Source organism: Polypterus senegalus, chromosome 2 (assembly GCF_016835505.1).
Source record: "Polypterus senegalus isolate Bchr_013 chromosome 2, ASM1683550v1, whole genome shotgun sequence".
Taxonomy (NCBI): domain Eukaryota; kingdom Metazoa; phylum Chordata; class Cladistia; order Polypteriformes; family Polypteridae; genus Polypterus; species Polypterus senegalus.
The window spans coordinates 45,788,780-45,860,868 of NC_053155.1; the positions used below are offsets into that span (position 1 = coordinate 45,788,780).

The 72,089-nt window shown below is 38.6% G+C and overlaps 2 protein-coding genes across 2 annotated transcripts; both read right to left on the reverse strand.

Annotated features, from left to right (window-relative positions):
* Positions 1–5,762: 5,762 nt before the first annotated feature.
* On the reverse strand, positions 5,763–23,550 carry LOC120522876 (toll-like receptor 8). The gene is made up of 2 exons (XM_039743620.1): positions 23,502–23,550; positions 5,763–8,960 (listed from the first exon to the last, which is right to left on the reverse strand). The coding sequence occupies exons 1-2, from the start codon at positions 23,502–23,504 to the stop codon at positions 5,838–5,840; spliced, it is 3,126 nt and encodes a 1,041-aa protein (XP_039599554.1). The 5' UTR covers positions 23,505–23,550; the 3' UTR covers positions 5,763–5,837.
* A 17,758-nt stretch (positions 23,551–41,308) lies between these two features.
* On the reverse strand, positions 41,309–52,315 carry LOC120522877 (toll-like receptor 8). Its single transcript, XM_039743621.1, has 2 exons — positions 52,286–52,315; positions 41,309–44,400 (listed from the first exon to the last, which is right to left on the reverse strand). The coding sequence occupies exons 1-2, from the start codon at positions 52,286–52,288 to the stop codon at positions 41,317–41,319; spliced, it is 3,087 nt and encodes a 1,028-aa protein (XP_039599555.1). The 5' UTR covers positions 52,289–52,315; the 3' UTR covers positions 41,309–41,316.
* Positions 52,316–72,089: the final 19,774 nt, after the last annotated feature.

The window sequence follows — 72,089 nt, forward strand, 5'->3', positions numbered from 1 at the left end:
TGTGTGCCTGTAGCTCTCTATGTAAAGAAAAACTTCCTTCTAACAATTTGTGCAAAATTTTCCCATAACAAGTTTCCAAATGTGCCCCTGTGTTCTTGTTGAACTCTTTTTAAAGTAAGGTGAACTACCACAGCTATGCAGATGACACACAGCTTTACCTTTCTATAGCATCTGATGACCCTGATGCTCTGGACTCTTTGATCCAATGTCTTTCTTGTATTTATGAATGGATGAGTAGCAATTTCCTCAAGCTAACTAAGGAAAAAAAAAATGAAATCTTTGTTAGTCGTTACTAAAAACAGAAATAATGAGGGCATTAGAAATAAACTTGATTGAAAGTAAAGAAATTAGGTGTGTTAATGGATTCTGACCTAAACTTTATATCACATATAAACTATTTTACTAATACTGCACTTTTCAACTTAATGATCATTTCAAAAGCCAGACTCCTTATAACTTTGCAAGATGCTGAGAAATTAATTCACACTTTTGTTGTTAGTCAATGAGATTTCTATAATGCACTCCTTACTAGTCTATCTAAGGAAGACATCAATCGGTTGCTGTTAGTCCAGAAAATATCTTATTCACAAAAAGAAAATCTAAACTCACCACCAGTTTAAACATTGTTACAATGGTAATTACATATAAAGCTTTAAATAATCTTGCTGCTGTACAGTATTTTGGAGTGCCTGTCCCCTTACATTCCAAGTCCTGTACCTTAGATCTTATAAAAGCAGCCTACTTATTATTCCAAGAGTCAACCATAAAAGAAGTGGTGAGGCAGCCTTTTGCTGGAAAACTTTATCAATAAAAATAGGCCAGGCTAACATGATCGTTTTAAAAAAGTCCTAGAAACAAACTTTTTCAATTTGCCTTTTAAAATTTAGTTCCACTCTTAAAAACATTGGAATTCATAGAATTATGATACTCTTCAATGAAACTGCAACCATTATTAAACTGTACTTTTCTCTGTTTCTGGTTCTTCTATGGTGGCTTTCTGCACTATAGCCACCTAATCAAAGTCCTATGAAGCCACCTGTGATGTTAGAATGAAAGCGAATACCCCAATCTGCCACAAGACCACCGCGTTGAATCGTCTAACACAAAGCCTTGAAAATTGAGAAAATTTATGTCATGCAGAGCTTGTATTTTTCTATCTTAACTGGGATATTTTTTTAATTATTTGTTTTTATGTCCACCTGACCTTGTCATCAGACAATCATTTACAGACTTCAAAAACAATTCTAAATTTACATATCTGTTTTATGTAAGTGTGCTTTGTTTATTGTTGGGTATTATTTATGCATTATTTTTCAAATCTAATTTTAATTTGTTTTTAATTGCATGTAACTACTTCTTTGACATATTGTAAAGCACTTTGAGCTACATTCTTCATGAGAAAATGAGTTATAGAAATAAATGTTGTTTGTAACTTTGAACACTTCAGTTATGTCATGTCTTAATATCCTCGTGCTTAAACTGAAAAGGTTTATCTCCTTTAAAATATTTCATAACTCATCCACCTGCAGTCCTGGAATCAGCCTAGTCTATCTTCTATGGAATTTTTGTAATACTGCTTTGACTTCTATTTAGCAAAGAAACCAGCACTTTACACAGTAGTTCAGTTAAGGCCTCATTAGTGCATCATAAAGCTTAAGCATAACCTCTATTTAATTTTACTGTACACATTGTGCTATATAACCTAACAATCTGTTAGCCTTCTGAATGGATTCTGAACATAAAACTCCTAAAACCTTCTCATAAGCAGTATGTTTAATGTTCAGACCTCCCACTGTTTATTTAAATGTAACATTTTTACTTTCCATGTGTAATACAGTACTTGTATTGACATTAAATTTTATCTGCCACATATCTGCTCAAGCCTGTATGCTGTTAAAGACCCTCTGTAATGATTCAACGGATTTGAGAATAACTGGCAATCCACCTAGCTTGTTGTAGTCTGCAAAATTAACCAGCTTGTTGTTTAAATTCCTACCCAAATCATATTATGTATTTTTAAAATAGAAGTAGCTTTAGAACTCAATGTTAAATACAACCATAGTCTGCCATTTTCATCATTTTCATTTCCATGTGAGCACTGGAGAATTCAAGTCAATACACATTGACTTTTGTGGCACCACACCCATTGTCCCTAAAAAACATTAATATTTCAAATAACTATTAGACACGTGCATGTGCAGCTAAAAGTCTTATCCACATGTAAAAACTGAAACCATATAGCATGCAGCTTGGTATTAGTGAGCATCTTCACACTTATCCAGGGTCTCAAATAGGTAAAACAAGCAGTGAGGCACCTGTGAGGTAACAGTAACAACTAACTGCTGAACCTTACTAGGTGGGCCCTAATTACCCAAATACAGCATTTGAAATGACTACAGAGGTTTCAACAGATAATAAATGGAAGATGGCAGGCAAAAAATGCTACACCATGACAAAAAATACAAGGAGACTTGGAGCTTTGTTCACTATACGTTTATTTAGCAAATTAATCAAAAACAGTGACAAAAAGTGAACATTTCAATAATAAAAAAAAAAAAACTGTTTGCCAATGCAGTGCAAAAATAGTTTTCAGTTATCCTTTTTCCTTATTTTACTATAAAATTTTAGTCTCTTCTACATATACAATTTGTGGTACATGAATGCAACTTGAACCAGACTAATGCTTTTTGAAATAAATCGTAAATGTAGATAATTAATAGCATTTTAAGGTGACTATGAATGTTAACAGAAGTTTTAATCATGACCTGAGGCCTCATGTATAACGCCGTGTGTAGGATTCACACTAAAACATGGCGTACAGACAAAAACAGAAATGTGCGTACGCACAAAAAAATCCAGATGCATAAATCTGTGCATACGTCAACTTCCATGTTCTTCTGCTACATAAATCCCAGACTGTGTAAAATATAACACACGTACACACACCTGTCGCCCCATCTGGACTCCTCCCAGAATTATGCCTTTTTGAATATGCAAATCAATATAAATAGACCCTTAAGTTCAATGTTGTATGAAATGACAATGGCAAAAGCACAGGGAAAATAGAAGAATTTCATGTTAAAAATGATATCAAGAGCTCCAAGAAGATAGTGTTTGGAAATCTAAATCGATGTAGAAGCCAGTCTTAATCATAAGTAAATACATGCTTTATAAAGAGGCTCAGGTTGTGAAATATTATAACAGTAGTGCAAGTTTACAGTGAAGTGATTGTACTTATAAGTACAAGCAGTTCTATCAAGAGCACTTGATGGAATGATTGAGTTTGTTTAGAGCTCTTGGGATGAAACTGTTTCTGAACCGCAAGGTCCCTACTGGAAAGGCTTTGAAGCATTTTGCCATATGGGTGAAATTCAAATAGACTGTGCGCTTGGCTAAAGCAGCTTATGCTAGATGCTGTATCCCAATAATCCTCTTTCTGATCAGCTGCTGTAGATACAGTGGGTTAAAATACTCTACTGAGTAGTGCACTGAGAGTAACATTGCTGGTATTTGAAATAGCTTGGCCATTCCGTGCACCATTATATACTTACAGGTTGATTACAATCAGATACCTTAATTTCAGTGTATTTGATAAAGTCATGTCAGGGATGTGAATTTAAAAAATAAAGGGAAAACACACAGGAACAGTAACACTGCTTTGATGTTGGGTGCCGCCAGTTTGCAAAACCGAGCCGAAAACTTGCGTGCACAATGGTTTGAGCTGGAGTGAGAATGAGTGCGGCTTTCTGCCAAGTTTAGTTTTTTTACAGTGTGATGTGAGCATGGAAACTGCCGTATGCAACATTTTTGAGTGTAAGCACTGTTTATACATGAGGCCCCTGGTACCTCTCATTATGGCTTTTGCATGCTCTTGTCGTGTTTGCATTACTTTTTTGCTCAGTCCTCTGATCTTGCCAAACACAAAATCCCTTCATGTTAAGTAAAATGGCAACTGTATACTGATCTGATGTGAGCTTGTGTGTCTTGAAAACCCCTTTCTGTCTTGTGTCCAAGGTATGTAAGCTTTGCTAAGGTTTCTAGCTGCCTTGTATTGGACACAGTTTATCTGAAGATTACATTGCCTGACAATAACTAAATTATTGTCCTCCAACTTGCAAGGAAAAATTTGGGGGTTGACACTCTAATCATGGTAAAAAATCCTCACACTGTTCCACTTCATTTGACTTAGTGTGATGCAGAGGTGTCACCCATTGTCCAGCTGCATTCAGATCCTAATTTGGTATCCTGTTGTGTTTTATTGTGTGGTGGGTGCAGCAACATGCTATATCAGTGCATGCTCCCTACCTCCTTCTCATCCTATTATAGAAAGAAATTAACAAAATGGTTGGATAAAGACAGCACTGAAGGCTGAAAGTGAGTAGCATTCATTGCTTTCTTTCACACTATTTGTCCGAATAATATAGTATTAAAGCAAGTTACATTTTCTTATCTTAGCTATACATTGAGTGAATAAGTAACACTAACATATAATATACTCAGCAAAAAAAGAAACGTCCTCTGACTTTCAACTGTTTTTACTTTCAGTAAACTTAATGTGTAAATATTTGTATGAACACTAAAAGAGTCAACACCATAAGACATAAGCTAAAAATGTTTCACAATGTGTCCCTGAATGAAGGGAGGCTCAAAATCAAAAGTACCAGTCAGTATCTGGTGTGGCCACCAGCTGCTTGAAGTACTGCAGTGCATCTCCTCTTCATGGACTGGACCAGATTTGTCAGTTCTTGCTGTGAGATGTTACCCCACTCTTCCACCAAGGCACCTGCAAGTTCCTGGACATTTCTGGGGAATGGCCCTAGCCCTCACCCTGCGATCCAACAGGTCCCAGACGTGCTCAATGGGATTGAGATCCAGGCTCTTCCACTGCGAGGATGATCAGCTGTCCTTCCTGTCTCCCTGTAGCGCTGTCTTAGGCGTCTCACAGTGAGGACATGGCAATTTATTGCCCATGCCACATCAGCAGTCCTCATGCCTCCCTGCAACATGCCTAATGCACGTTCACGCAGATGAGCAGGGACCCTGGGCATCTTTCTTTGGGTGTTTTTCACAGTCGGTAGACAAGTCTCTTTAGTGTCCTGCGTTTTTAGAACTGTGACCTTAAATGCCTACTTTCTGTAAGCTGTTAAGGTCTTAACGACCATTCCACAGGTGCATGTTAATTAATTGATTATGGTTAATTGAACATGCATGGAAAACATTGTTTAAACCCTTTACAATGAAGATCTGTAAAGTTATTTGGATTTTTAAAACATTATTGTTGAAATACACAGTCCTGGAAAAAGGAACGTTTCTTTTTTTGCTGAGTATACAGGTATGTGTAAATACTCTATATGAGAGAATGTCCACAAATGTAAACTAAAGGACATAGAAATAGCAGCATGGCTTAAATAAACTGAAACAACAGTTTTTGTAGCATTTATGCATGTGTTCTGAGATGCTGTTAAACTAATGTAGCAGATGATACTGTAGTATGAGCATTTTTGTATATTGAGTACTTTTAACGTGCAATGGGTTTTGCCATGCAAAACAACTGGTTTGTTCAACAAACACAAACACAGTATGCAGTTAACAGCTGATCAAATGAGAACAAATAGATTGAAAGATGAACTGATCAACGTTGAATGCCTGTTAAATATAAATTAAGCAAAACAGATAGTTTGAGTTCCATTGACTTTTTAAAGTTTCGATAATAATATAGGATTACTTTATTTTTATTAACTAATAAGCTGATTGTTCTTTAAGTGAGTTTATGTTTTAAAAGGGAATAATGGAAAGTTTATCTAAAAAGTTAACAATTTTGTAGTTCTTGGCTTTTGCTAGTTTTGTTCACTCTTGATAGAATTGCCATAATGTGGCATAAAATAACTGGAATAGGCCCTGTTATACAACAAACAACCTTCTACTTTAATGACATTTCTTAAGCACTGCCAAAACCAGACCTCTGCCTTTGGATTTGCTGGCCACTTTAAAACTGAATTTTTGCATAACCTTTTCCTTAATCTTAAAAACTGGGAATGCTGCAGCACTGGTTCAAGTAAGATAAGTACAATCACATCAACATTTTCATCGAGCAGTCTTTGATGTGCCAAATAAAAGGCTACTTTGAAGTTTCCACTCTTTATATAGTTTTCCGTTAGCACAAACACTGTCTTTCCACTGCGCTGGATGCTTTGAGAAAGGTTATCAATGACAGGAACCCCTGGCTGCCAATCTCTTTCTTCTAAGCATGTTATGAAGAGTCGTTCACCTTGATCTTCAAGCTGAACTCTTAGATGATTTACAACCCAGTCTGTCACAAATGAATCTTTGGTGTCATAAGCTATAAAAGCATCAAATGTGTTATTATTATGTTCCAATGCTCTATAACCCTTTAATCTGGCAATGAAAAAATGATAGAAATACCAGGCGTCCCAGTAAAACAAATGCTTTGCAAATGCTACAATCAAAGTAAGAGTAACCAAAACAAACCATAACACAAATAGTATTGCTGACATACTTCCATTAACACACGAATAAAGGTCAAAGGTTACAACTGCCCTTCCTTTTTGTTCTCCAGGTGAGGAACAGGTGACATCAGTGGCAAGGCGTTGAATGTGAACATCACTTTGATCTATCCACATTAGAAAGTCCATGAGGTCACAAGTACAGCGAAATGGGTTCCCTTTCAGTGACAATACCTTCAAGTAATTGTTTGATCCTGAGAGAAATGTTGACTGGTTTATCACTGTTAGTTGATTGTAATCCAAAAAGAGACTATGAAGATTCTTGGCTGCTTGGAGAAAGCCATCTGAGAGCTCGGCAATGCTGTTATAACTTAGATCGAGTATTCGTAAGGTGTCTGATAGCATCCCAAGATCTTTTGTTACATGTGTTAACTTGTTTACATGTAGATTAAGTACTTCAATTGAGAGATTCTTTAGATTCTCCCATTGAAAATATTTTAATTTATTATTATGTAAGTGTAGTATGGTTAAAGTTTTTGGTAAAGCAAAAAAAACTTTGGTTGGAATCATTTTTATCTTGTTGTATGATAAATCAAGCACTTTCAAACTTGTGAGATCCTTGAAAAGATTAACGTATCGTTTGTCACCCTCTTTCCATAGAATATCAAGTCTGTTGCCTTGAAATCTTAGCTCTTTTAGAGTCCTACTCTTCATTTCTGTGTCAGTTAAAGAAAATATTTCATTGTAACTCATGTTCAGCACTTTTAAATGGTGCAATTTGCTAATAAATGTTAGTTTTCTGGTCACTCCTTTGGCAGTAAAATAATGGGAATTATAACTGAGATCCAAAACCTCCAATAGTTTTAATTCAGAAAAGGCATAGTCATAAGCCAAGTCAATCTTGTTAAAGCTAAAGTCCAGATACTTCAGTCTTTGCAGATAGGTAAATTCAGTTCCATTCAAAGCAGCTGAAATGCCATTTCTTGAGAGGTTTAGACAAGCAATGTCCCCAAAACTCTTGAGCTGTTCAGGTGCAATATAAAAAATGTTATTCAAACTTAAGTCTAGTACTTTCCCATAATCAGAACACTTGGTTTTTACTACCAAATTACTTACTAATATGTGATTTTTTTCATTAAAATCAAGCTTACTATTTTTAAAGTATTCTGACATTTGAGGCTGATTTACAGCAATACTGTTTGTATAGCCTACGCCATGAGTAATCGATTTATTGTTCTCCTCAGGGGACAATCTGTTTTCAGATAAACAGACAATCTTCAGATTTTTAAATTTCTGTAAAACAGCAAAGTCTGCATGTCGTATGAAGTTAGTTGCTAAATTCAGTATGGAGAGTTTTGGCAGTTGAAACAGTGGTGCTAAGTCATTCATGTCAATTTCCTGAAACACATAGCCACTGATATCTAGAACCTGAAGAGAGTTTAGCTGGTTGAATGTTGTAGAAAGTCTCAATTTTTTAGGGTAACTTTTGGGTGCATAATTAAATGATAAATCAATTTTCTCCACTTTAGTAATTTTGCTTAAAAACTTTGCTTCTGCGATCTCATTCATCAACTGGTTAAACGAAAGATACAGGTGTTTAATATTTTGACAGTTTTCAAACCATGCAGTTTTGACTTGCTTCAGGGAATTTTCTGAGAGAGCCAACCCACTTAGCTGGGTAAGGTTCTGAAAAGCATTGTCATGGATGCTGATGAAACCCTCATTGGGGCAAGGCACACATGGGAATGGAGCATTAAAACAGTGAGGACAGTTACCGGAGAGGTCAAGATATTTCAACTTTATTAGATGCCTGAATACACTCTCCTCAATGTGCTGTATTTTATTGGATCTGAGATCCAGCTTTTCAAGATTTTCTGGTAAATCTTTTGGTACTTTTGTCAAGTTATTGAATGACAAAAATAACACAGTTAACTTGCTCAGGTTTGCAAAAATATTTCCTAAATCTAGTGAATAGTTGCAAGGATTTCTGTAATAACAATTCTTTCTCAGAGATATTTCAGCAATGTTTGGAAGATTTAAAAGTTCTTTATTGTTTACTGAAAAGAGAGAATTTGAATCCAGATTTAAATTGTTCAGTCCCGGAGGGAGATCTCTTGGTATCATTTTGAGATTATTACCATCCAATAACAAAGATTTAAGTTTTGTCAAAGAAGAGAAAGCTCCATCAGAAATAATTGTTGGTCCTTGTTGGTGATAATTCCAGCGTAAGTCTAGGTAGGTAAGGTTTTTCAGATTTTGTAAAGACATTTTACAAATGTTGATTTTATTTTTATGAAGGATCAAATGTGTAACATTATGAGCAATCCCTGTAGGCACTTGTGTTAAATGTCGAGCTTGACAATCAAATATAATTTTGGTTTTATTTCTTTCCACTTTGACATCACATGGAAGGGTTTTTGGCACCCAGCACTGAGCCTGAAGTTTGCCCATTACTTGCAATACTGCAAAAAAATGTAGATATCTCAACTCAGTGAGCTGAAAAAGATAACAAACAAATATATCATCAAAAGATGTTGCTTATTAAATTACACAATGCATCATTTTTATTTAAAACACAATGATCATGTGTTAGTTTAGATATCCCTAATTAAAGAGTTCTTACGAAGGAATTAATTTGTAATTTGTAGCAGATAGTTATGAGGATGTTTAGGATAAAAGTAGCATAGATGGACCTAACAGAATCAATTCTTATTAGTAGCTAAAGAGCCCGTTGCTATTGTCAGTGTAACAAAATGGAGACCACCAGTGACACTGAGAAATGTTTATGACTAGTTTAGGCACTGAAGTGTAGTAGAAGCCATGGTGACCAGCTGATAACCAAAGAAAAACACCCCAAGATAAAATGATTTATAACTAGAGCATCTGGAATTTTGATGCATATGATAGAAGGCAGGACGTCTTGGAACTATCATGTGTGCCAGGGCTTTGTGAGGGAGATCACATGAGGACTGGCATCAAAGGCCGGACTTAACTTGGGAACCTTACCTGGCAGGGATGCCAATATTATGAAAAGACAGGAGAAGGCATTATTTTCAGCTTATTGTCTTCATCCATACGCTATGTGGCAGCATCGCTGGGCTACAGTACCCATTTGAATACCTGCAGGGAATGCCAGGAATTGTAGTCCAGGAGAGCGGCCCTGCCACAAAGGGTTTCTTCAGGGACTTACACTCCCCATTCTTGGGGACTTCTGTGTAGCCCGGAAGTGCTTCCAATTGGCAAAGTCCTGGCTGCACTGCCTTTTACAGGTGAGTTGAAACTGAGAGCAGAAAGAGGCAACACTTGCCTTGGAAGAGTAGCAGTGCAGAGAGATAAAAAAAAGAATGGACAACTTGTGTGATATATATTATAAAAGGTATTTTGTAATTAATCTCTTTTATTTGAAGTTAGGTCTTTTTTTGTGTATTTAACTATGAAAAATGGCCCAAGGTGCAGGAATACATGACGCTGCTAGAATGCTCTGATGAAATGGTCTCAGATATTATAAAACCAGTTCTTGGTCCATAAGTGATTCCAAGGGTTGTCCTGGACAAAAGTCCTAGCCACAGTTTAAAAGTTTCTCCTTGTCAGTGGTTTTTAATGCTAAGAATTCAGGGGTGATTCTGGGCTAAGTTTCAATTGGCATTGAAGTAGAGACGCCAGAGCAAAACAGAGAGGATATGAAATAGAGAACAGAGGGTTAGAGGAATTATTTGGTACTTCAGCCCAGTGGTGACCTCAGGATTTCATGTAAAGGTGTCCCTAAATTTGTCACAAGTGTCCCTAATGTCATTTCATTACTGTTAAATATACATTTATTTACAAAAAAAAATTTATATAAGTCCATTCATACTAACTTAAATGATGCTTTTTTGTCCCTCTAGTTTGAATTTTTTAACACTAATGTAATTCAGCTTACAAATGATACTTACAAATGATGATATACTTTTGACCAGTATAGCAACATTTTACGTTAGTCTTATTTTCTAAACCTTACTATGCAGGCATATGCCGTATAGTCGCCATATATGTACTTTTAATGTACTTTTTAAAAGTTAAAGGACCTTTTCTAGTGATAAAGTTTCCTAGTGTACAAGCCTATAATCATCTGATATTTTAATCAAGGGACATGTATGCGTACAGGCAATTTTCATTTGAGGAAAAAAATTAACTAAAAAGCTAAGCTATTTGGTAAGTCAATGAGAAAAGTGTGCGGGCCTAGACCCAACTGTGCCCAACACTGGCATTGCCCCTGCTTCAACTATTATGTTTAAAGTGGACAAGTGTGCAACATGGGGGGAGAGAGAGAGAGAGAGAGAGAGACTGTTGGTCAGCTAGGTTTTACTTTGTCACTCTTCTTTTTGCTGCAGCTTCCTCTTTATATTCCTTGATTTTCTTGTATACATTTTTAAACTAAATCACTATCCTCATAATTTACATGCTTTGTTTTAAGTTAGGATGCCATCCGTGCTTGCACTATTACACTTTCTACTTAACTACATGGTAGTTATGCATTGTTAAGCAGATATACAGCTTCCTAAGTTATCAAATGTAGAATTATATAGTGTGACGTGTTGACTCTCTGTATTGTTAATGATGTCAGAGAGGACATACACTATAACGAAGCATTACTACACTGTAGTTATACAGGTTGTTGCCTAATGATGTGTCTCTGGTTGAAACAGATAAATTCAGTTTACGTTTGTGCAGTTCAATAATTGTGAACATTGAAATAATAAAATAACTTACAATACTTTATTGAAAAAACAGTATAATCAAAGACAAAACAGAATGTTTTGCAGTGACCAAAGAAAGACATGTATTGCTCTGGAACTGACCCCAGCTTCCTTTACTGGCCAGAGGGATGTGATTTATATAAACAGGCTTAAGGTCACTTGTGAAAAGACAGAAACCTATAATACCGCCGTGAAATTATACTTAGTAACTTATGACTTGCTGTGATCTGTAAGCATAGTTTTAATTTTAAAAATAGCTGGCTAAGAAAATTAAGATTAATGAACTAACAATTTTTTATAGAAGTACATCAGAAAACCTCTAGGGATCAACAGGTGATTGTACAAGGCAATATGAGTCTGGGAAGTGGGATCCGAGGTTTTAGGAAACTTCAGCAGTCTAAGTTTATATAAAATGTAATAAGAAAATACATATTTATCTAAAATATAATGAGAAAATACATCAGAGGTCACATGAACCTGGACAGCATGATCAAATACAAGAAAAATGTACATTAGTTTAGGCTGATACTAAATCTTTTTAAACACGTACTTATTTCATTGATTGATTTAAGAGAAAAACTGCATAAAGTTATAAAATGATGTGGTGGGTTCCCAAGGAAATGCCCACAACTCTTTTTTTTACACCATTAGTAAACCTGGATAAAAAAAAAATGTCCACACAATGCCAGGCTTGCAATGTTACTTTGGTAAAATTAGCTAAGGAAAATGAAGACTTGAAGACTTTTGTCTCAGCATCTTCCTTGAGTTGTTGTTGCTAGAGAGTAAGGAAAGGCAAACATTTTTTTCTTTGACAATGGAAATTATATCCCAGGCTTCAATTTTCTTGATTACTTTGTTAAAAAAATATTCCTCATGAAGCTAGTGTCACATCTTGAAGATAATCCTAAAATCCAGAATAGAAACGTCATACTGTATAGTTTTATATCCCCCTCAATTCCTGTACTACACTGTGCAATTACAATTTAAGCATACACAATTATAAATATCACTACTACTGAAAGCAATTAACACTCAAGCTACATTTACTGCTTGTTTAATTTTGTTAAATGTTTGTCTCATTTGCATTTTCTTCACTTAAAGCAGAAAACAATATCTGAAATGAGATCATTGACCTGCGGTGGGCTGGCACTCTGCTTGGGGATCTGTTCCTGCCTTGTGACCTGTGTTGGCTGGGATTGGCTCCAGCAGACCCCCGTGACCCTGTGTTAGGATATAGTGGGTTGGATAATGACTGACTGAGATGATTGACCGAAACCTGCATTAGGTTTATTCAGTGGCACACTTGAAGGGGTCAGAGTCCCACTAGAAGTCTAATGTGTTAGTCTCTGCAGATCCAGATCATTGTAGTAAATCTTTTGAAGTGAATTGTTAAAGCTAAGCGTACATTGGTCCAACATCAAAGGGTCTGCCTCCTGTTCTGGTTAAATGACTCTAAAGATCTAAATATGCACCATTTAAATAGTGAATGGACGGGAAGAGGTGGATATGAAGTCTTAGCTTTGGTGATTTCTGGGGTCTTTTGGTTGGTCATGTTTTTCCTAGCTGAGGGTAGAAGTGAAGAACAGTTAAGCTGCTGTGCAACTACTTTCCCCATGTACCCTCTATATAAGACCCTGAGAGGAACTGACCAATCACAGGTGTGTGATAAAATCTACTGTAGGGTTCTATTTAAAGATGACTCATCTGTCATTAGGGTCCTTGATATTAACCCCGAGTGTGACCTGGGCTCAGAATTCCACGATAAAGCCCAAGTCAGACTTGTGGTGATGTGTAGGGATTCATTTTACAGTGTTAACCCTGAATAATCCTCAGGTTTTTTACTGCCATCTAGTGAATGAAATAACATGCTGCAAAATGTCATGAATATTTCTATGCCTGCTGCCACTTTACATTGACTGTCTTGCAATATTCTTGAGTGGGACAGAGTCTTCAACCTAAAACACAACGGCAAATGAAAAGCCATAAAGCCAGTTTTAGAACAAACTGAAACTGAATGATTGTTTGAATCGAGCAACAGTGATAACAATGTGAATTGGTCATCAGACTTTGACACAGATAGTGGAACTGATACATAATGCACTGTATGTCTGAACTGGTTTGATGTGTCTTAAGTAATCAGTCACATGAAGGTTCTTGGTGACACAATAGCTGTATGGAAAAAAGCCAAAATGATTGTAATCAAGTGCAAGGACAAGAGAGACATTAGCTCTCTGTGTTCACAATTCAAAAACTTTCAATGTACTGTGTATGTCTCGGAAAATGTGGGAGTCAATAATCCTTGCACAGTGGTAACCTACAATGACACAATCAGCATGTCCATTGTGTAGATCAGGCACTAACATTCTACCATCCCATGCGCAGGCTGTCCATTGATGATTGCTTCAAAACATATCACACAAAGAACATGTATTAAATCTACCTCAGTACAGTAGTGGACACTAGACATACGTTTATTACAAATTTATGTTAATGTTTTGGTTTTTACATGTTTCTGTAAAATTAAATGAAATTTTTGACTTTTTCTTTTGGTGAAAATAACACTGGAATTTAAAAACAATGCCCACCACAGAGTTTCATGGAAGCTCTCTCTTTTCCTACATTTTCTCTCTCTGGAATTTGTCCTCTTTTCCTTTCCGCCTCTGTGCCTTTGTCCCAACTCCTCTCGTGAATACAGGTATATTCTTAAAGTTGATGATTTGCATATATTCAAAGTGTCAGTGCACTCTAGTATAGCGAGGGTTAAGTCATAAAAAGCCTGCACCTACCTATTTTATTGTTTTTCTGTTTTCAGCTGCAAAACACTAATATCTTGCTGCCAATCTGCAAAACTTCAGTCAAGGACACTGTGTACTTTGTTTACTTTAACCATGAGAGAAAACTAGATAGGCCGGTTTCTTTCACTTGCAGCGGCTAGGCCTTTTCCTCTCTGTCTGCTTGGACACTAACATAAGGTGATGGCGAGCCCAGGAAAGTGTGTTTTATAAGAAACAGTGCCATTGTTTTAGAGATACAGGTGCCTAGACCTCTAGCCTTGAGGGGTCTGTGTGCAACAAGAAGCTATTCATTTGAGTGGCCCAGTATGTTATGTGGGGGTCTTCCTGATTCCAACTTGCTGGTGGGAGTCAACTGATAAACAGGTCTCAGACACCTGCACAGGGTAAGGATGTTGGAAAGATCCAGTCAGATGATGGATATAGGGTCAGGTGGCGGGAATTAGGTAATGGCGAAGGCCTGCCAAGTGGGCGTAATGATCAGGACAAAGCACTATTCACTTTAGGCTGGGAAATAGTGATGGACCTAATTGGAAACAGGTCCAAGGCTACAAGATGATTGGGAGTCAGACGAGTATGAGTAATGGGTTTTATGAGCCTAGTGTCAGAAACTTTCTGGATATTCTCAAGATACCTTTAATCTTTATTCCGGCCTCAGTTCCAAATAAACTTGCCCTTTTTCTGACATAATAGATGGTTCTTGGAAACATCAAACCCGGAGCCCCGGAGACCACTGTGCTTCTTACTCATCCATATCCATCAAAAACCTATGTAGGCAGAATCTCAAAGTTACTTAAAGCCCTGTAATATCACACAATTTTTCCTTTAATTTCCAGACTCAATTGACATAATCTTAGCAAGTTGTCGGCAGTTACAGCGCCCTCCTGTGACTGCAGTTGTTTACTTTGTCATCCCTAGCAAGTCTGACCAGACTCCGACTTGTCCTGACATAATCACACATTTGATTTTGTCTTAAATGTCACAGAGAATGCCTTGTATGTGTATGAGAACTGCCAAGCAATGGCTGTTCATCTGAAGTACAATGCATTAAATTCAGCTTCAAGGAAACTGTGAAAGCACATGTTTTGTATATTGCAAGTAGAAGAGAGGCTTAGCTATACTATGTCTTGTGCCTTACGTACTACTACAGAATGAAAAAATTAAAAAAGAGGATGGATTGCAGCAAAACTCACCTTCCTGGAAAGCACTCTTACAGCACTGGCACAGTCAGGCAGCATGTTGTTGGCTGTAAGTAAAGGGAGCTTGCTCTTAATTAGAAATGTGAAACTGTGCTAGAAAGCCATAATGGAATTGTGTAATTCTTCATCCTTGAGCTGTCATGAGAAGTGTCCATAGTATTGACGGAGTGGTGGCTCTGAGGTTAGGGATCTATGCCATTTTGAATCCCATAAATGCCAATAGGGAGTCTGCTCTGTTGGGCTCCTGAACAAGGCCCTTTACCTGCAATTGCTGAGTGCTTTGAGTAGTGAGAAAGCGCTATATAAATGCAAAGAATTATTATTCATCCATCCATTATCCAACCCGCTATATATCCTAACTACATTACTATTTTGAAAATAAATAAATAAAGGAGCCCTTGTGCTTCAGTGGTACAGGTGCACGTTGTAGGGCAGCTCCAGAGTGTTGTTGAGGTCATCGACTGATTGTGCATTCACATGCAGATAAGTGCTTGTGCATTCACATGCAGATAAGTGCTGTTTGGTTGATTGCCTCACTAGCTCCATAATCAGCACCATCACACCTGCTTCCCTAATAGTATAAAAAGCAAGAAACTGAGAGATTGAGAGACAAGAAAGAGAAGCATGGAGGTTAAGCAGAAGGTAAAAAAGGCAAAGAAAAGAGAATGGATTACGGCTTAACCAGTGTTACAGGGTGGAGACAGGTTGTCGGATTTGGTCTCAAGAGGCGTGTGTGACCGGCGCTTGAGTGTCAGGGTTATTTTTACTGAGTGAACAGTGAGTTAGTAGCAAACCACCATTCTGAGTGCACTCCCACCCTAGGGTTTTCTGGAGGTGGTGGTGAACAACAGATGAAGCAGTCTTGCTTGGGGTGCCCCAGTAGGCACTGTCTAAAGTGACTGGGATCCAAGCTGATAAAAAGTGGACTGCATATGTTGGTGGGTGTTTCCTTGGGCTGAGGAGATCTTTTGGTGAGCTGTGGAGACGTCAGAGTGAGAGGGCACTGGGGCAAGCTAAGGATTACGAGAAAGATAGATCATGTGTGTTTTAACCTTGTTTTATTGATTTATCGATTATTTATTGAACATTTAACCTCCACAAAAGACACTATTCTGATTGAGAATATTCATTCATTATGGAAGATTGCACTGTCCTGATTTAGACTTTTGTTTGGATTTGAAAAAAATAATAGCACAAAGCGCTTTGCACAATCTCTTGCTTGGTTATGTGCCCTTATTGCACTGACTCTTTTGGTCATGAGTATCAATGGTTCTGGGTTCAAGGATGATGTGGCTGGAGCGAACCCCGAACAGCACAAGATCAGCAACTGCTGTCTTCAAGTTTGACATCCCTTCGGACTAGAAGTCACATAATGTGATGCCAGCTTTAGGCAGCTTCCTGTTTGCCTTACTTACCATGTCCAGATGATCCCATTCTTTACACTTATAAATCATGGGCTACAGCTAAGGTTTGGAGGGTAACAACCAATCTCCTGCCATCCTGTTGGAGTCCACTTTTACAAGAGTAATGTATTGCGTCATCTATTGTCCAGAAGTTACTTCAACTCCTGCCAGCCCTTCTTCACAATTATGTATCTTCTGAAAGAGGCTCAGGTAACTCAGGCCTTAGAAAATTATAGAAAAATATTGCAGATTTCTCCATGCTGCCCTCTTCTTTTGATCTTTTATTTTGTTGTGCCTTTCAATGGCATCTACTATACGTAGTTGAAGTAGTGCACCTTTTGGCTCCTTCTTTCCTTTTCTTTTGGTATTTGAATGTCCTGTACAACCCTTTAATTTAGGGTAACATTTGATTACCAGACCATCCGTTATATTAGATCCAGTATATCAGATCCTGTATCGAATGTGATGTTAGGCAATGCCTTAAAATAAAAAGGCTTTGTGGTTACTAGGTGCCAAAACGTGAACAGTAAAATAATACACCACTGAATCCATTTAGATCAGCGTCAAACTAAAAACAAAATGAGTCTGAGTGACCAACACTACAACCCTACCGGCCCCACACTAGTTCAAAGCAAACCACTAGCAGTAATCAATGAAAAATTAGATTTTAGGAAGCAAAAAAGATCAATAATATTCACAAATACACTGTATTGTGTTGTAATGCTTCCCAATTTATAATATCAAATCCAAGAAAATCTATAGTACAAATTCATCTATTTTTTCACTGCTCAAAAGGCAGTGTGTTCACTATTCATGACTTTGTCATTACCACAAAACACTCAACAACATTTTAGGTGGAAGCAAACTGTAGAAATATAAACATAGTGCTATGGACTGATTTTACTAATCCATTTCACTTCTTGTTATTGAGCAAGACAAGAAAAAAGTGGTTTAACATGCCCTCTTTTGCTTCCCTGAAAGAAAGTGACACTGCCTGCATGAGTAAGAGCAGCACACTATTTTTGATTATATTATTAATTAATTACCTGGAATCTTATGTGGATAGACTCACTTTATAAGTCTCCACTGTAGGGAGGATGACCCTTAAAAGACAGACAGACAGGCAGACACTCACACACAAACAATGGTCTGAACACAACAGAATCACTAAAAAGGAAGAAAATTTAAAAAAGAAAACTTCTGACTTGGCAGTCCCTGTGACAGTGTGGTATCATGCAGGCATTAGTATAAAGGAGTGCCTTCAGCATTTCTTCATACAGTATTAGTGTGTCAGAGAGAGGATCTGCATCAATGTTCATAACTGCACTCAGTTTTGTTTTAATTTGCTCTTTTGTTATGACCTACAGGGGGTCTAGAGTGCATCCCATAACTGAGGTTGTCCTTTTGCTTAGCTTGTTAATTCAGTGGGCCACTCTTGAAGTGATGTTACCAGCCCAAAACATCACAGCAGAGAAGATCAAATTGGCAACCACAGGACTGTAGAACATTAAAGAAACACAATCTCCTAAGAAAGAAGAGCCTGCTCTGCACTTTCTTATATAGTTCCCTTGTGTTTCAAGACCAGTCCAATCTGTCATTGATGTGCACTCTCAAGTACTTGTAGGAGTGCACCAGCTCAATATTCACTCTCTGAATAGTGACCGATCAATAACCAGTTCCTTGGTTTTGCTGATGTTAAGTTGCAAACAATTGTCTTTACACCAAGAAACAAACTTTTTCACCTGACTCCTATATTCAGTCTCATCCCCCTTATCGGTACATCCCATAAATGCATGATCATTTGAGAATTTCTGCAAGTATCATGACCTGGTGTTATTTTTATAGTCTGAGGTGTTCAGAGTGAAGAGGACAGGAGACAGGACTGATCCTTGTGGTGCTCCAGTTTTGCTCACATCCGTATTAGAAACACAGTCCTTGAGTCTCACAAACTGCAGTCTGCCTGACAGATAGTCCATTATCCAGGACACCACAATCTCATCCACCTGCATATATCATATACCCTTAAAAGGGACACTTAGATGGTATCAAAGGCACTAGAGAAATAAAAAAAAATTATCCTCACAGTTCTGCCAGCTTTGTCCAGGTGAGAGTAAGCCTTGTGAGGCAGATGGATAATTGCATCCTCCACTCCAATCTTTGTCCAAAAGACAAACTGCAGTAGGTCCAGGTGGTCTACAACAAGGGGACTTAATATGTGAGACATAAGTGCCACTGGTCTGCAGTCTTTAGGTGAAGAGGTGCCCACCTTCTTTGAAACAGGAACAATGCAGGATGCTTTCCACAGCAGTGTCACTTTCTGAAGCCTTAGGGACTTACTGAACAGGTGACAGAGGACACCACAAAGTTGGTCAGTACAAGGCTTGAGAACTCGCAGACTGACTCCATCTGGTCCTGCAGCTTTTGCTGTTTGTGGCTTCCTCGGGTTGTCTTCTTACTTGTTCTTCAATTATGGACAGTCCACTCTGATGGCCAGAGGTGGACTCATCACTGGCCATTCCAATTGATGTGGTAGGAGTTCCTGTTGTAGTAGGGGTGGTCAAGACAACTTGTCTTTGAAAAAAGATGGGAGTGGGAGGGAAAATCTATTACAAAATTTAGTTCAGGGCGTTAGCTTTGTCCACATCCCCTTCTACACAACCTTGAGCCCTGGATTGTTTGAGTCCAGTAATTAGTTACAGTCCATTCCAAACATATTTGATGTTGTTCTGATTTTTTTTTTTTTAGCTTTATAAGCTTCCCTTCCATTACTCAGCTTTTACTTTACTAACTGTGGGAGTTGAGCATTATTATGGTGTGAATGTGAACAGTGTAATACTAGTTTTTGGGTTAAGCAAAAAAATAAAAAATAAGCCCTTTCCAACTAATCCAAATAAATCAAATCAAATTATCCTGTTCACGTATTACTCTCTCTTTCTGTCTTTCTGATTCTCTGCCTTGTACACTTTGAAGTAACTCCTCAGCTTTAAACTCAAGGGTGGATTTGCAAACAGTAAATTCCTCAATGGAGGATAGGGATCTGTACTGGCAATTGGAAGGTTGAATTATTACCTTGGAAGCCACCTCTAAAATCAATTCAGAGAGCAGAAGTGCCCAGGCAAAATTCAACAGCTGCCAGACTACATCAGATCTCTGAGTGCACCCTTTTACAAGCATTCTCATTAATGCACAGAAAAGCTCCAGCCATCTCACATACAGTTGTGCTTGAAGGTTTATGAACCCTTTAGAATTTTCTATATTTCTGCATAAATATGACCTAAAACATCATCGGATTTTCACTGAAGTCCTAAAAGTAGATAAAGAGAAACCAGTTAAACAAATGAGAAAAAATATTATACTTGGTCATTTATTTATTAAGGAAAATGATCGAATATTACATATTTGTGAGTGGCAAAAGTATGTGAACCTTTGCTTTCAGTATCTGGTGTGACCCCCCTTTGCAGCAATAACTGTAACTAAACGTTTCCGGGAACTTTTGATCTTTCCTGCACAATGGCTTGCAGGAATTTTAGCCCATTCCTCCGTACAGAACAGCTTCAACTCTGGGATGTTGGTGGGTTTCCTCACATTAACTGCTCGCTTCAGGTCCTTCCACAACATTTCGATTGGATTAAGGTCAGGACTTTGACTTGGCCATTCCAAAACATTAACTTTATTCTTCTTTAACCATTCTTTGGTAGAACGACTTGTGTGCTTAGGGTCATTGTCTTGCTGCATTACCCACCTTCTCTTGAGATTCAGTTCATGGACAGATGTCCTGACATTTTCCTTTAGAATTCTCTGATATAATTCAGAATTCATTGTTCAATCAATGAAGGCATGCCGTTTTGGCCCAGATGCAGCAAAACAGGCCCAAACCACGATACTACCACCACCATGTTTCACAGATGGGATAAGGTTCTTATGCTGGAAAGCAGTGTTTTCCTTTCTCCAAACATAATGCTTTTCATTTAAACCAAAAAGTTCTATTTTGGTCTCATCCATCCCCAAAACATTCTTCCAATAGCCTTCTGGTTTGTCCACGTGATCTTTAGCAAACTGCAGGTGAGCAGCAGTGTTTTTTTTGGAGAGCAGTGGCTTTCTCCTTGCAACCCTGCCATGCGAACCATTGTTGTTCAGTGTTCTTCTGATGGTGGACTCATGAACATGAACATTAGCCAATGTGAGAGAGGCCTTCAGTTGCTTAGGTTATCCTGGGGTCCTTTTTGACCTTGCCAACTATTACACACCTTGCTCTTGGAGTGATCTTTGTTGGTCGACCACTCCTGGGGAGGGTAACAATGGTCTTGAATTTCCTCCATTTGTACACAATCTGTATGAATGTCGATTGGTGGAGTCCAAACTCTTTACAGATGGTTTTGTAACCTTTTCTAGCCTGATGAGCTTCAACAGCTCTTTTTCTGAGGTCCTCAGAAATCTCCTTTGTTCGTGCGATGATACACTTCCACAAACGTGTTGTGAAGAGCAGACTTTGATAGATACCTGTTCTTTAAATAACACAGGGTGCCCACTCACACCTGATTGTCATCCCATTGATTGAGAACACCTGACTCGAATTGCACCTTCAAACTAACTGCTAATCCTAGAGGTTCACATACTTTTGCCACTCACAAATATGTAATATTCAATCATTTTCCTCAATAAATAAATGATCAAGTATAATATTTTTGTCTCATTTGTTTATCTGGTTTCTCTTTATCTTCTTTTAGGATTTGAGTGAAAATCTGATGATGTTTTAGGTCATATTTATGAGGAAATATAGAAAATTCTAAAGGGTTCAAAAACTTTCAAGCACAACTGTATTTCACCTTTCCTGCTACCTACTAGTATGAGGAGTTTCAGGCCTACCTACAGAATTCTTTTATTCTGAAGCCCTAGGAACTTTGAAGCATTTAATCATTTGCCATTTTCTAAATGTGCCTTTGCACTCCAATTCTAACCAGACATTTTAGTTGGAATTTCTGCACTCTCTTGTATGCTATTTTTTCTGTAAATGGACCATATTGGGAATTTCTCCTGTTGTCTCATATAATAGCTAACTCTCTTTCAAACAAGTTTCAACTAGTAGATTATCAGATTGGACAGCTTTTTATTTGATTTTCTTTGTTATAACTGACCATGGACCCCCCAAGAGTTTTGATTTCTCCATAGATGCTGCTGACTTAATGTTTTGTTTTTCTTCTCTCTGTTGTCAACTGGCCACAGCTCAAAAATTAATTAATGAACGGATGTTGCTGGGCTCAATTTTAGTTAATCAGTTTCACACTACTTTGTTTTTCCTGTCTCTTTAGACAAATCTGTGTCTTTATTGTTACCATTCAACATATAGTTCCTAAATTATATGTGATACTTGAATATCTTGTTCCAATCTGTATTCCCTATAGCAAATATTTATAGCTTAACAAGAAAACTGCTTAAAACAAAAGCTATTTGCAAGCAGATATTAGGAACAAGTCAATAATGGAAATATGGTGCCTTATAGGAGCAAGACAGTCTCATTTCAACCAGCCAGGGGTGACGTCCTGCCTCACGGCATCTACACATGCAAGTATTAGCCTTCTTCCAGTCTTATTAGTCCATTCCAAAAGTGGGTGAACTGATCCTACCTTCCTCAGCTGATGATTGTGTGTTTACCCGTTGGCCAGGAAGCCTTACATCCTCTTGTTCACCATAAAAGGTGTCATATTCTCATCAAGCAGACAGAGGACACACTCGGCCCTTCCATCAGCAACTTTCTAAGAGATCTGTCCTCTTGTCTTTCTTCTACACCTCTCTCTCACTTTATCTCATTTTTGCCCCTGAACATTTCCTTTCTAGAAAATGAAACTTAACAGGGTCTCTCTTGCACCCTTATTAGCAAATGTGGAGATTTGAAGATGTGCTTTAAAAATCTTGGAGTTACCTTTCCTTACACCGTACCAAGATGGTAACTCCTTGTCACTACCGTAACCTGTCATAGTTGAGCAGCGGTGTTTCAGAATCATTATAAGTGGCAATATTGCTATTCATGCTTAAAAACAGGATCTGGCTACACCACCAATGCGTTTCATGGTGGATTGATGGACACATGAGTCTGTATTTCTAAAATTTACGTAAAATAAAAAGATGATAATCATTAAAGGCAGAGGTTCATTGTAGTTTAAATGCTATCTGCAGCCATAATTCCCTGCCAAAGGCAGTTTTTGAGTACAAAAGTATACTGTATTTGAATAATTTTAATATGAAATCTATTTCCAACTATAGATGAAAGAGTAGGTCTTTTAATAAATTATTTATTATGGATTTACCTTTTCTTTATTGCTACACAAATAATTATGAATTAGAACTAACATGTACATTATGTATTATGTGGCAATTGGAAAATAAATATGAAATCAATCAATTAACTAAGAATGCAGACTTAAAATCTGTACTATACAAGGTAGGTTGATGGATTTTGCTCAGTACCCTGTCTTAAAGCAAGAAAAACTAATGACTTCATGACTTCTATGCTTTTAAAGTCAAATAATACATCTCCAGCAGAACGTTTGTTAAAAAATAGATAATTGAGGTATTAATGCAGCAGCCATAGAAGGATTCATCTATTAGCTTTCTATAGAGGCCACTTTCAGGTCACAGTTGTTGTAAGCAGAACGTATCCTGGCATGAATTATCCCTGAATAGGACATTGGTCCATTTCATGCACACTCTTGCACACAGCCAGATTTAATGACAGTGAAAACAAATTCTGTGGAAACAATGATAGCCATCTATTCAGACTCTACTAAACTGTTTCAAATGTAAAATTACAGAAGAGTGCTAAGACTGTGAAAAGCAAGCACCAAATCGCTAACTGCATTTAATTAACATAAATAGAAAATAATTAATAACAAGGATAATTCAGACTTACCATTCTGCTTTATGTTCCAATTAAAGCCACTTCAGCATGGAAGGGAAATTGTCTACTGGCTTAACTTCCCTAATTTTCATTAAAAGTAACTTACAGTTAGTAAAGCAGAAACTCTGTCATGGTGTGCCACAAAGAATCTAATTTAGTAATACACTTTTGCTTCCTAAATCTTCAGGCATATTTCTTTAGGTGTTATTTATTCTCTTACTAGGCTGACCCGCCTTTTAAGGCGACCGACTTTTAAGTTGACCACTTCTTAAGGCAATTCAATATGTAGATCAATTTGATATTTTATACAAACTCATTAATTTGGTTATATTGCATTTGAGCGGTATTACTTTAATACTCGTAGTTTCTGTTATTTTTATGATGAAATTTAAACTTTTTTCTATATTGAGGTCGCCCTTTTGAACCCCCCTGATATTTACTACGCGGTGAGGCATTTGTACTCCATCAACATTAATGTTCCAGAGACATAATTGTCTATTTTTCCAGCGCATCGCACACAAAAGCAAGGGAACGATGGGAGCACCAGAACTCTGCTCACATCATGTCGCTTCGTACCGCAAGCTGCAAGTAGTAAGTCTGTGATAAGCGGAATACCGCTACGCTTTCCACTCACGGGATGGAAGGACAATTATATACTATAATTAATATAGTAAGAAAGAAGAAGAAGATATCGCACAGTCTGGAGTGGAAAATCATCTTTAACCTGGAAAAACATAACTACAAATCCCATCGTGCATTGCAAAATGGACGGGGCGTGTGTGAAACTCCGTGCTAGCGTAGCACTCACAGGACGGAAGGACACCCGACCGCTTATATATAGAGGGATTATTGTCATTACAGGAAATTAACTTGTAGCAGCTTGGTAACTATCAAGAAGATAACCTACCCCAAGTCCTCCTGGATTTTTTGCTCTGTCCACTGCTTACCAATAATTATCATCAAATAAGGTAAAATGCAGGAACAATTTAGAGGCAGACATGTTAAACTCAATTACAAAATTATGTACAAACATACATAGTATATCCAACATATACAAAGTACATTTTTTAAAATCTATGGAATATGTTTGGGATTGTGATTATGTATGTGAGTGTGGTTTACAATGAACCAGAACACTATGAAAGGCTGGCTGTGTCCATTGCTATCAGAGTTGTCTATCATTCTCCACAACTTTATAGTGTTTATTTTTTTTTTACATTTTTATTTTTTTTAACATTTTATTGAATTTATTAAAATCAAACAACATTCCATATAAGCAAGTCAAATGTTACAAAATGTCAACACCCACCCATGAGAATGAGAGCTAGGCCAACATTAGTGAAATTTTAACAGTAGTAAAGATAATTAAGTAAATAAATAGAATGAAAAGGGGAAGAGATTTTGCTTCCTCAATTTAAATGCTTATCCTAAAATACTATTAATTAGATCCTGCCAGGTTTTAAAAAAAGGTTTGCACAGATCCACTAAATGAGTATTTAATTTTTTCCAGTTACAAGTAGTACATAACATCGGTTACCCAATGACTAAAAAGAGGTGAGTTACAATTCTTCCAGTTTATCCTTTTCCCAATGTACTCTGGGATCTTTAAAAAGGAGGGACTTTAAAATGTTTTTATATGTTAGAGAAATGCCTGAGTCCTCAAGACTAATCAATATTTTTTCCAAAGTAGAAGTAGAAGTAGGTGGTAGGTGAGGAAAATCGTGCAGGTTTTGTTTAACAAAGTTTCTGATTTGAAGGTAGTGAAAGAAATGTATTGCTGGAAGGTTAAATTTGGAGTGTAATTGTTCATAGGATGTGAAGACTTGTCTATGAACAGATCTCTAAGTGATTTAATCCTGGATGTTTTCCAGACATTGAAAGCTGCATTTGAGAAGGAGGAAAAGGGTGGTTATCGTGCAAAGGTGCCACAGATAAAAGCTTCTCTATCTTAAAGTACTTCCTGCATTGATTCCATATTCTGAGTGAATGAAGCACATTTGGGCTATTAGTATATTGGCAATAACTTGAATTTACTGGGGTACAAAGCAAGGAATATAAAGAAGTGCTGCAAGATTTTATATCTATTGCAAGCCAGGCATTTGTATTTTCATCCATTTGTGTCAATGTCCAGGATTTTATAGCTTTGTGTATCTCCAATTGTTTTAGATAATAGTTCAGCTACGAATTTCACTGGGTTGGACTTTAACAATTTTCAGGGAGACCTTCAAATTCTGATATCATTCCTTCTGCGTCCATCTTCCAGTGCAGCAAGTCTGTCTGCAAGCACTTGGCATCCGGAATTAGTAATCGTTGCTTTTTCGTCAGCAGTAGATGCCAGTTGTTCCACCATTTCAATACGAGTCGTGAACATTTGCTTAATGTCTTCAAACTGAGCACCAAGTGTTCTAAGCTTATTCTCAAATTTAGGTGCATTTTCCTGTATTTTTTCCGCAATCTTTTCTAGCATACCTTTATAGGCTGCCTGAAAGTGATTGCTTAAAAGGTTATCCTGAAACAGCTTTTCGTTTGTCTTGAGTATGCTCTTTATTTCTTTCCTCATATTATTTATGTCCTACTTTATATTATCTTTGAGCTCCTTTATGTCTTGAGCTGTGGCCGTGGCGGCAATCATTGCCTTCAGCTCGGACAGATCATTTTGGTCTTCCCTGAACTCTGTAGGTGAAGTAGCATGTCCAGTTGTAGGCGATGTCGCAAGGGGTAGATGACAACACGGAAGGTAAGGCCATTTTCAGTTTCACTGAACCTTCTGGAATTGACAAATTATCCTGGCCCAAATCACTTGCACACTCAATTCCACTTTCACTCTCAGCTGGGCATGATGCAGCCGCATCAACAATTCCCGGGAAATCTGTGCCTTTCACCTATCTGTTCCAGGTCAGTCTCTGGTAGGCCAAACCTTGAGCTTGAACTTGACATTTGTTTAGATTTGGATGAAGTTTTAGCTGTCTTTTCCATTTCTTTTGGAGTCTTTTTTTTGCCACTCATACTTATATATGCTTGTATATACTGTAATTGAACCCCCCAGGTTGAGTAAATACAGGATACCTCAGATGTCCAACTCCCGTAGTGGACAAGACCATCTTTTATAGAAGATGAAAGGATGGTTTCACTTAGTATTGTGATGTTTGAAAGCTTCATATAATAACTTCTTCTTTCGGCTGCTCCCGTTAGGGGTCACCACAGCGGATCATCCTCTTCCACATCTTTCTGTCCTCTGCATCTTGTTCTGTTACACCCATCACCTGCATGTCCTCTCTCACCACATCCATAAACCTTTGCTTAGGCCATCCTCTTTTCCTCTTCCCTGGCAGCTCTATCCTTAGCATCCTTCTCCCAATATACCCAGAATCTCTCCTCTGCACATGTCCAAACCAACACAATCTCATTTCTCTGACTTTGTCTCCCAACTTTCCAACTTGAGCTGACCCTCTAATGCACTAATTTCTAATCCTGTTTATCCTTGTCATGCCCAGTGCAAATCTTAGCATCTTTAACTCTGCCACCTCCAGCTCTGTCTCCTGCTTTCTGGTCTGTGCCACCGTTTCCAACCCATATAGCATAGCTGGTCTCTCTACCGTCCTCTACATCTTCCCTTTCACTCTTGCTGATATCCGTCTGTCACAAATTACTCCTGACACTCTTCTCCACCCATTCCACCCTGCCTGCACTCTCTTTTCACTTCTCTTCCAAAATCCCCATTACTCTGTACTGTTGACCCCCAGTATTTAAACTAATCCACCTTTGCCAACTCTACTCACTGCATCCTCACCATTCCACTGACCTCCCTCTAATTTACACACATGTATTCTGTCTTGTTCCTACTGACCTTCATTCCTCTCCTCTCTAGAGCATATCTCCACCTCTCCAGGGTCTCCTCAACCTGCTCCCTACTATCGCTACAGATCACAATGTCATCAGCAAACATCATAGTCCATGGGGACTCCTGTCTAACCTGTCTGTCAACCTGTCCATCACCACTGCAAATAAGAAAGGGCTCAGAGCCAATCCCTGATGTAATCCCACCTCCAACTTGAATGCATCTGTCACTCCTTCTGCAGACCTAATCACTGTCACACTTTCCTCGTACATATCCTGTACAACTGTTATGTACTTCTCTGCCACCCCCAACTTCCTCATACAATGCCACAACTCCTCTCGAGGCACCCTGTCATATGCTTTCTCCAGGTCCACAAAGATGCAATGCAACTCCTTCTGGCCTTCTCTAAACTTCTCCATCAACATCCTCAGAGCAAACATTGCATCTGTGGTGCTCTTTCTTGGCATGAAACCATACTGCTGCTCACTAATCATCACCTCACTTCTTAACCTAGCTTCCACTACTCTTTCCCATAACTTCATGCTGTGGCTCATCAATTTTATTCCCCTGTAGTTACTGCAGTCCTGCACATCCCCTTATTCTTAAATATCGGCACCAGTACACTTCTTCTCCACTCCTCAGGCATCCTCTCACTTTCCAAGATTCCATTAAACAATCTGGTTAAAAACTCCACTGCCATCTCTCCTAAACACCTCCATGCTTCCATAGGTATGTCATCTGGACCAACGGCCTTTCCATTTTCATCCTCTTCATAGCTGTCCTTACTTCCTCCTTGCTAATCCATTGCACTTCCTGATTCACTATCTCCACATCATCCAACCTCTCTCTCTCTCATTCTCTTCATTCATCAGCCTCTCAAAGTACTCTTTCCATCTGCTCAACACACTCTCCTCGCTTGTGAGTACGTTTCCATCTTTATCCTTTATCACCCTAACCTGCTGCACATCTTTCCCAGCTTGGTCCCTCTGTCTAGCCAATCGGTACAGGTCCTTTTCTCCCTCCTTAGTGTCCAACCTCTCATACAACTCATCATATGCCTTTTCTTTAGCCTTGCCACCTCTCTTTCACCTTGCACCTTATCTCCTTGTACTCTTGTCTACTTTCTGCATCTCTCTGACTATCCCACTTCTTCTTTGCCATCCTCTTCCTCTGTATACTCTCCTGTATTTCCTCATTCCACCACCAGGTTTCCTTTTCCTCCTTCCTCTTTCCAGATGTCACGCCAAGCACCCTTCTTGCTGTCACCCTTACTACATCTGCTGTAGTTTCCCAGCTGTCTGGTAACTCTTCACTGCCACCCAGTGCCTGTCTCACCTCCTCCCTAAACTCAACCTTGCAGTCTTCCTTTTCAACTTCCACCATTTGATCCTTGGCTCTGCCCTCACTCTCTTCCTCTTCTTGATCTCCAACATCATCCTACAGACCACCATCCTATGCTGCTTAACTACAGTTCCCCTTGCCACCACTTTGCAGTCTTCAGTCTCCTTCAGATCAACTCTTCTGCATAGGATGTAATCTACCTGTGTGCATCTTCCTCCACTCTTGTACGTAACCCTATGTTCCTCTCTCTTCTTAAAATACGTATTCACCACAGCCATGTCCATCCTTTTGGCAAAATCCACTATCCTCTGACCTTCTTCATTCCTCTCCTTGACACCATACCTACCCATCACCTCCTCATCTCCACTGTTCCCTTCACCAACATGCCCATTGAAATCCACTCCAATCACCACTTTCTGTCCCTTGGATACACTGTTCATCACTTCATCCAACTCACTCCAAAAATCTTCTTTCTCACCCATTGCACACCCAACTTACAGTGCATATGCACTAACAACATTCATCATCACACCTCCAATTTCCAGCTTCATAATCATTACTCCGTCTGACACTCTTTTCACCTGCAAAACACTCTTGACATACTGCTCCTTCAGAATAACCCCTACTCCATTTCTCCTCCCATCCACACCATGATAGAACAATTTGAATCCACCTCCGATCCACCTGGCCTTACTCCCCTTCCATTTAGTCTCTTGCATGCACAATATATCAACCTTCCTTCTCTCCATCATATCTGCTAACTCTCTCCCCTTACCAGTCATACTGCCAACATTCAAAGTTCCTACCTCAGTTCCACCCTCTTTACTTTCCTCCTCTCCTCCTGCCTCTGGACACGTCTCCCCCCTCTTCTTCTCCTTCTTCTTCTTTGGTCAACAGTAGCCCAATTTCCTAACAGTACTGGTGGCGGTCATTGTTAACCCGGGGCTCAACCGATCTGGTATGGAAATTTGTATTGTTGCCCGCATATTGATTTGGCACAATTTTACATCGGATCACCCTCCTCATTTATCTGGGTTTGGGGCCGGCACAAAGAAACACACTAGTTTGTGCATCCCCTGTGGCTGGGTTAAAGCTTCATATAATAACAATGGTACAATATATATTATTTTGCAAAAACATTTAAATTGATACTTATTTCTTATTTTGCTTATTTACACTTTACTGAAAGAAAAATAACCCAGTAACCCAGAAACAGGTGTTTTTATCTCTTGACTAGAAGAGCAACAAGGAACATGAAGAAGAAGAAACACAATGTAAAGCTTTTGATTGGGACAAATAACACTACTTGCATTATTACTTGTCTAAGTGGGACAGCTTGAATCCTGGTCCCAGTCATTGTCTGTCTGCACATTCTCCCCTATGTGTTTGCTTTTAACCTCCAGGATTTCTGTTTTTTCTCTCACATCTCACAAAACACAACATAAACTCTGCACAAAAGACAGAAATGCACTTTAAACATGCAAATAATGAAAAAAATAAATATACTCTAATATAAAAAAATGCACACAACTACAATTTAAATGCCTACAGAACAAAGCCTAATGATTAAGCACATGTGGGTTACCACAATGCAAAAATAGAAATATAAAATCATTTTTGAGAAATGCCATAGAGAGATGTTGCCTAAACTTAACAGTAAATGATTCAGACAGTTCTATGTAAAGGGACCATGCAATTTTAAGCTTCCTTTTTTGCCTTGAATCCTCTGGGATGCCAGGCATTGTGGTCCAGTGGTTAGCTGTTCTGCCTCATAGCTCCAGGAAATGTGGTTCAAATCCTGACTCAGTCACTGTGTGGAATTTTTGTTTTTTCAGACTACAGATCTACTATTCTTCTATTGGCCCTGCATGTTAATGATGATTTTTTTTCCATACTACAGTTACAAACTCAAGTACAATAAATACAGTGTCTTTAAAAATCATTCACGCCCTTTGGAGGTTTCACAATTTAATGTAATATCAGATTAAGTTATAGTGGATTTTGGCTTTTTGACACCGACCATCAGAAAAAAGACACTTTAATGTCAAAGTGAAAACAAATTTCTGCAAAGTAATCTAAATTGATTACAAATATAAAACGCAAAATAATTTATTGCATAAGTATTCAAATCAGTAGTTAATTGATGCACCATTGGCAGCCATGATGGCCTTGGTTTTTAAAAAAAAATCAGCTTTACACATCTGGAACCTGCAATTTTTCATCATTTGTTTTTGCAAAACTTTATATCAGGTTGCCTGGGGATCAGGAGTGAACGGCCTTTTTTAAGTTTTAGCCACATATTCTCCCTCTGCCACTACACTACACTAACATTCTTTTAAAGCCATTCCTGTTTAACTTTGGTTTTATGCTTGTGATCGTTGTCTTGGAAAACAAATCTTCTCCAAGCCACATGTTTCTTGCAAACTGAATTTCCTCCAGGATACCCCTGTATTTTGTAGCTCTCATTGCACCCTCTTCCCTTAAAAGCCTACTAATGTCTGCTGCAGAGAGGCATCCTCATAGCATGATGCTGCCACCACCGTGCATCAGGGAGGAGATTGGGTGTTCTTGATAATGTGCAGTATTTGTCTTATTCCAAACCTGATGTTTAGTTTGAAGGCCAAAAAAAATGTTGGTCTCATTAGGCCATAGAACCTCCTTCCAGCTGACTTCAGAGTCTTCCGTGTGCCATCTGGCAAACTCTAACTGAGATGTCACATGCATCTTTTTTTTAAGAGTGACAGAGGAGTCGAAGAATTACAAAGCAATCTGTTCCTCGGAGAGTTGCAGTCCTGCTGGGCTGGCTACTTTGAGAAGCTGTTTAAAGCTGATCCTTTGGCTAGGACGTTAGACAGCTCTGGATCCATGGTTTTTGAGGCGAATCCTCCAATTATCTGTGAACCATCCAATCTCACTGAGAGTGCACAGGTGGTGAGGGTAGGGTGGGCTGCAGGGATCTGTGGTATCTGGGGTGAACTTCTCCAGGTTGGTGGTAAGGCTGTCCTCCTGATATTGCAAGCAATCTTTGCATCCCTCTGGGAGATGGGTATCATCACAACTTACTGGAAAGTGAGACTTGTTGTCCCTATCTTGAAATGAAAGGGTGATCGCCTGGATTGCGTCAACTATAGGGGGGATAACACTGCTCTCTGTTTCAGGTAAGGTCCTAGCTAGGGCCATCCTCAATAGGATCTGTGATTACTTGCTGACCTACTAGCCACCAGAGCAGTCTGGTTTTATGCCTTAGAAGTCTACCATTGACTGCATCCTGGCACCGAGGATTCTCATGGAATGCAAACACAAATATTGGCAAAGTTTATTTGTAACCTGTGTAGACTTTCGCATGGCATTTGACTCAATCTGCCCTCTGGGACATCCTGAGACACTGCAGAATCCCCTCAAGGTTGCTGGATATCATGGCCTGTACACTGGTACTGTGAGCGCTGTGCAGAGTGGAGGCAGATCCGATGCGTTTTTCACAGTTGATTCTGGGGTTCGTCAGGGGTGTGTTCTTTCTCCTACTCTATTCAGTGCTTGCATGGACTGGATGTTGGGCAAGGTTGTGGAGTCAGCAGCTGTAGGGCATCTGTTAGTGAAGAAAGATTCATTGATCTAGACTTTGCTGACAATGCTGTGATCTTCGTGGAGTCAATGAGGACTCTGATCGGGGCTCTTGAAAGATTGAGCAAGGAGTCTGAGTGTCTGGGCATGTGAGTGTCCTGGAAAAAAACAAGATCCAGGCCTTTAATGACCTCTTGGGCACAGCGATCAGTAGTGTGTCTATCTGCGGAGAGAGTGTCGACCTTGTCGAGGGGTTTACTTATCTTGGCAATGACATTCATGTCTCTGGTGACTCTTCCTATGTAGTCAATAGATAGATTGGAAGAGCATGGAGGGTCATGAGGTCGCTGGAAAGGGGTGTGTGACACTCCCGAAATCTATGCAAAAGGACAACGGTCCAAGTCTTTCAAGTCCTGGTCCTGGTCTTGCTATATGGTTGCGAGACATGGACGCTATCCAGTGACCTGAGACGAGGACTGAACTCATTTGGTACTGTGTCTCTTCAGAGAATCCTTGGGTACCATTGGTTTGACTTTGTGTTGAATGAGCAGTTGCTCATAGAGTCCTGAATGATGCACATTACCTGCATTGTGAGGGAATGTCAGTTATGGAACTACATCCAATTGGCATGATTCCCCCAGGGTGATCCGCCTCATAGGTTCCTCATTGTTGAGGACCCGAGTGGCTAGACCAGGCCAAGGGGATGGTCATGTAACACCTGGCTGTGGCAGATAGATGGTCATTTCCGGAAGGTGGGACTAGACCGTGTGTCTTCCTGGGAGGTTGCCAACCAGGATCCCGAGATGTTTCGGTGTGTGGTGGGTGCAGCAACACGCTGTACTGGTGCTCCTCAACCTGACCTGATCTGACCTGACTTTTCCTTTCCAAGCATCCATAAAGTTGCAACTGTTGATGCACCCTGGCAACAGTTGTATGCAGTCTCTCCAGTCTTAGCCACTGTCACTTGTAACTCCTTCAGATTTATCAGAGACCTTTTGGACACCTCCTCACTAGTTGTCTTCTTGTTCGATCACTCAGATTTTGTGGACAGCTTGTTCAAGGAAGATTTGCAGTGGCACCATACTTTTTCCATTTATTAATGCTTGATTTAACAGAAAAGCAAGGGATATTCAGTGATTTGCATATTTCTTATCTCTATCCCCTGACGTGCTTTTTAAACACTTTTTTGAGTGTACGTTTGTTTTCATTGTGTAGGCTATGTTATCATATTGACTCATCAAAAGTTGGACCCCCCCAGATATGGTGCATTCATTCTACAAACAATTGAAGCACCTTGAGTCCAGACAAGTGATCTCCGTTGAACTAATTCTGTGACTTCTAAAACCAATTGGCTGCACCAGTGATGCTTTATGTGTGTCATATTAAAAGGGGTGAATTCTTATGTGGTCAATTATTTTGTGTTCTATATTTTAAATTAATTTAGATCACTTTGTAGAGATAATTTTTCATTTTGATATTAAAGTATTTTTCTGTTGGTCAGTGTAAGAAAATTCACTGTGATTCAATGTTGTGTAATTATTAAATGTAAAGACTTCCAAGGGTTAAATAATTTTGGTAGGTACCTATGGTAGCTCATAGTATGCACATCTTTGGGATGTGGAAGAATAACCGGAGTACCCACAAGTACATTTGTGAACCTACAAACTCTACAAAGGCAGACATTTCAAGTCAGATATTTTGTGGCTGTGTAGTAATAGTAGCAGTAGTCATACTGTAGTAGTCATAGTGGTAGTAATGTCTCATGTACAGAGTACAGTGAAATTCTTAGTAACACTAAGCAAGGCACAACAATGCAATCTTTGACAACAAACTGAAGTTAGCAGATGCAAAAGTAGTGCTGGTCATTGGACACATGTTCATGAAATATTTTTAGAATAAGCATAAGGCATTGGTACAAGTTTGTAATGGCCGAACCCTTACTCAGCCGGCAGCCACACTACCAGGTCCCATGGCCTGGAGAACCTACTTATACAAAGCCATACCTCTGACAAATAATATCCCACCCAATCGACAGTTTAAATACTAGCAAACAAAAGCAGACATGTAAAGTGAGTGCAGAAATACATTAAATAAAACATAATGATAAATACAGTAATATAAATCCTTGACATAAAGTATATCTATATATATATATTCCTCCACCAAACCAGCAAAGTGCAAAGTACCACATATATAATAACCAAACCTCCCTTTTCCCTGCACACGTATAACAAAACACACAATACAAATAATAACAATGGATGATTACTGAAATGTCAATGAACGTGAAATTGAGTCTGGGTAAATAACTGTCCAGAATACTGATGGCAGATCAAAATGGTTGAGTTTGATTCTCCCAAATAAAACAGAACAATCTCACCGTGCTTCCTCAGCAAATGGCAGATAATAATGTCCAACCCTGGGGATTCTGGTGATGACTGTGTTGTCATGATTCCGGCTGAACAAGAAAACAAACTGGAAAAAGGCACAATGTAAACAATGGCAGAAAAATGAAGATCGGTTGTTGTTGAAATCTGTCTCTATCCTTCCTCTTTCTTCTCTCCCTCCTGACCGTTTAAATAATGATGAGCCAGATATAACTGGCAAAACTCCGGTACTGACGTGTCCAGGGGTCACTGCCTCCCTTACAATATCCATTCTCCGTTTCTCATTACAGGGACGACATTTAAAGAAGCACATATTAGTTTAGAGAGGGTGCTGAGACGAAATGCAACTGGGTGCAAACACTATAAACAACAATACCTTTTTGGCCCCGCTACAAGTTTAGTTTAATGAAAATAGCATACAATATATTTTAGGAAATCATAGTAGGAAAGACCAGAGGAATCTGATCAATTCCTAGCTGATATTTAACGCATCAAATATGCAAATTCAATAATAGTAATAATGATATTATGGGTATAAATACACATATGAGAATGTGTATTTGTAGAGCATATACATATGAAAATTAGTGTTTCTGTGACTATGGCTATTAATATTTAAGTAAATACCTTAATACCATAACATTATTTTTAAAGAAGTTTATGTGGTAAAACTTAAAGCATCTATACAAACATACAGCATGAGTTCAACAGTCATGGTCACTCCCTAACAGACAATTTAACTAAATAGCATTGAAAATCAAATAGCCAATAATAGTAGGACTTGATATTCATTTGATATTCATTTGATATTCATATGCTAAGGGCATATGTATAAAGGGTAGTGTAAAATATGCAGCCTAAAATTATAGGATTGAAGACATTTTGTTCAGGTATGCACAATAAAGAGTATAATAGAGGACAATAATTGGCACTGTTGCTTTACATGCCCATGATCTTGGAATCAGCATTACAAGTTTTCCTGTTTTGTCCATGTCTTTATGGCTTTTACTCCAGGTACCCCCTTTCACTCAAAGACTTCCCTCTTAACATATCTCAGCATCACAGTACAAACCAAATACTAGCTTAGCAGACCCTGTCTCACATTACTTTCAGCACTTTAGTAATTTTAATCCTGTAACTGAGCAGGAAGTCTTAACTTTAATTTCTAAAATGAAACCCACTACTTGTTCCCTAGATCCAGTGCCAACAAAACTAGTAAAAAGTGCAATGGATGTTCTTGCAGCACATATTCTAAACATTATCAATATTTCATTATTACATGGCACAGTACCTGATGCACTAAAAGTGTCAGTCTTTAAACCATTACCTAAAAAGTCAGACCTAGACTCACACATACTAAATAATATAATTATAAATAATTATAGGCCTATTTCAAATTTACCCTTTCTCTCTAAAATACAAAAAAAAAGTAGTCGCCAATCAGTTTCAGTCACACCTTATGCATTACAATTTATTTGAGAAATTCCAGTCTGGTTTCCGCACTGGTCATAGTACAGAAACGGCACTAACGCGGGTTGTAAATGACATTCTGATATCCTCTGATGAAGGGAACTCTACTGTAATTATGTTGTTAGACTTAAGTGTAGTAATTGACATCATTGACCGTTCTATTTTACTGCACAGGCTAAAAAATGATGTTAGGCTTACAGGCACTGTGCTCGCTTGGTTTAGTTCTTATTTATCAAATCGATTCCAATATGTACAGTGTAATGAAAGAACCAACAAGCATAAAGATTTGGGGTTTCCGGCCCCGTATACTGAAAAATAATCCACAATTATACAGCACAATTCCAAGGTCAAAGTCGATAAATAAACTCAAAGAGTTGACAACATAAAATGGTGTTGGAGAAGTATTTAAGGAGGAGGGGCCGGAAGTGGAGGAATGCTGGGAAGGAGCCGTGGTGGATGATGGGATCGATGACATCATAGTTGGAGGACGGAGGAAGGGTGGAAGTAATGTAGTGCGGGAACTATAGGAAGCAGAGTCATGGCGGCGGTGCGTCTTTTCTTCTGTGGGAAACAAAGAGAGAAAGGTTAGTACCCCGCCACTCCCTCCTGGCATGTGTCTTCCCAATCGTATTTAGGTCCGTCTGCGGTCCCCTACTCACGCGTGCGTGACAACAGAAATGTGCTGACAGTACTCCATCATTATACACAGAAGTTCAATATGGTGTCCCATAGGGCTCAGTACTGGGACTTTTACTGTTTTCACTTTACATGCTTCCACTGGGATCTCTCATTAGGAACCATAATGTTAATTTTCACTCGTATGCAGATGACACCCAGTTATACCTTTCATTTAGATCAAATGAAGTTTCTCCAATGTTGTCTTTAATTAGTTGTGTTAGTGAATTAAAGGAGCGGATGGATGAGAACTACTTGTCTTTAAACAGAGATAAAACAGAGATGTTAATTGTTGGAGGGAATGACGTTGATCACAACAATATTTTGTCATCATTTAACTCAGTTGGAATCACCATTAATTTTACTGAATCAGCCCGCAATCTAGGAGTTATCTTTGACTCTAGCATGTCATTTAAAGCGCATATTACAAAGTTGTCCAAATCATGTTCCTTCAATTGTAAAAATGTTGGGAAATTAAGGTGCTTTCTAAATAAACAGGATTCTGAGAAATTAACTCATGTCATGCATTTATTTCTAGTAGGACTGACTACTGCAATGCGGTGTTCACTGGCTGTTCAAACTGTTCTCTCTATAGCCTCCAGTTAGTCCAAAAATGCTGCTGCAAGAATTATTACAAGAACAAGAAAATACAAACACATAATTCCAGTTCTTAAATCCTTACACTGGCTCCCAGTTAAGTTTAGGGCAGATTTCAAAATCCTCCTTTTAACATATAAAGAATTAAATGGCCATGGTCCAGCTTACTTGTCTGAACTTATCATGACTTACAAACCTGAGCGCACATTAAGATCTGAAGATGCCGGTCTGCTTAGGATTCCAAGAATTAATAAAATAACAGTGGGAGGTCGAGCTTTTAGTCACAGGGCCCCTAAACTGTGGGATGGTCTGCCTGCTACTATAAGAGTTGCCCCTTCAGTCTCAGCTTTTAAATCCCGGCTGAAGACTCACTACTTCAGTTTAGCATACCCTGACTAAAGCTGCTGATTAACTGTACAGACTGCATCTCTGTTGTTAGTCATTAGCACTAAAACATAAGTAACATGATCGCTATAATTTGTTACTAACGCTCACCTATTCTGTTTCTCTTCTCTGTACTCAAATGTGGCACTTGGTACCAAATCCAAATCATATTTTGTGATATCATCTACAGTTAAATTCTGCTCTGTACTTCTAAAAGTTTTATTTTTATACTGTATTGAGGATTTGTTCTGTTGTGTGTATTGTATTGTATTGTATTGACCCCCTTCTTTTTGACACCCACTGCACGCCCAACCTACCTGGAAAGGGGTCTCTCTTTGAACTGCCTTTCCCAAGGTTTCTTTCGTTTCTTTCCCTACAAGGTTTTTTTGGGAGTTTTTCTTAGAGAGTCAAGGCTGGGGGGCTGTCAAGAGGCACGGCCTATTAAAGCCCGTTGTAGCACTTCTTGTGTGTTTTTGGGCTATACAAAAATAAATTGTATTGTATAATCAGTTAGTTTAAACTGTCCCTGTGTGTGTGTGTTGTTTGTGTTGAACTGATGCCATGGCCTTGGGTTGATTCCTGCATCACACTCAGACGATGTCCAAAACACACAATGCTTTCAGGTCAGAAACACTATTCTCTATCACCATTTGTCAAATTGTGCGTTGAAGTAAGTTAATTGGTGTATGACAATTTTCTCCAATTAACTAAAGATAATGTATGTTGCTATTATTCAATGTCAGGAAATCATTGAGAAAGATTTCACTGATTTAATAGAACATTGATAATCTGTTCCTTGTGGCAACACTAAAGTAGGGAAGACATTAGAAGTTCATAAGCATTCTGTTTTTACTTAATCCTAGTAAAAATCCCAATGTGATAAAAAGCTCCATTTTGGTTTGAAAAACTGATATGTGGGCTGACTTTTGTAATGCGCTCGCTAGTCTAAGGCTGTATAGTCAGGGCCTTGGAACTAAGCATGTAGAGGAATCTGTAATAAGGGTTAAGGGTGGCTGAGCACTACAACTAACAGAAAAGAAGGTAACAGGAAGGAGGAAAAAGAAACAAAATTTGTCCCATCTTGTTGTTAACAGTGTTGATTTTATTGGATGTGGTATGTCTTGTTGCTATAACCTCTCTATTAAGCATGCATGAAGATGCTATGAATTTAAGGCAGGATTGAGTTACAGTACACAACTATGCCTGTTAATATTACATTTTGAATAATGCTTCTAAGAACAAGGTTTTTGAGTGCATACGTTTTCCTACCAGCTTATTTTTTCCATTATTTACCAATTTCACTGGGTAGGTAAGTAAGGATGCCTGGCACCTCAGTATCAATCAGTTACTACAAATGTTAGTTATAGTCTCTAGAGGTTGCTATTGAGCCAACTTCAAATGTTGCCTTTGAGGCAAAATAAAACTTAAAATTTTTTAATTTAAAATCTAGTCCTTTACCTAGATTTTACTGAGTCGGTAAGATAGCATATCCCTTTCAATGAGGTCAAGGATTTGCTGATGCCTCTGCAACATATCATTCTAGAATCAACATGCTTTCTGCATGCTAGTATCTGACTTTGCATGAAACATTCAATCAAACATATACTCAAACCAAGCTAATTTAGACGTACCTGTTAATCAAACACGTATTTATTTGGAGGTCACTGGAAATCCGCGTACCTGGTGGAAACAAACACACATGCTAGGCAGATATGAAAACTAAACAGAGACAGTGCATGGCTATGACTTGATCCCAGAACCTTGGAGCAATGAAGCATCAGAGTTAAATATTTGGTCAGCATGGAAACAGAGGGTGCATTAGAAGTTAAATGTTGCTGCACTTTTTGTTGATTATGTAATCCTGCATGCCTCCTTTCTTCTAGTTTTGCAGTATAAGCTTGTATGAAGTTAGATTCAACATTGGATGGGATGATAATCCAATGCAGGGTATATGCACACAAACATAAACTTACACATAAATGGTCAACAGCTAACTTAACATGGACATCTTTGGCAGGCAGAAAGAAAGCACAGTGACTGGACAAGATGAAATTATAAATGCTTTAATCAGGTTAGCCCTGCTGCCATTACCCTGGTGTTTCCTTTAGGGGGCGATATAGCTCCCTAGTTGGAATAAGTTCTTTTATAATTGCGGCATTTTAAGTAACCGAAAAATATAGAGATATGATATTAAAAGACGATATCCCTCCCATAGTGATACGGCAGTAAAAATCACATAAGAGAAAATAACTTAGCTTTCTTTACTGACGATTTACACGGCATTACAGACAGAGTAGGCTATAGCAAGATAATACTTTTATTGAGGTGGGATCACAATGTTTACAGTCTGCCTTTTTCCGTCGCTGAGCTGGAAGGGTTTTCGGGACAAATGACGATATCACTCATTCGTCCGTTAGCTTCGAAGAGTTTGGCTGCTTGTCCACGTATTTATACTGCCTTTTCCACGTGTAGGCCCTTCTTTGGTTTCCAAACAAGGATAGGAAAGGATTCAATTTCATTTCTAACATACAGGAATAGTACAATGCCTATTTTCGCAGTTGTCCCTTTCAATCTCCAAACTGCTAGACTAGTGGTTTCTAAATGCTGACTAGCCCCTGTGTGCTAAGTTTGGCCTGAACATGTGATTGGATTTATAAAATAATTTCTTGAACAGAGCACAGTGACATTAAACTTATATTTGTGTTACACCGGGCAATCTGCGTTCTGTCCCTGGTTTTTCGTCATAGTATACAGCCTTTATATTCATTTCATATCAGCGTTTTTCTGGTAAAAGTGTGGTGTACTATTCAAAAATGGTTCCCACCTTGTGTCTGAGATGCCTAGATAAGACCTGACTCTGGAGACTCAAGATTTGAAAATAGTAAATTGGTAAATAGATGGATAGATATTAAATGGAAAACAGTTCAAATCAGTCCAGCCTGTAGGTTTGCATACTATTATTTTTGTGTGTGAATCTGGCAGTCCTCTCAAGAAGCTCTTGATTTTCACATGTAAGGAATTGCTAAGGATCTCACGCCACTCTGTTTCATGTTCTCAGACAGACAGACTGGCCACGCATCTGGTGCCTCTGAGTTAGGAGTGAATGCTTGTACAGTTTTGTTAAGACAAGATCAGAGTACCTGGGGAAAATAGACACAGAGAGGATTAGAACATGTCAACTCCATGTATCTGCTGAGTTTGGACTCTTGAGTTATAAGAAAGTAATGAATAACTACTGCCTTACCATCCCTCAAAAAATAAACCTAATTGAGTTTATGATATTTGTTTTTGTGTTTTGCCATGTGATTTGTTTTGAGTTTTATAAACATGGGTGTCATTGGGTATGGCTAGATGGGAGTTGTTTTGGACTTTTACTCATGTTTGTTGCATCACCTGCTTTAAATAATTATTTCACAAAAAATATGACATAACTGTAAGGAAAAAAGCAAAAGCTGACACAAGGTGTTAAACTATTATACATTTACACAATTTTGCACCATGTTACTGATCAAATGAAGATGTTTACTCTGTTTAAATACAGAAACAAAAATGTTAAAAATGAAATTCCAATAATTTATTGTGATGAGAAATGACAGGAATATAACTTGTTATATAATGTTTTGTTATCTACTCTGATCACTTTTCTCAGGCAGTGCCAAAAATAGACTTCGGCAGGAGGGCTTTCGGGCCACTTCAGAACGGATTTTTTACATAATCTCTTCCTTAAACGTAAGAACTGTGAACTCTGAAGCACTGGTTCAAGTAAAATGAGTACAATCACATCCTTATTTTCATCAATCAGTCTCTGGTGGGCTAGGTAAAATGCTGTTTTGAAGCCCCCACTATTGACGTATTTGTTTGTCAGAACAAACACTGTCTTTCTGCTGTGGAGAATACTTTGGGAAAGGTTGTCAATGATAGGAACTCCAGGTTGCCAGTCTCTTTGCTCCAAGCACAAAGAGCATGCTTTATTGCCATGGTCCTCCAGTTCAACTCTAAGATGATTTAGAACCCAGTCTACTACTAAAGGATCTTTGGTGTCGTAGGCAATAAAAGCATCATAATAGTTTTTTTCAAAGTTTAGAGATCTGTACCCTTTAAGAGTTGCTTTGATATAGTGAAAGGTATACCATGCATCCCAGTAAAACAGATGCTTTGTAATAGCTGAGGATACGACCACAACAATTGTAAGAGAGAAAATTACAAATAACATTTCTGATAAACATTCATCAGCACATGAATGTCGGTCAAAGGCTACAATACTCATGCCAAGGTGATCTTTTGGTTTTCCACAGGTAACATCGCTGGCCAAACGTGGAATCTCAATGTCTGTTTTGTACACCCAGAGGAGAAAGTCGAGATTTTCACAGGTACAGTGAAATGGGTTTCGTTGCAGAGACAGGACTTTCAAAGAAGTTACAAATCCAGGTTGAAACATTGACCGATTTAATGATGTGAATTTGTTACTGTCTAAATAAAGATATGACAGACTTCTGGCATCTTTCAAAAAGCCATCAGAGAGTCTGCTTATTTTATTATTGCTCAGGTCCAGCTTTTGAAGGGAAGCTATGGAAAGTATGTCCGCCACAGACACCAATTTATTAAATCTCAGGCTAAGCACTTCCAGGTTCTTCAAGTGTTTAAATGGGTCCCATTCAAAAGTACGAAGCTCGTTATTATCCAAGACAAGTGTGTTCAAAGTAGTGGAAAGATTTCCAAGGAATTGCACAGGTATTTTTTTAATTTTATTATAAGAAATGTCTAGATGTTTTAGGCTGTATAAGTTTCTAAATATGGCAAAGTATTCACTATTATGACTCCATAATACTCTCAAAAGGTTACCTTTAAATTGTAGCTCCTTTACTGAGCTGCTGACCAAGTGCTTGTCTGTCAGCATAAATATGTGATTTTCACTCAGATTTAGTACTTTTAAATTGGGTAGGTGTTGTAGAAAAGTTAATCTGTGTATTACCCCAGGCACCTCAAAATAATGAAAGTTGTGACTGAGATCCAACACCTCCAGTTTTTTCAGTTCAGAAAATGCATATTCATAGACCAGATCGATCTTATTAAAAGAAATATCCAGATACTTCAGACTTGTAAAATGGACAAACTCTGTTCCATTTAAAGCATCTCCAATTCCATTATTGGACAGATTAAGGCATGCAATATTTTCAAATCCTTTGAACTGCTCAGGAGAGATAAAGAAAATGTTGTTTCTACTAAGATCCAGTGTCGGACCATAAGCAAGGCATTCCTTCTTAATAGGTAACTTTTGAAAATGGTAGTTCTTGTCTTTGTGCCTTTTTAATGACCTCTTTTTTCTTTTCAACAAAGGAGCCTCCATTAATTCATTTCTTTTACTGTAGTTTGTGTCATTTTTCAGAGCTTCAGGAACTAGTCTGTTTTCTGACAAGTAAATTAAGGACAGGTTAAACTGATGAAATGCTTCAAAGTCTACACGTTTCAAAAAATTTGTTCCGAGATTTATCAATGTCAGATTTTTTAGTTTAGAAAGAGGGCGCAGATCAGATTTAGAAACAGATTGGACAACATAACCTTCAATATGCAAACTTTTGAGAGACTGAAGTTTTGCAAAATTGGCAGAAAGTGAGAGATTTTTATAATAACATTTTTCTAAATAATTATAGGAGAAGTCAATCATTTCTACTCGAGGCAAAACTGAGAAAAAATCACCATTTTCAATTTCATTCACCAAAAAATTGAAGGACAGGAACAGATATTTAAGGCTTGTGCAGTTCTGAAACCAAGAAGGATGTAATGTTCTGAGAGAGTTCCCTGATAGATAGAGTGACTTCAGATGCGACAGGTTCTCAAAAGCTTTCGGATCTATATTGATACTTTTGTCTGGAGTTCTGCATGCTTCGCAAGGAAATGGGGTATTAGAACACCTTGGGCAATTGCCGGACAAGTCGAGAACATACAGGTTAGAAAGATTGGCAAAGTCGTGTTGACTAATGTTTTCTATTTTATTACTTGCTAAAAAAAGTTTAGTCAGTGAAGGTGGCAGATTTTGGGGGACAGTTTTTAAGTTGTTATAATTTAAAAACAAAGTCTGTAACTTTTTCAGGCCTGAAAATGTCCCATTTTCAATTTTCAGTGAGCCGGAGCAATCATTCCTATAATAACAGTTTTTGTTCAGGCTGATCAGTACAATACGAGGTAAATGAGCGAATGATTTCTTAAATACTGCTTTGATTCCATTGAATTCAATGTTAAAACTCCTAAGCCCGGCAGGAAGTCCGTACGGTATTTCTGAAAGTGTGTTGCCATCTAGAATTAATTTCTTTAGATTGGTCAAGCTTAAAAATGTTTCATTTTCTATTCTACTCAAATACTTATTCCATCCAAGGTTAAGGTATGTAAGATTTTTTAAGTTGTAAAATGACCATTTTGTGAGTTTTTCTATCTTATTTTTGGAAAGATCCAGACTTGTCGCATTCCATGTAATATTATTAGGAACACTCTCCAGTCGACGATACTTGCAGTCATAGTCTATCACTGTGCGTGTGCCATTTGTTTCCACTGTCACATCACATGGAATTGTCTTAGAAACCCAGGGAAGTGAAGAGAGTCCACTGGTTAGCCACAGAAATACAAGGAAAAATGCTTTATGATAGCAAATGAGCACTCTTTCCTGACAAAAAAAAGATAAAAAAAATATTTAGAACATTTACCTTGCAGCATGTTTAACATTCGACACATTCAAATGATTTGTCTTACATTTTAGTTATTCACTTAAGAGGAACAATTGTCATCCTGGAACAACTATTTTCATCAAAGCAATTTTGTGAAAACAAAATCAAATAGAAAATGTTTTCCTGGGCATCTGTAAAATAGAAAGACTGAGTTCCTAAAGTGTTTGAATAGATAAATAAATGTATTTCACTTTCTCAATAAACTCACAGATTAATTGAAAAAAATGTTTTAAAAATTTATAAGCAATCTAAAATTGAAAATGTTTTTTTAAATGTATAAGCAAGGGCGGCACGGTGGCACAGTGGGTAGCACTGCTGCCTGGCAGTTCATTTCCCGGGTCCACCCTGAGTGGAGTTTGCATGTTCTCCCCGTGTCTGCGTGGGTTTCCTCCCACAGTCCAAAGACATGCAGGTTAGGTGCATTGGCGATTCTAAATTGTCCCTAGTGTGTGCTTGGTGTTTGGGTGTATGTGTGCGCGCCCTGCCCGGGGATTTGTTTCCTGCCTTGTGCACTGTGTTGGCTGGGATTGGCTCCAGCAGACCCCTGTGACCCTGTAGTTAGGATATAGTGGGTTGGATAATGGATGGGCCTATAAGCAATCTAAAGGACATCACTGATCAGTAAAAAACATTCACTGAAAGTTAAAAATAAGAAAATAAGTTTTAAAATCCATTCATCCATTTCCTTAACTCACATATCCAGGGAAGGGCCATAGGGCAGCTGGAGCCTTTCCCAGCAATCACAGGAACAACACCTGCACAGAGCTACCCACACACCCCTCCACAAGGTAAATATCCACACAGTTATTAGGGGCCAATTTACAATGATCAATTCTCCTAACCTGCCCATCTCTTTGAATATGGGAGAAAACCCACATGGACACGTGGACAACATGCAAACTTCACATATGGAGCACCCAGGAAGTGCACCCCAGTCTTTTTATTGCAAGGCAGCAACACTACCATTGTACCACAGTACTGACTGTTTTCAAAATATCAATATGCAAAATAATAAAGTCAAGCAAACTGATGGAATTATTAAAAATGTTTACACTTTTTATAAATAAATGTTTCAGCCCAATGCAGAACCCCAAGTTTTAGTTTAACATGACATTAGTTTTGTAAAGGTAGCTTCAGGTGAGATAAAGACAAACAGAAATAAATCCACTATGTAAATAATGATGGAAATGTACATTTGAGAATTAATATGTACAGTGAAAAAAAATGTCTGTTTTCCCAGAGTTCTGGAAACAGTAACTGGATCTTTGGGCCATGTCAGCATAGTTCTATTTGCTGTGTCACCCTTCTACTCTTCATTATTTGTCATTTTGAAAGTGATAACTATACTACATTTCAGCATAACAGAATCAGGAGCATAAAGTAAACTTTAATTCAAGTACTCTCAAAAGTTTATGTGCAGAGAGGTGCCCAGACAAGGGACTACAGTGGCTCAAGACCTGCCCCTTTCTCTGCATTTTCCGAACTGCTTTTTCCTGTTAGTGTCTAATCAATTGCTTCCAAGCACAAGTAAGAAACAGGAAAAAAAGCAGCCACAAGCAAAATGCCTATTTAATAAATAATTGCCACGCTCGCGGCTTAGCGAGGGGGCGTGGTGGTGTGTGGCTAAAGTGGTTCCTGGTATGATTTGTGATACTCCACAGGTGAGGAGTTGTCTGCATCCATAATTGTTCCCGGGAGCTGCTGATTGCCACAGCAGCTTTATAGAAGCGTGAAGCAGCTAGTACAGGGAGAAAAAAAAGAAAAAAGAGAGAGACGGAGGTTGAAGGAGAAGAAGGCGGCAGGAAGTAGCAAGGAGAAAGCCAGTGCATGCGTGTGCCGGGGGCATGACGCAATTGTCGCAGTCAGGCAGCTGGACAGTGAGTCCTAGCGGGGTGTTTGGCCGACACCTAGGGCAGGTGGTAGTGGTCACTCCCGCTGAGCATTGTGAGGAGCGGGAGAGACCAGAAGAAGGATGGCTGGCTGTGTAAGGCCAAGAAGGCAGAGGGAGTCGGGAGGCTTGGAAGGTGGATTCCCCAGCGTGAGCGTCCTGGCTGTTGGGGGGGGGAAGCAAGTCTCGATCTGGAGAGTGCTGAACCGAAGCCAGGGATCAGGAAGCCTCCCGATCAGAAGGTAGAAGAAGGTCAGCTGCAGCTAGAGTGACTCCCTGTTGCAGGACCCGTTTGGGAGAAGCAGGAGAGCCGCCAGTAGTGGAAGAAGAATGCACCGGGCTTTGTTTTAAAGAGACTGTTTCATGCTATTGTTTTAACCTCGTTGTTTTAAAGGATTTTTTTTTCCCCATTGGTTTTTAACCTCCACTTTTCACCTCTGTTCTTACTGAATTATTTATTTAATGAAGACTTTTAGTGATGCACTGCACTATTTATTTGAACACTTTGTTTTTTGATTGTTGTTGGTTTTAATAAAAGCACTTTGCACTTTTTGCACCATCCCCTTGCTTCATTGTGCCTCACTGCCTAGCTCATCAGTGACATTACCGATGGTGTCGGGTTCAAGGGCTCCCAGAATCGAGATGGGAGCATGGAGTGAACCCACATTGTCACATGCAGGTACGTGAGAATGCGAGTGTCAGTCAGATGCCTCATTATTGCCTCAGAGGGAGCAGCGCATCACACCTGCGCTCAATCAGAGAGGCAGAGTATAAGAGAAACCTGCATGGCAGAAAAAGGGAATCTGAAGAGAGACACATCCATAGAAAGACGACAGATGGAGGTTAAGGAAAGGGGAGAAGCAGGCAGGATGGGGAGTGAGCTGGTGTGACAGAGTGAGAGTGTGAGAGAGAGAGAGAAGGAAGGCAGATTGGAGGAAGCACCTAGGGGAGCGAGTATGCTGTTGTCATGATCATTTTCACATTTTTGATTAAAAAAAATCTACATTTCTTATAGAAACACACATAGAACTACATGGCCAATGAGAAAAGCATATTGGGGAACCTTTAATGAAAGAATCCTAAATAAACACACACAGTGGCAAATTACATAAATTTCAAAGCTCTAGTTCTCTCTGTAAAATAGACAGAGCACATTGTCTGTGGGCAGCACGGTGGTGCAGTGGTAGTGCTGCTGCCTCGCAGTAATGAGACGTGGGTTCGCTTCCTGGGTCCTCCCTGCGTGGAGTTGACATGTTCTCCTGTGTCTGCGTGGGTTTCCTCCGGGCACTCCGGTTTCCTCCCACATTCCAAAGACATGCAGGTTAGGTGCATTGGTGATTCTGAATTGTCCCTAGTGTGTACTTGATGTGTGTGTGTGTGCCCTGTGGTGGGCTGGCGCCCTGCCTGGGATTTGTTTCTGCCTTGTGCCCTGTGTTAGCTGGGATTGGCCTGCAGCAGGACCCTGTGTTAGGATATAACAGGTTGGAAAATGACTTACTGGCTGCCTGACATTGTCTGTCCCTCAACAATCAGCAATGTTTAGTTACACCTTTTTCTTTTTTTTCCATTCAGAACACAGAATGCTCCTTTTTTGAGAAGCATGTTGCCATCAGACTTTCCACTGGGGCCATGTACATGTAGAACTCACTTACATCGTGGCATGTCAATCAGACCAAACGTGTAATTGATTGTATGTCTGGCATTACTGAAAGCAAGTGTGAAAGTTCTGCTTCTGGCTGCTACAGCTCTATGATGTCATACTGGCCTCACAAAGCATCGTTCGTGTTTGGAAAAAAATGTTCACCTAAACCAAGCATATTCACGGCAAAAAATGTTTTGTCAGATTTCGCCAGTTAACAATCACTAGTCAGCAAACTGTAGTCAATGACACCTTCATGACACCTATCTGATTCATTAAATGGTGCTTTATTTTGAGATTCTAATGAGGCAACCAAAAGATGGTGACAGAAGTACAGGGTGTAAATCCAAATGTGTGAACTCCTTTCTCACCTCCCTGAGATCTGTAGCTCAATGACCAAACCCCTTTGCCACCTAAGATCACATCTCTAAGGCTGCACAAATGCGGCAGCTCAATTCTATACTTTTTTCACTCACATGTGACACAGATTTTCAGAGAAGTGTAAATGGCAAAAAAATTACAAAGAATTCTAAATTTTCAGATTGGATTTAGACAATTTTCATATGTGTTGCTAGCCCATGATGCAGGTACATGTAACTCAAGTGTGACCTACATCTGAATGTGCAAAGTCTAAACATTTACACTCTAATTTTCCATCACTGTGTATGTGACATTTACTGTATAATACCTCTGCACTGAAAATCAAGTTGGATAAAAGTGCTTAAGAAAGAAAGTGAGGTGCTGGACTTAATAACCAGACAACTCAGCCCAATTGCTGCATGTGTTTTGATGAAACTTAAACATATATTTCAGAGAGAATATTCTGAAGTCCCATTGACATAAGTAATCAAACCCCCTCCTTGACATACTGTTATTGGTAAACCACAGTTTTGTATTAAACCCTCTAACTGTCACCCTCACCAGTCCTCGCTTCTCTCTCTTGTTCACAGGTTTTCTTAGATACCGAGAAAGCAGTGATAATTGCACTTAACAATTTAGATACTGCCTTTCATTTTCCATTAGTCTTCCTTGCTATCGTGAGATGAATAATTTGCAGATGTGTAAAGCTGAAAACAATGTGAAGTACTGCAGCAGTTGTGCTGTTCGTGTTCGTGGTGGTCTGCTTGCTCTCACATGACTGGCAAATTTGTTTTTCTTCAATTTTGCTCATGCATAACACATTCAGGCCAAAAGTCTGTAGATATTCATACCTTAGGTCATTTCCAAGCTTAACTGAAACAGTCATTCTATAAAATTAGATTAGAGCTAAAAATTGGAATTGAGACACTTTAACCTGCAATGTGAATGTGGTCTGAGAGGCAGGAAGGGACAGAACAAAAGAGCTGCTCAAGCAGTGATACTTCTAGATGTCTTGCCTGTTGGTGACTATTGATCCGTTCTCAGCATTCTCCTGGAAAAATATACACAATTTCAATGTGATGCCATTTACATGTGACTTGTACATGTCATAGTGGAACTGCATGTTAGAAGAACCACTGTACAGTCAGTGAAGCACTGGACTATATTTCACAAGTTTGGTAGCACAACCGTTATCTCTGACTCACTCTGTAACCCTATGTTAGGGGTGTCCAACTCCAATCCTGGAGGGCCGCAGTGGCTGCAGGCTTTCATTCTAACCATTTTCTTAATTAGTGTGCAGATTCTGCTACTAGTTTAGTTCTTTTGCCTTATTTGTAATTGACTTGCTATTTAAATGCAACTCCCTTAATTTGTTCTTTTTTCTTTAGTTATCAGTCAAACAATAATGAGACTAAGTGAGCCAACACGTGGTCAGCTAACCTGTGTCCATCATCAAATATCTAAAAGTAAAGAAAGGTGAAGGCTTCTGTCATGTCGATTTACTCCGATCCATAACACATTTAGGTGTTTCTCTTAGAAAAAAAGAAAATCAACTGTCTTGGCAATGTCTGCTGTGGTAGAATGAGAGCACCACCAAGCCGTGAAGGTAAATAACATGTTTAATTAACAATAAGAATCATCTTCTAAGTAAGAAACTGGTTGGAGAGAAATAGGTCGAAATTAGCTGGTCATCTGATGGCTTACTTCACATCTCATTTTTGTTTGGCTGCCATTTAAGGGGCAAAAAAAAAATCAATTCAGAGGATGGAGTCCTTAAAAACACAGCAATTAAAATGAAGGGAATAGAAGTCAATTAACTGCGGAATTTGGTCCCTGATTAAGAAAGTGACAGGAAGGAAAACCAACAGCCACTGCAGCCCTCCAGGATCAGAGTTGGACACCACTGCCCTAAGTGTTCCAAAAGTAAAAGCTAAGTGTAATTAATCGTAATGTAGCCTGATCTTGTCACATTGGGTAAATGTATTGGCTAAAGAAATAAAAATAATAATACGAATTGGCTGCAAAACATATTTTCCAACACTTGCATATGCAGTTGCATATGATGTCATACATGCAGTATATAAGGTAGTGAAGCACATTGCTCAGTGCACATAATTTTGGAGAGGATAAAGAACAAGCCTTAGCTCAACAGATTACTGGTTAGTACCGTTGGGGAAAGGAAGTCTTAGTTACAGTTCAGACCTTTAGGACCTTTTTTCCTGGTCCTTACTACAAAACTTTCCTTTCTGACAGAGTGTTTTTACCATCTCAGATCACAATACGTGTAACCTTTGTGGACACTAGAGTACTTACAGAAAGATCACACTAACAGGGAGAAAGTGCAAACTGCAAACAGACAGTACCAAGTAGGTTACTAGAGCATTGAGGTACCAGTGCTTACCATTGAAGTGCCATGCCACCCAAAAATCCATCCATCCATCCATTATCCAACCCGCTATATCCTAACTACAGGGGTCTGCTGGAGCCAATCTCAGCCAACACAGGGCGCAATGCAGGAAACAAAGCCCGGGCAGGGTGCCAGTCCACCACAGGGCACACACACCCACACACCAAGCACACACTAGGGACAATTTAGGATCACCAATGCACCTGACCTGCATGTCTTTAGACTGTGGGCGGAAACCGGAGCACCCGGAAGAAACCCACACAGACACGGGGAGAACATGCAAACTCCAAGGAGGGAGGCCCGGGAAGTGAACCCAGGTCTCCGTACTGCGAGGCAGCAGCGCTACCACTGTGCCATCGTGAACCAAAAATCAGTTTAATAAAAAAAATATATATATTTTGTGTTTGTGAAAGTTATGCTTTTTTTTTTAACTTTTCAATTTGAGGAAGAACACATAACAGATGGAAACCAAGCACACAAGCAAGAGATAAAAAAAGAAACAAGTGCAATGTCATATGACTCCATTTTCAGCTTTTTGTCAGTATTCAATTCACTATGAAGGACAAAAGAAAAATCTTTTTTTGACCTTTTTTCTGCTAATGGCCTTGTGAAAATCATAAGGAAGACAAAGTACAAATTTTCGATATAAGATGAGCCCAGAACTGTTCAAATGTGATCAAGTATGGTAAATAACTGAACAGCTTGATGTAGAGTTGACACACACATACATTCTGAGCACCCCATTTGGCTTTTGTGTGTTCAGATCTGGATATGTCAAATAACCGGACACAACTTCACTAAATGTGTAAGTGGACACCAGGGCTGCCATATCTTTCTTACTTTCTCAATGAGTGTTGTGCACCTTAAACTGTTTATGTATTTAAACTAATCACTGCTGATCTTTTAAAAAACTTATTTAAAAACTCTGTAATCTGGAAAACATGCACTCTCCATGGATAATGGTTTTAAGTGTAATTTTACAAAATTCGTTTGCAATAAAAGTTGAAGATTTTCTTTACACAGATTTAAGGAACATATTCTTTTATGGCTTTTTAGTTGTGCTTATTATTACAGAGGACCTGGTTAGAACTGCAAACTCCACTAGAGTTTTCTATGGCCTTGTGTCTATCCAGTATTATCTTAAATTTCCTACAGCCTGCATTCCAAACTGGCCTGTTATCATAAATCCATTATAAGAGTGCTCACCAACCACACTTTGTTGCAGTATTTCTCATTTGAACTCTAATCATAGCTGTTCACACATTCATGTATACATATATGCTTGAGTTATATGGAGACTCTCAGATCGTGAATTACACACACTTATTTGTCAATAGTAACAATGTGAGTACGGTTAGTCAGCAGAACAAAGAAAATCTGACACAAAAAATAATTTAAGATAAATGAAATTCACCACCCAACAATCTTCTCTGCAAATGTCTTACTTGCCCCTTTATATTTTCACAATATGTCTGTCTAGCACAAAAAAGAAAATGTGATCATTGAAATAAATTTTACAGCTTAGCTTACCATGTTTGCACTTGTAGCTATAAGTGTGACCGTCTTCTAGACAGGAAGGAGCAATAAAACACTTAACTGCTAAGAATGAATTACTCTATGCATGCCTCACAGGGAGAAACAGGAAACATCACAACCAACAGTTTGTTCAATAAGAGTGTATGTTCACCAAATCAGATTTTCAGTAACTCAGTGTGGTATTAACTCCATTAGAGATTAATTATTCTCTTGGATTTCAGGAATGAAGGAATTTCAGGCAACTGGTATGTCACTACTGCTTATTTGCCTCTAAAGTGACAAAAACAGAGAAGAGGAGATCACAAAGTTCATTAAGGTTGATGAGAATATCAAAAGTTAAGTTGTTCAAATATGGTGTCAAGACCCTTTTTAAAAGTTTCCAATGTTTCCTCTTCCAATACAAAAGTTGCTAGTTTGTTGTTCTAACATAATATTCTCAAACTCTCTTAATCCGATTTCGGGATGCAGGAGGTTGGCGCCTATTATGATAGCATTGAGCATAAAGCAAGAAACGGCTCAAGTCAGGGTGCCATTCCATCTCAATTGCCACTCCGGCACATACCCACACTCATGCTCTTACAAGGTCAATTGGAAATCTATAATGAACCTAACCTTAGTAAGTGAGAGGAAATCCCACACAGATACAGGAAGCATGACACCTCCACACAGACATCAACTGGATATTGGATTCAATAGGGCCTGGACTCCTGTAATTCTGAATATGATTAAGTGGGATACGATATTTTATGATATGTAAATGCTGTTATTTTATAATGGATTGGTCCAGATTCCAACGATTGTGTGTAGGAATATTTCTTGAATGTTGTTTTCAGTGTTGTTTCTTTATTGCAAGGTTCAGATTTTGAAAGAATCCTGCAGGATCAACCCCATTATTGCCTTTGAGAATTTTGAAGACCTAGGGTACTTTCCCACGTCAGTCCATGTTACATTCGACAGCTTTTCCAGTGACTTTTCAGTCATAGCCTACATTTACATAATCTTAGGCAGTCACTAACATAAAGACAATTGCCTAATGCAACATACTTAACGATTGAGACCAATTAGTCTGCGACTGGCTAGAATAAAATAAAGCAGGTTTGATTTTCTTGCTAGTTGGAGAGGAAGGCAGTGCACGCTGGAGAGTTGACAGCAAAATTAACCAAAAGATGCTTATTAAGAAATAGAATGTATTAAAAAATAAATAATGAACACTATTGTTTTTGACCTGACAAACAGAACAGAAGCTTGTCTATTCATTGCCTTGTGTTGTACATTGTACAAAAGAATTAAATGGCACAGTTTTCAGTTGTGTAATTTGACATGGTGTAGCAATGGTGCCAATGACTGAGATTGACAAATCTGTTACACTCTATGACAAAAAGTTGTCTTATTTGACATTGTGGAAACCAGGAGCGTACCTACTGCCCTGACACAACACAAACTGGTAGAGACACCAGTTCAGTCCAACACAGACTTTTATTCAGAAAAAGGCTCCCTGATCCTTACCGACCTTCACAAGCAGAGTAAAACTCTGTCCCTTTCTTCCAGAGCCATACAGTCCCCTGCTGTCTTCACACCTCATAGGCCTGCTTCTTCCACCTCCTCCCGATTCAGGCTCTCTTCTGTGAGGTAGCTGGATCCTCTTAAGTCGCACCCAGGAGAACTCCAGGTGGCTTGTTAGGGAGACCTGGAATTATTCCCAGGAGCAGCAGAAGCCCAAAATAGGTTTTTGCAGCTCCCGCAGCTCCCTCTGGCGGCATCCCTGGAACCCAAGCCAACCAATACCAAGTCCCATATAGCCCTGTGGGACTCCGAGGGGCTGTTATACCCTAGGGGACTGCCAAATAGCAGTTTAGAGGAGATAATGCCCCAAAGTCATCTCCCTCTGTCCTTCCATTGCGGAGGCATCCCGATCAGGTAACTACACCAGCCACCATCCATCACAAAATAAACTTAGCCATACCCATTAAGACTAAAGTGGTTTCATTTTCTTGTCCTGCCAGAGTGATACATGCCCATTAACCAAATTTAGTCGATCCCCTTTGGAGAGCTTCTAGAGTTGCTTTGTCTTTTTTGTACTATGGTGACCAAAGTCAGGGCTATTGATCAATGGGCTAGCATCTCTTCTGTGGATGTTTAGATCTTTGTGCCTGATAATGATGTAGTAAATGTTCTGATGATATACACATAATAGCAAAAAGGGAATAAGGTCTATATCTGTTCTGCCGTAGAAAATGAGAATAGCTGGAAGAATAGACATAAAGAAAAAACATAAATGAAGCAAGGGTCTGAACCAGGAGAGCAAAAAAACATCAATTATCAAAGCCAAAAAATCACGAGACAAGAACAAGATCAAAAAGGATTGCAGATTTCAAAATCAGTATGGAATTAAACACAAATTGACAAAAATAAAGTTCAAGAAGGGTTTTGGAATGTAAGTAGTTGGATAAGAAAGTGAACCTAGAATTACCCTTTCATCCTGTTTAGTAATGACTGACAGGCTCACAACTCATGAAGCTACACCCTTTACTGGTCAAAACATGGTAATTTAGCACAGCTGAAAACAATGGCAGTGGAAAATGGCCCAAATTGAAAATGAACTTTAGAACGAAGAATTGAATTGAAAAAGAAACATTTTTTTCAGATTCCTCAGTATCAGAAACCCCAGTTTACCACATGCATCCAATACTAGAGCCAGAAGATAACCTGTAATAAGTGTATAAAAGGTCCTAGAATCCTGAGAGTATCACTCATAAAACAAGCCTGGGCATTCCCTATCCTATCTAGAATAGACATTACCCTAGGCAGCCTGACCTTAAATTCTACTGGCTGGCTTTGGCCTGTCCGGGCACCAAAAATGGGGAACAGGCCTACAAAGTTCTAAATGTCCAAATATATATTCCCTCTTAAAGGATAGGAAAAACATAAAAAAAAAACTTTATAAAAGTAGAATTTATTTACATAATTGAAAGATAAACAAAAATAGGCATAAAAGACAAAAGGACTTGCCTAAATATACAACATACTGTAATCAAAGAATAGAAGCAACAAGCCAAGAACCAAGAAAAGTAAATATCCATCCATTATCCAACCCGCTATATCCTAACTACAGGGTCCTGGGGGTCTGCTGGAGCCAATCCCAGCCAACACAGGGTGCAAGGCAGGAAACGAACCCCGGGCAGGGCGCCAGCCCACCACATGAAAAGTAAATACTCACAAGAAAAAAGTAAACACCAAACTTCAGTGAACTACTTGAGAATCTGCTCATCAGCCCCACGATATACTGACTGAGGGCAGCCCTTCACTGGTAACATCAAGGTGGAACCGCAAACAACACAACACAATACACAGATATTAAGCAACAAATAAATAGAACAATATCAACAAAAAACTATAATTACAATAGACAAGAAAAATAAATAAAGACTGCACAAAAAAATAAAATAAACATAAGCCAGGGAACAACCCTTGGCTACAACATAACAATAGGCAGTGGTTCCCTGGGTTCATGTACTGGACAATGAATGCTTAGACAACTGAAAAATGAATGATGCCATATTATTTAATGTTTAGTGAGAAATAATTTAATATATTGACAAGGACATTATCATTCACGTGTGTCTGATGGGGGTCAAGAAAACTGCCAATACTAGGGAAAAGGCAGGAAAAAAAACACAAGGTTCTAGATCTGCTTCTCAAATAACTACCGGTAGCAGGGCTCTGAGTCAAAAAATCAGGATAACCAAGTTACAAAAGCTAATGTGCAAACAAAACTTATAGTTTAATAAGCACACAGAAATCCTGACTCTCTAAAAGGTAATTAAATGCACCAACAAATATGTTTTTTAAAATCCAGAAACTTGAACATAGAAAGTAGCCCACTGTTATCTTATACTGGTTTGGAAGTTAGTGATGACATAAGATATCTTGTGGCCCTCATGGCACGTGACCAACAATGGATACTAGCGACGTTACATAATATGGCCATTACCATGCAAAAGCACAGAAAATGATGTCACCATTTCTATTCATATCTCCAAAATGGTGGCATGGAAAGGCCACAACAATAATTATTAAAAATATTAACATCTGAAAAGTAAGCACAGGAATGGATTCAGCATGATCTAAATCCTAAAATTATACAACACTTCCACTCAGCTGACCTGTTTTTTCTTATCGATACTTGACATTGCACAAAAGTAACAGCAGGACTGGGTCACAGATCAGTGAGGCTAATGGCAGAAACTAAGAGAGTATAGAAATATGAAGTCATTCCAATATAATCCATAAATAACAAAATCCTGAAAATCAAATTTAGCAGAATATACTAGCAGGAAGGCTACATGTGTTATGGCACCAGAGTGTGGAAACGTAACCATTATGCTTTTCGTTCGACTGACAATGGCATTATCTTAATGCACACACCCCTGCAACTAAACCTAAATTAAGTATACTCAATGTGGCATCACAACGCTTTTTTGTTATATTTATCTCCTTATTTCCCAGTATACTGGGTCATTATTATGTCCCTTGTGCAGTTTTAAATAATCATAACTTCATTTCTATGGATGACAAAATGAATCTGTAAAAAGGCTAAGTAAAAGTATTTATTACATTTTTACATAGCTGTCTTCTTGAGATTGTCAATTATCATCATGTCCACCATCATAACATATACAAACTGTGATGCATTTTGCAGTTGCTTTTCAATAGCTCCCTGAATCAAAATATTTATCTTAGTCTGCAGTTCATCCAAAGAACATGGCTTAGTTGTGTGGTGCATCCTACTTGCAATGTGTTCTAAACCGTCTTTGGATCACAAAGACCGATTTTAGTTTGGCCAACCACAGAATACAGTTTACTTTCTCTTCTATTGATGTCATTAGTGAATCATAATTCTGAAAACTAATTATTAATTAAACATTAATAAACTATTACAAATTTATTGCTAAACTATAATAAAATAAATACAGAATTTATAGGCAAACCAAGATGTTTTAGCTAGCAATAAGAGTGTCTGGTAGCAGATCACTAAGCCTGGACTTGGGTTCCAGCCTGACAAAATAGATAATGCCAGTCTGTCCTGCAGCAGTGATTATCACTGATCCCTCCAGCAACAGAACACTGTATTCTGTCTGAATCGCAGCCAGTCATTGTCAATGCAGAATGTGCAAGATTTTATTTCAGATAAATCTAGCTAAATGGCTGGTACAGTGATCAGGATTTATTCTAGAATGGACTATGGCTCTCCTTACATTTGTATTGTTGACTACAGACCAATGGGATTCACTAGAATTGTGATAAAATGGTTTGATAGACTGGTGCTGGGACACATTAAAGGTAATGTTTTCAATAGTTGGACCACCTCCAGTTTACATACCAATGTGATCAGTCCAAAGATGATGCTGTAATGAGGGCTAACACCTTTAAAATCACTGATGATCTGAATTGGACACAGCATAGCTCTGTTATCATCAAGAAGGCATTCCAACACCTTTACTTTCACAGCTATGTGTGGAAAGCCTGGGTGTCTACATCAGTGCCCTTCAAGATCTATAGGTAAACATTATATTTATAGTTTGCATATCATTCTAGTTTGACACCTGCTCAGCTGTGGACTACAGAGCATAAGATGGAAAAAGTTGGCACAGAATATTGCTGTCTCCATCTTTATTCTGTTCAGGACATATATTGTAAGACACACTGGCATAGCATATATCGATTAAAGACTTTAGGCATCCTGTATAGTCATTTTTGTCACTTCTCAATTATAGCAAACAATTTAGAGACATTAGTGTCAGTTTTTATCCAAAGGTCATGAAACTATTCAACAGCCACTAACATTAGCCTGACTGTTTCTTGTCTCTATCATCGGTTTTTGTATTCAATGCGTGATGTTGTATTCATTGTTACCTGTTGGTATTGTACTATGGTCACTAGTATGTGGGAAACATAGAAGTTATAATTTCTATGTGCTAGGTACAGATGACAATTAAGCAGAACCTAAAATTTGAACATTTTCTTCTTCCACTTTTCCCACTTCTATGTGGGGTCAATGAGCTTGATTAGCCTTTTCCAAGCAGCTCCAAACCTCTGTACCTCTTCCATACTCAAACCCTTTTCCTTCAGATCTTCTTTTACTTTATCCATCCACTTCTGATTTGGCCTCCCTTGTTTTCTCTTCCACTGTACGTTCATTCTCATCACTCTTTTTGCCAACATATTCATTGTCTCTTCTCATATCAAGTCCATACCACTTCACCCTGCTTTCCGGTACTTTTTGTTAGATGTCGCTCCCATTTTTGCTGTACCTCTGATTGTCTCATTTCTTACTCTGTCCTTTTTTGTAACTCCACACGTCCATCTCAACATTCTCATTTCTGCCACATCTAAACTTTTCAAATGTGCTCCCTTTACCGTTCATGTCTCAGCTCCTTGTTTCATTGCTGATCTCATCAGTGTCTTAAAACCTTTACTTTTAACCTTCGCTTTAATTCTTAAATAACACAATACTCTTGATTCCTTCTTCCAAGTGTTCCATCCACACAGCACTCTATGAGTTATCTCTGCATTTAGTTTTGGGCTACCACTGATATTTAGAGTATCCAGTCTTTTCAATAGCTGTCCCTGCAGGCCATCTTCTGAATCCTGATTTTCATTAAACCTCTTTTATTCCACCTTCTTCATATTAATCTTTAATCATCTATCTTCCAAAAGCCCTTCTCCATTCTTCCAACTTCCTCTCCACTTCCTTTTTTCTGCAGTTACATAGCACAATGTTATTAACAAAAAGCAGGCATCTGGGGGACTGGGGCCTCATGTATAAATGGTGCGTACACACAGAAATGTTGCGTAAGAACGTTTCCACGTTCAAATCGTGATGTATAAAACCTAAACTTGGCGTAAAGTCATGCACATTTCCACAGTAGCTCATACCCTTTCGTACACAAGTTCTCTGCTCGATTTTGCAGACTGGCGTCACCAGCGTCAAAGCAGTGCTACTGTTCCTGTCTGGTTTATCTTTCTTTTTCAGATCCACATCCTTGACGCGGCTTTATAAATACACTGAAATTAACTGCATATTTCTTATTAGTTTAATTCATCTGATTGTAATTAACCTGTAACAATATAATGGTCTACAGAATGGTCAAACTGTTCCAAATACCATAACTGCTTTAGCATTGTTACTCTCACTGCACCTTCTTCTTCTTCTTTCAGCTGCTCACATTAGGGGTTGCCACATCGGATCATCTTTTTCCATATTACTCTCACTGCACCACTCGGAGTATTTATATCACTGTATCTGAGTGTGAATCAATGCTCTACAGCAGCTGATCGGAAAGAGAATTATCGGTATGCAGCATCAAGCATACGCTGCCTCAGCCATTCGCTATTTGAACTGCTCTCATCTGACAAACGCTTTAGAGTCTTTCCTGTACTGACCTCGCGGTTTAGAAACAGTTTCATCACAAGAACTCTAAACACACTCCATCAGTCCATCAAGTGCTCCTTGTAGAACTGTTGATACTTATACAGTGCATCCGGAAAATATTCACAGCGCATCACTTTTTCCACATTTTGTTATGTTACAGCCTTATTCTAAAATGGATTAAATTCATTTTTTTCCTCACAATTCTACACACAAAACCCCATAATGACAACGTGAAAAAAGTTTACTTGAGGTTTTTTCAAGTTTATTAAAAATAAAAAAACTGAGAAATCACATGTACATAAGTATTCACAGCCTTTGCCCAATACTTTGTCGATGCACCTTCGGCAACAATTACAGCCTCAAGTCTTTTTGAATATGATGCCACAAGCGTGACACACCTATCTTTGGCCAGTTTCGCCCATTCCTCTTTTCAGTACCTCTCAAGCTCCATCAGGTTGGATGGGATGCACAGCCATTTTAAGATCTCTCCAGAGATGTTCAATCGGATTCAAGTCTGGGCTCTGGCTGAGCCACTCAAGGATATTCACAGAGTTGTCCTGAAGCCACTCCTTTGATATCTTGGCTGTGTGCTTAGGGTTGTTGTCCTGCTGAAAGATGAACCGTCACCCCAGTCTGAGGTCAAGAGTGCTCTGGAACAGGTTTTCATCCAGGATGTCTCTGTACATTGCTGCAGTCATCTTTCCCTTTATCCTGACTAGTCTCCCAGTTCCTGCCGCTGAAAAACATCCCCACAGCATGATTCTGCCACCACCATGCTTCACTGTAGGGACGGTATTGGCCTGGTGATGAGCGGGGCCTGGTTTCCTCCAAACGTGATGCCTGGCATTCACACCAAAGAGTTCAATCTTTGTCTCATCAGACCAGAGAATTTTGTATCTCATGGTCTGAGAGTCCTTCAGGCACCTTTTGGCAAACCCAAGGTGAGCTGCCATGTGCCTTTTACTAAGGAGTGGCTTCTGTCTGGCCACTCTACCATACAGGCCTGATTGGTGGATTGCTGCAGTGATGGTTGTCCTTCTGGAAGGTTCTCCTCTCTCCACAGAGGACCTCATGAGCTCTGACAGAGTGACAATCGGGTTCTTGGTCACCTCCCTGACTAAGGCCCTTCTCCCCCGATTGCTCAGTTTAGATGGCCGGCAAGCTCTAGGAAGAGTCCTGGTGGTTTTGAACTTCTTCCACTTACGGATGATGGAGGCCACTGTGCTCATTGGGACCTTCAAAGGAGCAGAAATTTTTCTGTAACCTTCCCCAGATTTGTGCCTCGAGACAATCCTTTCTCGGAGGTCTACAGACAATTCCTTTGACTTCATGCTTGGTTTGTGCTCTGACATGAACTGTCAACTGTGGGACCTTATATAAACAGGTGTGTGCCTTTTCAAATCATGTCCAATCAACTGAATTTACCACAGGTGGACTCCGATTAAGCTGCAGAAACATCTCAAGGATGATCAGGGGAAAGAGGATGCACCTGAGCTCAATTTTGAGCTTCATGGCAAAAGCTGTGAATACTTATGTACATGTGCTTGCTAAATTTTTTTATTTTTAATAAATTTGCAATAATCTCAAGTAAACTTTTTCACGTTGTCTTTTTGGGGTATTGTGTGTAGAATTCTGAGGAAAAAATGAATTTAATCCATTTTGGAATAAGGCTGTAACATAACAAAATATGGAAAAAGTGATGCGCTGTGAATACTTTCTGGATGCACTGTAAGTACAATCACCTCACTGTAAACTTGCACTACAGTTATGATATTGCACAACCTGAGCCACTCTATAAAGCACGTATTTTCATATGATGACGATATAATTTTTAAGATAAAATGCAACAAAATATTATATATATATATATATATATTATATTATACAGATAAAATTTTAACTTTAACTACATGGTGCCGCAGCGCTAGCTAGGAGTTGGAACTTTGTTCCTGCCTTACACTGTATTCTTGCTGGGGTTGGAAGGATAGATGAGTGAATAATTAAACATTATGAAGATATTTCAGTTTTCCTTAAAAGTTTTGAAGAATCGCCGTTCTAAGCTTACAGATGGCTTAACGTCTATTACAGAGCTGATTGTGTGGCGATTTGGTATTTGGAGAAAGAAAAGTAAGAACAGGAATTGGGGGTTAGTACGTTTAAAAGAAACAGTACTTCTGTAATAAAGTATTTCATCGAAGGTCACGCATGGTTCAGCAAGCATCTTGCGTGAGACATGAACTATCACTGCCCCACCGTGTTCCCGTGTTTAATAACATGCTTTAACTCCTATCATCATAAAAATTATATCACGTATACTTTTCAGTATTTTAATTATTCAGAGAGCTGTAATATTACAAATGTAATGGATTCTGTGTCCTGTCGGATGAAGAGAAAGCCCGGAAGCACGTAGCAATTCACACGTAGAAGATCAAATACAAAACAAAGCATTTCACGTGCTACTTTTGTTACGATGGGATTTGAGAAACTAGTAAATTAAACGATTATGATGAAGTTTATGATGTTCTACTTTAATGACAAAATGAACTACGTGATTAAAGTGGAAATTTTGACATTAAAGTTGACATTTTGTGCTTTTTCCCCACTGTGTGCCTTTTTTTTTCTCTGTACACTAATAAGCTTTCATATGACACTCAGACGGTGGGCTACGACTCGCCTTTTCATGGCAACTTTGATATCTGACAACCTCTTTTTGATTTTGGGCACTGTGCAACTTTGTGAACATGAGCTTTCCAGTTTCTCCGACATGCTGTGTCACTTGATCAACTTCCTTTTGTTGATTATACAACTGTTTAAACCAACAAATAGTATGTTTTTCCTTGCCTCCACTTGGTATTCGCTGAAATTCTTCCATTTTCCCTTGTACTTTTGCCATTGTCTTTTCACAGAAGGCTGATCTTAAGGGCTATTTATATTGATTTGCATATTCAAAGAGGCGTAATTCTGGGAGGAGACGGGGCGGGACAGCAGGCGTGTGCACGTGTGTTAATTTTCACACTGACCGGTGTTTATGTAGCGGAAGAATGTGGAAGTTGGCGAATGCACAGATTTATGCATCTGGATTTTTTTGTGCGTAAGTACATTTATGTTTTTGTGCTTATGTCATGTTATAGTGTGAATTCTATGCACGGCGTTATGCATGAGGCCCCTGGTCTTTTATCCCAAGGAAAGTAAATTCAATAAATGTATGGATAAGTAATTTGTAATTATTCATAGATTCTGTCCTCATTCAAATGACTCAAATGTCATTCATTTCCTCAAAGGATACTAATAAGTAAACAAAAATGATTAAAATATGAAGATAGCAAATCAAGTGGATTCCAGAATATTCATTTAAAATTGTTTATTTAATGAGAATGAGGGGCAGAACTGTGTTCAAATCCTGGAACTGAATTTGTGGGGTTTGTGTGTTTTGCCTGTTTTGGCGTGGATTTGCTTTTATTCTTAATGTGTTTTAGGAAAATTGGCAACTTTTAAAGGTCTAAAAATGGACTGTCACCTGTGCAGAATTGCTTCCTGACTTTTGATCCATGCCTTTTAGATAGACAATTCACCAGGACACTTAATTGAATAATTTATTTAAAAATGAATGAACGAATAGACAAATTTTGGACAATATATTAAAACAAAGGTTTCTGAACTGTTTAGTTACTTCATTCACAATGATGGAATTCTAGAAAAAAATAGGTAAAACCAGATGTTCCTCAAACAATCCAAAGACAAGTTAAAGGATTCCATATTGGAACACATTGTGACTCACAAAAGACTGTCATTCAGTCCACAGATCATCTTTAGTGCAGGGGATATAGTCTACCCCAAACCCCATAGTCATGGCAGAAAATGGGAGAATGGACAGATTAGTAGACAAACACAGAGAATATTTTAGGGAAAGCAAGAATCTAAAACTATAAAGCTTGTTAATTCTTAAACCTTAATTGAATGAGTCTGATGGACTAAATGGTCTCCATTTGTTTGTGGAAGTTCTTCCTCTTATGTTTAGCATTGTGTTTGTCTAGGTAACCTGAAAACCAATTTAGAGCCAAACACTTAAAGTTAAATTATGGCCATGTTGTTTTTTCCTCTTTTAGTATGTTCAATTCTTCTAAAGTTCACCAATAACATTTGACCCCGTGTTAGTTTACAGACTTTACACTCTGACAGCTTAGCACAACATTTAAGTGTTGCTTCCTCTTTTTCAAAGATTTCCTTTTATAGTGTGGCTTTTGTCAAATGCTGCTTTTTCAGAAACCACTAACTATCTTCACAAAGAACACAAATTAGTAGACATTACAAAAAGCTATTAGGCACGTTATATATAAAGCACGTTTCCACACATAAAAGTGAATTCTCAGGCACAACAATGTTTATATCTTTCCTTGTTATTGCATCCTTATTATTATTATTATTGTTGTTATTATTATTGTTATTACATGTGTTTTTTTATTAGATATTTTCATTTGATGCATTTACAGTGCTTTAAATTCATGAGCTTTGACTTTGACAAATTCTTTTTAGTGTGTACCAGTGGTAAGCCCTGTTGTTTCACTGACCCATCGTCCACGGTTCAAATTCTGTGCACATTCATTGTCTGTGAGTGTTTCCATGTTTTATCGGTCTGTGTTTTCCTCCACACACTCCAGTTTTCCTTCCCAAAGACTTGGGTTTTAGGTTGTTTGGCAAACTGAAATCAGCCTGAGGCATGTGGGTGGACAGTTCAATTGATTCAACTCATGCATTTCATCAATCAAAAATCTAGAAGTCCAAATATTTATTTGTTATATAACAACTTTCTTTTATTAAGTATATTTAATATTGTGGTCCTTTGATGAAAAATGAGAAATTTCATATTTTTGAAAATAGAAACTTTTCAGTTCTTTAACTTTCAAAACCAGAACTTCTAATGACTGTGTTTTTTTAAATCAATAAGGATTTTCTTTAGTTTCAGATGTATTATTTAAACTTAATCTGTGCACCAGAAGGACAACACACCTAGTAAATTATACACTATGACAAGCCAAAGTAACATTTAGACATATCTCTAAATTAATTTTGGATATTTTAAAATGTAGTTTATCTTCTCAGATATGTGAAACTCATTTCAAAATACAACAATTTATTTAATTGAGCTTAAATTCTTGGTAGCTGCGAGAGACATCTGTCACACATTTATAATGTCACATTAATAGTAATAATATGAGAATCCCTACTAATTTTAGAAAATTAGAAAGATAAAGTTGAGAACAACCTTTCAGCCCAACAGAGCTTACCAGTCCTATCCATTTAAATAGGGACTGGGACTGCCAAGTCAGAAGTTTTCTTTTTTAAATTGTCTTCCTTTTTAGTCATTCTGTTGTGTTCAAACCGTTGTCTATCTATCTATCTATCTATCTATCTATCTATCTATCTATCTATCTATCTATCTATCTATCTATCTATCTATCTATCTGTTACCGTATATAGTGCCTTTATCTATCTATCTATCTATCTATCTATCTATCTATCTATCTATCTATCTATCTATCTATCAGTTACCGTATATAGTGCCTTTATCTATCTATCTATCTATCTATCTATCTATCTATCTATCTATCTATCTATCTATCTATCTATCTACCTACCTCCCAGTGTGTCCAAGGTTTACCCTGTGATTTCCTGATAGGTTTGTTCAGCCATTGAAATGAAATACAATGAAATAAAATAAAAATAGAATGAGGAATAACCTTGGAGGTCAATCATCACCCCGAATGTGGATAGTAGACGTTACAAAGTATATGTGTACCAAATTTCAGGTCAATAGGTGAAACGGTTTGCTACAGGTGATTTACAGTTTTTCTCGATTGGTTTGGCTCATTTCCTGAAACCGAGATGACATTCTCAAAATAACATGGACAAATCTCCAAACCACCTTGCAATTGTTCACAACAGAATGTCATTTTTCATTGGTTTAATCAAATTGCAAATGCTTTAGTACATGTCTCAAGTGACTCTGTGCTTCTTTTCAAATGATTATGTACAAGTAGCTACAGTTAGCACAATGAGCCCACATTTAGCACATTTTCCAAATAAATAGATCTTGCCGATCTAAACTGATTAGTTGATTTTTCAGTGAAATGGTCACTCACTCCAAAACATATCAGCATGGTTTCATTGTGTAAGTCATCATATGCACAATTGTCTGTTCAACTGTCAAAATTAGTCAAAGATATAATACCATGATAGAATATCTTGGAACATTTGATAAAGTTATGACAGTACTTGACAATCAATCAGGTGAAATTAGAACTAACGAAGGAGCAGTTTCCCACATCTCAGATGACCAATCAAACAGGTTGTTCAGATACCTGACAGGTGTTGTCTATGATTATGACTGCTGCCAAAAGTATATAGACAGAGCTTGGCGCGGGGCCAGTTTCATTTGCAGTGTGAACATGGAAGCACCTCGCCAAGTACAACAGCAACTTCCTGCTCGAGGAAGAGGAGGAAGAAGAAGAGGAAGAGGAGGAGTGAGAATGCGTGGAGGAATAGGGGGAAGAGGCCGAGGAGCACGGAGGCACCATGATGTCCCAGATTAAATCCGGGCCACCCTTATTGACCACGTCATAAACCATCGCCTCACAATGGCAGAGGCAGGTCGCCGAGTGCAGCCTAATGTGCCTCGGTCTACAGTCTCCTCCATCATCCAAACCTTTCGCAGGGAAAACAGGTACAGAACTATGCTATTGAACTATTCAGTGTTGGTGTGTGTGTAGGCCTAGAGTACTGTAATATCGTCATGTGATGTTATATGATACTATAAAATGACAAAGACAAAAAAATGGAGAAAATACTGTGAATAGTATTCCAGTCACTGTGCAGTGCATCACACTTCTAGTACCATAAGACAGCAGTACAATTACATTGGTAACTCATTTTGTAACAAATTTACAGTGTTGACCTTTGACTTGTATGTCTAGGATTGGACGACAGCCTCAAGTGGGTGGCAGAAGAAAACTTCTAAATGAACAACAAGAACAAGAAATATGCAACATGGTCATTGCAAATAATGCCATCACACTGAGACAGATTCGTAATGCAATCCTGCTAGACAATGTAATGTTCCAAAATATAAACTCTATCAGCATCTCCACAATAGACCGGTATTGAAGAAACATCAGATGACCATGAAACAGATTTACAGGGTACCATTTGAGAGAAACTCTGACAGAGTGAAAGGGCTGCGGTACCAGTATGTGCATGTAAGTCAACTACTGGTTGTCTATCATTGTAACACTATTACAGTAAGACATGGTTACCACTGTTTTTTTGTTTTGCGTTATCCTTTTCACCTTCAAAATCCAGCTTTGTGTGACTAGAGCATTTTTCCTAGAAATTGTCTTCAGTTTCCCACTCCCTGTTTGTACAGTACTTTAGATCCTCCTTGCAGTATCTGTCTCTACTTGACTGATTAGATTTATTTCTATTCTATTGTAGAGAATTATGGCATTAGAAGGCAACGAAACCCCTCACATCCTAGTGTTCGTTGATGAAGCTGGCTTCAACCTGGCCAAAGGTCGAAGGCGTGGCCGTAACATCATTGGCCACCGAGCCACTGTGGATGTCCCAGGCCAGCGAGGAGCAAATATAACAATGTGTGCCGCTATATCAGAAAGAGGTGTGGCCACACACATTCCCAGTTTAGGGCCCTACAATACACAAAAGCTCCTCAATTTTTTGGACCACCTTTATACTGATCTGATCCCAGAAAATGAGAGAGGTGTAGAAGGACCTCAGCTACCACATTATGTCATTGTGTGGGATAATGTGAACTTCCACCTGCCCACGATCAGAACCTGGTTCACCACCCATCCCGGATGCTAATGGAGTTTCTTCCACCTTACTCTCCTTTCCAGAATCCAATTGAGGAGTTTTTTCAGCTTGGAGGTGGAGGGTGTATGAGCATCAGGCTCAAGACCAGAGGGCCCTGCTGCATGCAATGGATGCTGCATGTGAGGACATCACAGGGGATCAATGTAGGGGATGGTTGAGACATTCACGCCGTTTCTTCCCTCGCTGCATCGCACGAGAAAATATCCGTTGCGATGTGGATGAGAATTTATGGCCTGACAGAGAGCAGCGCGTCGATGGCCAGGAGGATGAGGATAGTGGCCAGGAAAGAGAGGGTGACAATGGTGACCACTGAAAATATTACTGTACTATAGTTCTGACACTTTATTTACAGTATGGTGGGCTAGAGTTTTTTTGGTTTTTTTTGTTTGTGTTTATAACTGTTCACATTTACAGAATCCTGTATATGTTTTCTTTTCACAGTATGTTCTCTAATGTTAACATTTCTTTGTACGAATAAAAATGTTTACAGTTTCCTTGAGTATGAGTGGTTTATTGGAGGCTGATTTTACTGTAAAATCTTTTGGTTTTATTCATAGTGGTATTCTGTTGCTAGACCTGTGCCTCAGTGACAAAACGTCTAAGCATTTTGACTTGCAGTGCTTAAACAATGCCAAAGGTATAATGCATTTTGGGGGCATTGACTATTTATATGGGAAGGATATTTAGTTTTGACACATGGATAAACTCTTTTGGGAGAGATATGAGCTTTTGCAGGGGATCCATGGTGTTGTGCTAAACCATCCGGGGTATTCTGACAAAAGCACTAAATGAATGCACATGTGCCAAGGCAATTGAGAAGGATCTGTGCTATTCTGACTGTACTGACCTTTTATATGGGAAAGGAATCTGCTTTTGAAGCATGGACGAAGAGTTTGGGGTAAGATATTTGTTTTGCTAGTGAGCTATAATGTTGGGCAGCACTGTAAGACTGTTTGGCCAAATGACCTTATGGTTTTGAGAATGTCATCTCGGTTTCAAGAAATGAGCCAAACCAATCGAGAAAAACTGTAAAATCCTGGACAGACAAACGAACAGCCACGGTAGCATATTATATATAAAGATTATGATTGTGACACTGAAAAAAGCAGTATGTTACCCATGGTTTATTATAAAACAGCTCATTTGACCAAGTTAATACAATATATCTTCTGTTTATTGAAAATCTTCTTTAAAAAGTAGGATTTAAACAACTTAAGTACAAAGGTTTGATTGAGTTCTCAACTGAAAAGGCAATGCCAAATGCAAAGGCATCCTTAGGAGACATTTGAAATACCTTAGTAATCCTCCATAAAAGAGAGAAATGCATTCTGGGGTTTCACAGAGCAACTTTAATTGCTAGAGTAAGAAGACAGAGGCCACTTGGTGGCCCACTTTATCATTCAAGCTACCCTGGAATTGAAACATCTACAGACAATGGTGCATCTCTAGACAAAGTGAGGAGTGCTCTGGGCGGTAGTGCAACATTTCCCTATAAGATTCTAGTGAATGGGTGACCCAATAGATACTAATGGTATCAAGTGATCTGTTATGACAGAGAAACAGAGAGAAAGACTGTGTAGAGTTGGCAAAAGGCCATGTTGTCCAACATGCAAAAGCACACGGTTACTAGTTGGGAAATATGTGACCATGTGCTCAATATAAGGGTGAGGTCACAAATGAGTTGCAGGAGGCTGGAATTGATCCACCCAGCTGGTAAGGGACAGCACAACACCCATAAGTAGAAGGAGTAGGACTTTGAACCTCTTTACGGGAATGGGCAGCTCGGTGGATTTAGATTTAATTCTAGTGAAAGACAAATGAGAATACTTTTGTGTGTAACTTTTGTAAGCTGGACAAGAAAGCGAGTCACCAGACCATGCAAGCAGGCATGCAGGGCAAATACTGTGTATGTGAAGGTAGGCTTAGAGATGGTTTGTTTGTTTGTTTTTTGTTCTTTTTGTACTTTGGGCTGCCTCTTTCTGTGACATATCTATTTAAAATTTGCTACAATTTCTTTACTGTCTGTAGAAAAGGGGAAATGAGAAGTGACTTAAAGGTGAGAGGAAACAAAAGTTCCATGCCTTCCTCTGCTTTGCCCTCTTTTTTCATCTTCCCCTTTTCTTCAAAATCCTGAAGTGCATGCACCTGGTGTGCTCTGACTGTTTTACTTTCAACCCCCTGACTTATTCACTACCTATTCCTTACAAAAAGTACCTAAGATAAGCCCAGTGTAATATGATAAACATATTCAAAGTTGCTTGATAGCACACTTACTAATGGACTCATTTTGAGTCATAACAATAAACCAAAGGCATAGAAAAATAATTCCAAGTACATTCAATTGAGCACATGTTATTTCTATTGATAGTCAATGGACATGTGTCAGTGTATCCTATTTATACCTGCATTGTTATCACTCTTTAACTTAACATTGTTCTTTATCAGTATGCTGCTGCTGGAGTATGTGAATTTCCCCTTGGGATTAATAAAGTATCTATCTATCTATCTATCTATCTATCTATCTATCTATCTATCTATCTATCTATCTATCGGTTAATTTTTTTTCATGTTGCCTATGGGTTATTCATTTATTATTAAATAATAATCCTGGTTTTGATTATGATTTTTGATTTGGACTATTTTTTCACCACCATTTTAACATAGCTATTGATGATTCCTGTTGTCCTCAGAGGTTCTGGCCTGTCCATCATGACACAATGAGATAAAAGGTCATCTACTTGCTCATCCAACGACATGGATTCCAAAAACTTTTAAAGCTATAAAATAATTTTTCTTTATTTTGTTTCTGCGGTTTTTGAACTGTCTACAATCCTTCTGACTTTGATTTTTGTCTTGTAATTCTTGGCTTCGGTCACTGATAGTTGTTCTCCTGGTTTTAATCCTCACTTTGTTTTTTTTGTTTTTTTTTACTATGTCCTTTTCTTCCAGTCGACATTTTAAATCTTGTGCCTGCTGGGTATAACAAACAGTTCTTAGTTTTTAGCTGACCCAAAATTCTCTGTGCTAAGTATATATATATATATAGTGATCCCTCGCTATATCGCGCTTCGACTTTCGCGGCTTCAATCCATCGCGCATTTTAAATGTGAGCATATCTAAATATATATCACAGATTTTTCGCTGGTTCACGGATTTCTGCGGACAATGGGTCTTTTAATTTATGGTAAATGCTTCCTCAGTTTGTTTGCCCAGTTGATTTCTTATAAGGGACGCTATTGGCGGATGGCTTAGAAGCTACCCAATCAGAGCATGTATTATATATTAACTAAAACTCGTCAATGATATACGATGTGCTTCCCGCACGGTGCTTGATTGTTTGCTTTTCTCTGTCTCTCTCACTCTCTCTGCCTGACGGAGGGGGTGTGAGCAGAGGGGCTGTTTGCACAGAGGCTGTTTGCCTAGAGGATACGGACGCTCCTCTAAAAATGCTGCTTTATCGCGGCGCTTCGGCATACTTAAAATCCCAAAAGCACGTATTGATTTTTTGATTGTTTACTTTTCTTAGCGAGCGCTCTCTCTGACATTATCTGCTCTTCACGGTGCTCCTTTGAAGATAAGATATGTTTGCATTCTTTTAATTGTGAGAAAGATCTGTCATCTCTGTCTTGTCATGGAGCACATTTTAAACTTTTGACTAAAGGGTGTTATTTCATGTCTAGAGGGCTCTAATAATGTTAACACTGTGGGAGAGTTTATAAGGTCTTAAAATATATAAAAATAACCATACAAACATATGGTTTCTACTTCGCGGATTTTCATCTATCGCGGGGGGTTCTGGAATGCAACCCCCGCGATCGAGGAGGGATTACTGTATTTTTAATTTCTGCCTGATTAAATTATTGCATTTATAATTGTTTTAATTGAACAGTTACAGTGTAGCTGTGTTCAGAGCTTTAACATGACACCAGGTGTTTATTGTCCATATTCTTCTTTTAAATTTGTTCTTCTTTTAAGTGACTCTACTTCATTGGGCCCTTAAGCAAGGCTACTAACCTGCAATTGCTTTGTCCTGGGTGTGACATTAATCCGAATCTGGCCCTGCAAGCAGGTCCTCCGTATTACAGGGAAAAATTGGGGTTTGACGGCAGGATTGGCATCTCCAGCCACTGTAAAAAAAACTCACGCTGTTGCAGTGTGGTGCTGAAGTGTCACCCGGTGCACTTGGGTTCCAATCCAGGTGGTTTAACGCGTGGTGGGTGCTGCAAAGCGTATCAGCGCATGCTCCCAACCTGCTCCTGCTGTTTTACTTACGGGATTATTTATCATTCATTTTCATTCAAGTAAATATTATGTTTTACTAGGATAAACTACATAGCTAATAAATCATTAAAGTGAAGTGTAAAGTTTATGATGGCCAATATCAGAATAAAAGTGTATAATGTGTTGACGTGGACAGAGGCCAAGTGTAACTTATCCTGGTAAGAATCCCTGTTCCAGGGTTGGCTTAATAAGGGGAGGACA